A 72,089-nucleotide genomic window follows, 5' to 3' on the forward strand; every position below is an offset into this window, starting at 1 on the left:
GCTTTTCTTGCCTTAGTTGCTCGTCTATCTCCTCCCACTTCAGCCTATTCCTGCCACCTTGCATGTTAATGTACCCTATGTCAGAATGACCTTGCCCCTGGTGCTTACGTCTATTTCTTCTCCTACCGATTCTACGTTTCTTCAATCTTGGGGCCTCTCTGGGTCCGTCTTCGTCTACACTGGTGGTCTTAGGGCTCTGGGTCCCCCCAAAAAAGCCGTAGCTTGGCGCCCTATTCTACTACCTACGCTCCCGCCCGTCGCACCACTGTAGTGAATGCCATCCTGTGCAATAGGGTGGGAGCCAGACTCGTACACTTCCCGGTTTACCTCCATTATGCCGTACCCAAGTGGTCGGCTCAGACACCTAATGACCCGGTTAGCCTCAAGCACACTCCGTTCCATCCCGCTAGCCTCGCCCCGGACCTGTGGGATTGTGCATATGGTCACATGCACATTCGCAGAGGTTTCTCTGAGTTTACGCAACCCAACCTCTAACTGTCTGCTTAGGTTCTGGCTCCCTCCCTTCAGCACATCGTTGAGACCAGCATGGATAACGACCAGATGTTTATGCTCGAGGTTGTCCGATACCACCTTCTGAGCTTTTGCCATTGCGTCAACCATGCACTTCCCTGACTGGGCCTCCACCCTCACCCGCCTGTCTGCCTTCACTGTTGCAAGGACGCCCTCCTTAACCCTAGCTACGTTGGAGTCCCCCACCACTAGGACCCTTCGCTCTACACGTTTGCCTCCCGCCTGCGATTGTCGTCCTCCAGTTCGCGCTAGCTGGTTCTCCACCCGCCGTGCGCCACTGACACGTGACGATGTGCTCTCTGCCGTTCGTCCCTTCCCACCCGAAGCGTGCCGCACTACCTCGCTGTAGAGTTGTGAAACCGCCGTGTTGCCGCCGGCTCTCGCCTGCTGTTCAACGGCCCCTAGGCGTCCCTCCCTGCTCTCATGGCATGCCTCTGCCTGAGTCTCCGCGCTGTCCCCGCCGCCCGCCTGAGCTGACCCGGGATTACGCGCCGCCTGTGCCATTAGCGCCTCCACCCGCTATTCCAGCACGGCCCGCTTTTCCCGTTCTTCTTGTAGCTCGCCAGCCATTCGCTTTACCAGGACGGCCTCGGCCCCCTCCCTGTGAAGCAACTCGCCGATCCGAGTTTCGAGCTCAATTCGCCGCTCTCGCTCCACCTTCAGCTCCCCTTTGAGCTCTTCCACACTGGCTCCCCATTCCCCTTCCATCCGCCGCACAGCCCCCTTAAATCCTTCACACGACCTGCACGCGAAGCTAGCCTCCTCAGCGTCGGCTAAACTGGCGAAGTGCGTCTCGTCCAAATAACACCAACGTTTGCACTCCTCGCACTGCACCAGCTCGTCATCACCCCTGTCCTTCCTAGCCTGCCGCACCATTGTCCACCCGTCCACCTAACGAGAAAGCCCGCCAAAATGTCTGAACAAAGCCCCACGGTAAGCCATACGGCAAACTCGCTATCCCGCTACCTCCGCTAGCTTCCCTAACGCGGTTTAAAACTGCCGCTTTACACTGCTTTCACCATGCAACACGTGCGCCACAACCCGCTTCCAAAAAAAAGAAAACAAAGAACTATTCGCTACCTACTAACGTCCTACCAAACTAACCAAGAAACTAAAAAAGCATGAAAAACAATATATATAGATAGCTCGGGTACCCTAACACTTCTATCAACCAAACAAAAATAAACAAAAATTGAACTTATTCACTCTACGTCGGTGGCGCCCTCAGCGAAATGAGCGGCGGCAGTGTGCAACTCTGCCGACGGCTGCTCCCTATTGTCGCACACACACACACACAGACACACACACACACACACACACACACACACACACACACATATATATATATATATATATATATATATATATATATATATAAGATGGTTTTGCCTGCTATAAATATTATTTCTGCGAATGCGAGTTTTATTTGCAGTATTCACTAGTAAGTGTGTTTTTTTGTTACTGCAAACACGTGCGCTTATTCCCGGTCGGGAGTCCTCACTTTTTCAATTATTGCATTTAGAAGATTTGTTATTTTTTCCCTTACATATCTATCGTGAATATATCTGTCTATATAACCTTTCATTTAATTACCTAGAAACACATTGGTCATTCTTCGCGCCACGCAGTTAATAAACCTGGTTTATTTCACTGTAATATTGTTTTCTTGGATCATTGTCCCTGATCAATATCCAGCAACAAGAAACCCGCGTAAAATGACACGGTATCAGTAATAAAATTTTCAACGTAGCCTTAATTCATGGTACGGAGATACCAGTTACTTTTAAAGGACAGTGGTAAAAACAGCAGTTCACCTGGCTAAAACTACATTTGATACCGGCCGTCAAGAGTCATGGGCACACCGAAGCAACTAAAACATTAAAGAAAATGTACTGCACAGAGGTTCTGCGAGAAAAACTGGGCGTCCCGCGCTCGCTAGCAGACGACGCGCTTGACAACGACAGCAAAATTGAAGACGTCGCGTTGTATAATTCATGCCTCAAATATATATGTTTGGCAAAATGGTGCAAACATAAGTTTTCAGTTGAAATAAAGCACTATTTTAAGAGAGTACTATGCGCAATCGGCCTCGGCGCCCGCAGCGAACGTACGTTGAATATGCCGCGGAGCGCGTCTCCGCCCCAATCCAATTCGCTCGCAGCGCCCTCGCACTATTTTTCCACACCGGGCGCCTCAGCCCACTCGACCATTGTCTAGTATACTCTCGGGGGCGACGTTCAGCCTGAACTAACACGGCCGGGTCTTCAATTTATTGCGTCCTCGCAATACTCTGTGACGTAGTCTTCCAGGCATCGCGGCGGTTTCTTTCGACGTGGTTGTTCGTAGTTCTTTATGGCACTCGTACGTCGTGGGTCTGTGGCAACTCCATCTCTTGAAATAATGTACCCAAGGCAGCTGATAGAGTCAGCAGCGAAAGTGCACTTCCTAAAGTCCACTCGTAGGTTAAGGTCTGTCAGAGTCTTCAGAACATCGCTCACAGTTCAGATGTGTTGCTCAGTGTCGTTGGTAAAGATGCATATATCGTCCATATACACAATGTGTCCACTGTCGATGAGCGGTTGCAGGCCTTCGTTCATGATGCTCTGCATGGTTGACGGCGCTGTGCACAAGCCGAAAATCATGCGTGTCGGCTCATAGTGTCCGTCTTCGGTCACAAATGCTGCTTTCTCGATGTCGCTTTCGCGTATTGGGACATTGAGATATGCTTTCTTCACGTCAAGTTTCGAGAAAAGTCGCGATCCTGACACTTTGCGGAGTAGTGTGTCGATTCTTGGCATTGGGTAAGCCCGTTTCACAGTTTTCGCATTCAGAAAACGGTAGTCGACAGGGGCGTAGCCAGGGGGGGGGGGGGGTTCAACCCCCCCCCCCCCCGCCCCACTTACCCACCCTTTGTTCACGTCGCTTCGCGCTGACATAATTCAAGTAACCCGTGCTACTATATCACAATTTCATTCCTGGGCGCTTCCGTTTGGATTGGTAATTTACAGCGAATCATTTCTGCATATGGAAAAAAACTGTTGCGGTGTTTGTCAATGCTTTGATGCTCTCTGAGGATTTGGGCGAGAATGTGGCGGCCGCATTCTGAAGCAACAAATGCGGCAGCCACATTTTAGATGAAGGCGAAAATGCTCGAGGCCCGTTTACTTAAATTTAGGTGCACGTTAAAGACCCCAGGTGGTCGAAATTTCCGTATACATTCCCGCCGCTTCCCTTCAGGTGCCGGTTAGGCCGCGCTCGCGCAGGATCTTAGGCTACGTTCACACTTGGTCTCGGAGCTGTCGGAAGCGGCAAAATCTTGCAAAAATCCACCCGCTATAGGCGGCAAAACAGGCAGAAAAACAAGCGGTGAGCCAAACGCGGCGGAAAGTCCTTCTGCTCGACCGGAAGCTACACTAGCATGTAAACAACCGGTCGTAAAATTGAACATGGCACCAAAAGTGTAGGCTGCAATGCTGATCGACGCGGTCAAGAACCACCCCTTGCTCTACGACAAGAGTGGTACTAAAACGTACTGTCAGCAATACTCGCGATAGTATGTCGCGCGACCGGAGGTGCGGCAACGAAGCCTTGGCGTGACCCAACTTCTCACGCTTTTGCAAAGCCAGGCGAACCCACCACCACCGTTTCCAAGGTGTCCGCGTCTTCCGTTTATTCATTGTCCATTTCTAGAAAACAAGTAGGTAGAAGTATAAAAGCCATTTCTTCTTCCACTTCCATGGCAGACAATAGTTGGGCAGATTCCTCGTTGGCGCTCCATAATTCGTGCACGTGCACGGTATATGTTGCAGAAGTCGCGGGGTGCTTTTCTCGTCGCGACGATAGATTGGGAGCGTAGGTCTCACGTAGGACGCGCAGGCTTTGGCGAGCCCCAACACAAGGGCCAGCCCGGGTTTTAGCTTTGGTGTTCCCGTTGCCGCTTTGGTGTCCTGGAGGCGCCGACAATAATACGAAATGATGAAATGTTATTACAACTTGTAAATAAAAGCTATTAAAGAAATATAATCACGCCTAGGCACCAACCTGTGACTCAGCGCTACCGCGCCCGTGTGAGGAGAATCACGGAACGCCAACGAGGAATTTACCGAAGGTCGCAAATGACACGCGAAGTTGCACAAAATGATCACTTTTGATGACGGGTGGGTCAATGAATGAACATACCGCTCGAAATAATGCGATAATGAGCGCCACCACGCCGACAAACGTACGCAGACTAGATGGATGTGGACGAAAGCGGCAGTAGCAAAACAAATGTGAACAACTTGGACATGCGCGGAAAAGATTTTCCGGCCGCTTTGGCCTTTCCGCCCGCTTGCCGCTTCCCAAGTGTGAACGTAGCCAGTCTGCGCGCGAAACGTCTCTTGTATGCGATTGCGCCCCTACGGAAGGCTGGTTGTTACTGTTGTGTTGTTGAATCCCAACCAGCAATTGCGCAAGGCTGGTAGTTGCTGTTGTGTTGTGGAATCCCAAACCAGCAATGTACACACGAAGGGGTTGATGCCAGCAGTGAAATTCCACCGACTCGCAACAGAATGAACGAAACAGGCAGCCGACAAGCATGGATTACTGTTGTGCGCAGTACAGCGTAAGTACACTCTTGTTGCAGGCGCTGACAGTTCTCGTCGGAGTTCACGCGTCCTGAGAAATTGATTATGTGCACTATGCACTGAACAAGACCGGAGTTCATTCCTGCATCACTAGTAGAGCACTGCACGGGCCGATTTTTTTCAGCCCGGGCCCGGCCCGGGCCCGTTTTTACGTTGGGCGGCCCGCCCGAGCCCGATCAAAACTTTGATGGCGAGACCCGGGCCCGGCCCGGGCCCGGAAATAATCTACGTTACCCGCCCGGCCCGCCACCCCTTTACCTTAGGCCTGAGCCCGGCCTGAGCCCGACTCGAAACCGGCCCGAACCCGGCCCGAGACCGAAAAATAATGTTTTTCAGAGTTGAGACGCCCGAGAATAACTCGCTGCACGTTACATGCACACCACCAGAAAGCCCGAGCACGGCCCGGACCCGCGTCAAAAAGCACACGCAGTGCCCGAGCCCGGCCCGAGCCCGTGAAAAAACTGTTCTACCCGGCCCGGCCCAGCCCACGGGCCGGGCCCGGGCAAGCCTGAGCCCGTGCAGTGCTCTAATCACTAGTACACCAATCAGTCCAGATCCTGTGAGGTACAAGGCCGCTTCCTGTTTGCACCGGCGTAAGTGAAGCAGAAATGAGTTGCACGCACTACTTAAAATGCGTACACATGCCATATCTATGCTGTGCGGTGAAATATTCTGCACAATTCTGAATCTGTTGACGTAAAGGCAAATGACCGCTGTACACTCGCACACAGCGGAAGACACAGCGGCCCATGCACTTGCCGCAGGAAATGCAACCTTCTCGTATGAGGGAGCAGGGCGACGAAAGCTTCGAAAAAAAAAAAGCGTTCCCCGTTTTTGCGCGTACTTAAGTTTTCTAGCGCAAAGACGCAGCGAATAAGTTATTGCTATGGGAGTATATGTATAGCCTGGTCACGCGTGCATTTTCTTGACTTGTGAAACGCACTTCGCCCCGACGAGGACGACGCCACCTACGCTTAACGAAGATTAACAATTAATGATGGCTTCTCCGATCGGGCGGGTCGTCTCAAGGATGCGTTTTCGAAGACTGGTCCATTCAGTGGTGCGATGAGAGACCGTTGCTACGAACGCCCACTGTACCTGTCGTGCTTACTGTATTTTACTGAGCTTGCTTTACTTTTTACTTAATTATTCAGAAGCACACGCAAGTCCCATGTCTTTGATATACATGTATAGAGTCTGCTTAAACTACCGATATTTATTATCAATCACGCCACGTAGAGGAAAGCAGACGCTTGACCCCCCCCCCCCCCCCCCGAAAAAAATTTCTGGCTACGCCCCTGGTAGTCGACGCACATTCTTTTCGGTGTCGAATCATGGTGTGGCTGGTCCACAACAATCACAGGTGAGGCGTATGCTGACCTCGACTTGCGGATGATGCCCTTTTTCAGCCAGTCCTCGGTTTCTTCCCTTATGAACTTTCTGTTCACATCACTCGTCGTATATGGTTGCATACGAACTGGTTTCTCGTCGTTCAGGTCAATCGTGTGCTCGGCATGCGTGCATAGACCTAGTTCGTTGCCGGGATTTGTAAAGACACATTTATGTTTGCATTTAGCACTGACCTCATCCTTTCTGTTTCATCCGTGGTGAAGTCTGCCGGTTGCACTTGCGAAATCGCACGTCGTACTTCCTCCGGTGAAGGAAGCTTGGGACTCCCTTGCTTGTGCCAACTGTTCGCGGTGACAGTTCCGCACACTGCTGTAGCATCTTCTGCGTTTTGATTTTTAAGCAGAGGTTGTTGTGGGATGTCGTTTTTCTCGCGTTGCATTTCTGGCGCTTCTTGTGAGCCGTTTTTCGCTATCCATTCAGGCGTATGTGTTCCGTTCGTGTATCGCTCAATGTAATCAAATGTGATGCACTGTCGCCAGTCAGTCCCTATGACGGCGTCGTGTGGCAAGTCGTTGACCACTTTTACATCGACGGTTGCACTTGCGTTCTCGATGGCGATGTGCCCTTGTGTTGCTCCGACGGGAGCTGTTGATTCTCCGAATGGTCCCTTGAGTATGCACTCCGTCTGGCACAACATCGAAGTTATGCTGTTCTGCAAACGCTGACGATATTAGAGTCGCTGTTGATCCCGTGTCCCATAACGCTAGCGTCTCTACGCCATTGATCTTCATGGGTACGAGGATTACGTTATCCTCCGAGCGCGCCGTCACGATGCGGTTGGTGCGCTGCTCTCGTGCTGCTCGCTCTTCCTTTCGTCGCGCGGCGGCTACCTTCTCCTCAGTTCGTGTGTCGAGTCTCGGGCAATCCTTCGCGCGGTGGCTCCGTTGCAGGCAGCGTGCGCAAATGTCCGCGGGAAGTCTCGTGGGCTTGCCTTGCTGGTGATCATCTCTCGTATCTTTTTTTTTTTTTTTTTTTTTTTTTTTTTTTTTTTTTTTTTGTGGCTCGTTCCGTGGGGATGTCTTCGCGTGTGTGCCGTCGCTTCTCGTCGAAGCCATGCGCCTGTCGAATTGTCGTGCGTAGTTGATAAATTGCGACACGCTCCCTTTCCTCAGGTCGTGGAAAGCCGCGAGCACGGGCCTTGCACTTTCCAAGCGCACGCCCTGAATAACCAGTCCACGATGTCGTCGTCACATAGTGCGTACTTGCCGCGTTTTATGCGTTGCAGTCGGCAATACATGTAGTCGGTGATGGTTTCGTCTTCCTTCTGTCGCCGTGCGTTCACGTTTCCACCCATTCGCAGAACAGTGGTCGCTTGTCAAACTCCTTTCGTAGTGCCGCTACCCAAGTCGTCCAACTCTTGAGGCTTACGCCGTCTGTGCGATGCCAAGCTGATGCGCGTCCACGAAGTCTGGATATTCCGGCGTTTAGCATAGCCATGTCGTTCTATGAACATCTCTCACGCATGCTCTCCACTGAAGTGATCCATTCGCCTACGCTCTCGTTGTCTGTTCCGGAGAACGTTGGGAGAGTTGCTGTGAGGTCGGGCATTGTAGTGATCTGGATTGCAGCATTTTCGTTGGCCTGTCGTGTAGCGTGTGTTTGCTGGGTTGCCTTGCGATTCCATTTGTCGTTCCAACAGTCGCGCCATCATTTGCATCGTCGTCGCGAACATCGTGAGCTCCGTTGTGCCGTTCGCGTTTACACTTCGTGCTGTCGTGGGCGTTTCGGGGAAAATCTGCTTCGTTGCGCGTCTCCGCGTGGCTCGTCACTCCCGTACTCATCGTTGAGTGTTGAGTGCTTCACTTCGCCGTCTCGATCCACCATGGTGGTTGTTCGGTCGTTGCACGCTGTGCTTCGTTTCGGTAATGGGACGTCCGTCACCGTGGAGGCCAGGGACGTTACGATTCGCTTTGGTCCCGCGTCGCTGACCTCGTTCAGCTTTGTCCTCACACCGTCGTTGCTTCAGCCGTGCTGCGTGCTCGTTTGTGCCGCCATGTCACTTGCCATTTCCGTCGTTGTTCGCTCGCGTTGAATTTTGCAAGTTTTCCAGTTGCTTGTCCGCGTTGGTATACTTAACGAATCCTCGTCGCCATGTCAGGGGTTGACGCATATGATGGCACGATCGATGACTAAAAACAACTTTATTTATTAACGATGCATTCAGATTACATGATCCGCATCTCGGCGGCCGCGTCTTCACGCCTCGAACGCTCGTCGTCACGTGATCTCTTCCTTCCCGTCTCGCTCGGCAGTCGCACGAGGTATTTCTCCCGCTTGCCGATAGGTGCCGCTAGTCCCTCAGCTAACAATCTGGGCCTATAGAGATACAGCAGGGGCTTAGGCAGGGGTGCCCTCTGTCACCTCTGTTGTTCATTCGGTATTTACAAGGATTAGAGAAAAAATTAGAGAGGAGCGGACTTGGCTTCAACCTTTCCTATTTCAAGCAAGCAGAATGGATTAAACAGTCATTACCAGGAGTGATGTATGCGGATGACATTCTTATGGCTGACAGCAAGGAAGACTTGCAGAGATTAATGGACATCTGTGGTAAAGAGGGAGATAGCTTAGGTTTGAAGTTTAGTAAAGAAAAATCGGCAGTCATGACTTTTAATGATAATCAGGGCAGCGAGCATAGGATACAGGAGGTTACGCTGGAGGTGGTGGATAAGTACAAATATCTTGGAGTGTGGATAAACAATGGGGCTGAGTACCTAACGGAACATGAAAAATATGTGACGGCTAAAGGTAGCAGAAATGCATCTGTGATGAAAAATAGGGCACTGTGGAATTACAATAGGTACGAAGTGGTGAGAGGGATTTGGAAAGGAGTGATGGCCCCTAGTTTGACTTTCGGCAATGCGGTCCTGTGCATGAGATCAGAGGTTCGAGCAAGGTTGGAGGTTAAGCAGCGAGGGGTAGGTAGACTGGCTCCGGGAGCACACGGAAATACACCAAATCAGGGGGTACAGGGTGACATGGGATAGACGTCATTCGAGGGCAGGGAAGCCAGCAGCAAGATGGAATTTGAGGAGCGATTGAGAGAAATGGCAGAAAAGCGGTGGGCAAGGAGAGTTTTCAGTTATTTGTACATGAAGAATGTTGATACAAAATGGAGGAAGCTGACCAGAAAACTGTCAATCAAATATTTGGACTGCAGGAGGGGTGCAAACCAGGAAACAGCGGTTAAGAAAAAGGTTAAGGAAACAGAGAGGGGTCTGTGGAAAACAGGGATGCAGACGAAATCAGCACTGGGAACATACCGAACTTTCAAGCAAGAAATTGCCAAAGAAAATATCTACGATAATTCTAGGGGAAGCTCTTTGTTGTTTGAAGCCAGGACGGGAGTATTGCGGACTAAGATGTACCGAGTCAAGTACCAAGGTATAGACACGTTGTGCTGTGCCTGTGGAGAAGAAGAGGAAACGGCTGAACACCTCATACTTTTCTGTAAAGGGCTTAACCCTACAGTGCAAGGCAACGGGGCTGATTTTTTCAAAGCATTAGGGTTTAGGGACAGTGAAGGCAAAATAGACTTTAAGCGGGTAGAAATAACCAAACAGAGGTTATCTGATTGGTGGATAAAATCAAGGCAGGGGTGAAATTTCACCCACCACAAAGTACAAAATATGTTAATAGTCATGGCTAGGTGGCGTATGCCACCGCCCGGTTTAAAGGGTTCAGCCTCATCCATCCATCCATTCATCCATCCACAAGTGGCTAACAGCGAAACATGTGGTTGGCGGTAGTAAGGCTCACAGCCTAAGTTTTTTACTATTTACACCGATAATGTAGCACGTAATCACTTGCTATGCGCAGCAACCGCACTCGATTGAAGCCGCCAACGTAGCGGCGCACCATTTGCTATTTCAGGATCATGAAAAACAGTGTATTCACCGAAGTACAGCGGCGGTTGACCTGTCGGCAAACCATTAATTCACATATGGCGAAAGCAAATGTCACGGAGTCCAAGCCCACGAAACTGCGCTCGCAAGAATATCGCGCACGCTTGGGCCTTTCGGACATGCACAGAGCGTGGTGCAGCCGACACCCGACATTCGTGACTGATCTACGTTCGAGAGTAACTATTTCAAAAAAACAACAAAAAAACAACATTGTGACGTCACATCCGGCAAAGGAGAGTTGTTCTCCTTTCGCACAGATCACGCATGCGCAGCGACCACGGAGCCCTCGGGGGCGACGTTGATCAGGACATGCGTTTCGCCGCAGCTCGGCTGGACCCGGTGAACAATAGATGTGTTATGTCGGCCGGACGGTGCGGCCGAACGGATGCACCACACCACACATCGTAGCCCAGACGAACGGGAGCCCTTTATTGAAGGATGTCTGTCCTATATACATACTATATCGAGTGTGGCGCCACATCTTGGCGTCTACAGATAATCGCAGATGAGTGGCGGCACCTGGTGCTATTGCACGACACTACATCTTTCCCTCCCGGGAAGAAACGTATGAATCATTAGAAAGTCCAGTCCGCACAAAGCAATCACAATTGCAGTCACTGTCTGTACACAGAAATCACAAAACAGTCACTATCTGTGTGAACACTCACTGCTGTCAAATCACTGCACGTAATCTTGGAAGCGCACTGGAGGTCTGCGATTTCTCCTTGGCCGGTCAGGCGGTGGCTCGGCATCGAGTCCATTGCCTTCTACCGGTGGGCTCGGCGGCACGGGTAGTGGTACAGGGCGTGAGGGAGACGCAAGTTGATCAGCGGAACTCGCTTCCTGCGTTTGATGCGGACCAGCAGGCGTAGTGATCCAAGTCTTCGATGGTACATCTCTCCTGTGACAGTCTGTCAACGGGGGCATGTCGTGCGCGCCAGAGATGTCTATGTTAGTTCCTTGCTCTGGCGATGCCTCTTTTGGTACCGCTGACAGCTGCGAAGCGTTCCAGGTTCGACCGTCTTCCAGACAGAAAGACCAGCGGCCGATTCTTTTGAGGATTTTCAATGGTGGTCCATAACTTGGAGTGCCCTTTGGTCCGGGAATTGGTTTTTTCACTCGTACGTAGGTGCCCACTTGGAACTTGGGGACCCTAGCAGCTCGCCGTTGATCAGCGTAGGCCTTGCTCTTCCGTTGATGCTCTGCGACTCTTTTCCTGAGCACGCTCATCTCCCGCGATGGATTTGTGCTGAAGTCGGCCGTAGGCTGACCAATTACATCCAGCGATGTTCTCATGTGTCGGCCATGTAGAAGAACGGCCGGTGAGAGACCGGTGGTGCTGTGAGGGGTGGCTCTGTATACTCCCAAGTATTCAGTCACAGTTGCCTTCACTGGGCGCTGCTCCAGCAGGGCCAGTTGAATGTACGACTTCAGTACCCGATTAAATCTTTCCACTAGACCATTTGCCTGTGGGTGGTATACGGCAGAAAAGATGTGCCTGATTCCACGGTCTTCAAGGAAGGATTCAAATTCCCTCGATGTGAACTGTCTGCCGTGGTCAGACACTATCTCTGTCGGGTAACCCTCACGTGCGAAGAGTGAGAGTAGAAACTTCGTCACCGTGCGGGAGGTAACATCAGCACAAAAAGCCACTTCTGGCCATTTTGAGAAATAGTCAACTACTGAAATGACGAATCTGCAGTCTGTAGGTGCACGCTCGAAGGGACCAACAATGTCAATAGCTATCTTGTCCCAAGGTTTGTCAGGAAGAGGGATTGGCTGCAGTGGTGTGGGCGAGTTCTTGGCACTTTTGTCCGCGCTCTGACAAATGGCACAACTGCGGATAGTTGTTTCAACGTGTTTGTCTAACCCTGGCCACCAATACTTCTCTCGTAGGCGTTGTTTGGTTTTCACGATACCAGGGTGTGATTCGTGAGCCAGCTGGACAAAAGTGGCTGTGAGCTTGGCGGGGACTACGATGCGCTCAGTACGCAAGAGTATGCCATCAACCACTGTCAACTCCTTTCGGACTTCATAGTAGGGAGTCAGGTTAAGTGCCAGGTTTTTGCGTGGCGGCCACGATGTCTGTACGTAACGGGCAACGTCTTGGAGAGTGCTATCCTCCGCGGTTGCATGCTTCAGTTCATCGTGATGTACACACATTACCAGAGACACTATTTCTTCTTCTGACTCGGGGCCACCTTCAGTGTCTGGAAGAGGTAGCCGGGACAAGGCATCAGCTACCTTGTTGTGCTCACCACGCCTGTACTGCATCGTGAAGTTGTACCGCAGTAACCGTGCAGTCCATCTTGCTATGCGGAGTGGTCGCTGTCCTGTGCCTTGAGAAGAAAGCAGGGCTACTAGAGCTTGGTGATCCGTTTGCAGAGTAACTGGACGACCCCATAGGTACACATGCCATTTCTCTAGAGCCCACAAGCAAGCTAGAGCCTCACGTTCACCAGTCGAGTACTTCCGTTCTGCTTCCGTCAATGTTCGTGACGCGAATGCCACAGTTCGAATGTGCCGACCATCAACTTGTTGCAGTACCGCACCTAAACCATATGCGGATGCATCGGTGGCCACAATGACGGGAAGTGCTGGATCGAACATTTGTAGTACCCTGTGGGAGGCTAGGAGGTTCTTTACTCTTGTAAGACTGTTCTCAGCAGCAGTGTCCCAGATAAAAGGAGTGTCCTTACGAAGAAGTCTGCGCATGGGCTCCACTTCCTCTGCTAGGCGTGGAACAAATCTAGCATAGTATTCTACTAGTCCCAGGAACGACCGGAGCTTGCCAGCATCTGTAGGGGTGGCAGCGTGAACAATGGCGTCAACTTTGGTCTGAAGGGGTGCTACTCCTTCGGCGCTAACGCGGTGACCAAGAAACGAGAGTTCGGATGTGTTGAAAACACATTTGTCATTTAGCTTGAGCCCAGCGTGTGAAATTCGTTGCAGGACTTCCTCTAAGTTCCGCATGTGCTCTTTCTCCGACTTGCCGAAGATGATGACGTCGTCCAGGTAGCAGAGAACGCCTTTGCATCCCTGTAGAATTGACGTCATGAGTTGCTGGAATGCTGCTGGTGCTGAGGCTAGGCCGAAACATACTCTCTTAAATCGAAAAAGGCCATCGTGCGTTATGAACGCTGTAATATCTCTACTGTCTGGATGAAGCAGAACCTGGTAGTATGCGGAGGCCAAATCCAACTTAGAAAAGTAACGGGCACCGTTCAGGGCATGCAGCAACTCTTCTGTGTGTGGCAGGGGAAAGCTGTCGACCACCACAGCTTTGTTAGCTTCGCGGAGGTCCACGCAGATGCGAATGCTGCCATCTTTCTTGCGAGCTGCAACAATAGGGGAAACCCACTCTGACGCATTTACGCATTCAATGACATCAGCAGAAAGTAGGTTCCTCAGTTCGTCGCTGACTGCTTCTCGCACTGAAAGTGGTAGGCGTCTGAGCTTCTGCGTGACAGGAGCTACCGACTGTTTGAGCTTGACCCGATGCTGGACACCTTTGGCAAGTCCTAGCTCTGGTGAAAACAAGTGTTCGAACTTGGCCCATAATGAAGTAGGCATACCAAACTTGGGTGGACCCAGTGGTGGCTTCGTGGTGGGCGGAGACAACTTGTTTGTGTTCTGCGAATGCATTTCGGGGCGTAGGATTTTGGGGCCTTTTGTGTCGACGTTCGGTTCAACGGCCATATTAAGGCAGCGCAATTCTGTGCCTACAATCTGGAGACCAAGAGCTTTTACAGCATCAACACCCAGGAGTGATGTTCCACCTGGTGTAACGTGAAACGTTACTACAGCCGTTTCTGATTTGTACGTTACGAGGGCGGTGAACTGGCCATGCACAGGAATTTTCCGACGTGAAAAATCCAGCAACGTTATTTGCGACTTTTTCAGCTCAACTTGGTCTCTGAACCGGCTCCTAAAGTTATGTTCTCCCATTATCGACACAGCTGAGCCAGTGTCCACTAAGAATGTTATGACGCACGGGCGTGATGCCAGAGCAACAGGTTGAACCCCGACATCAACGTAGACGCCCGTACGCTTCTCAGCGTGAACAGTAAAAATATTCACGACACTCTCAGCGTCTTCCTCTGAAACGATTTCGGCAACTCGAGCCGGGCGTCTTCCACGTCCGCGACGCGAATTTCGGCAGTACTGTTGAAAGTGGCCTCGGCGGCCGCACGCGAAGCAGGCTCGACCGCGGGCTGCACAGGCTGACGGCTGGCAGTTTTGTGCGCCGCAGTTGCCGCACACGTTTGTGTTTACGGAGTACGGGACGACGGCGCTAGCAATCTCCGGCGCAGGCGGACGAACGAAGCCGGAGCGCGAAGAGCTAGGCGTACTACGTCGGTCGGTACTGCTGGACTGGCGTACATGTCTGCGACGGCCTGTCGGGTTGCGTCCGCGGTTATGTTGTGGTACTACTCGATCCACAGGGGCTGTTCCGAGAGCTTCGGATTCGCGCTGCACTTGCTCGCGAAGAAGCGCTATCTCCACGGCGCGGTCAAACGTGAGCGCGTCACCCTCGAGCAATAGCCGCTCCCGTAGGCGCGGGCATGTGACCCCGGCGACGAACTGGTCGCACAGATTTGTATCCGCTTGCGCGGCAAAGTTGCATGACGAAGCCAGTTCGCGAAGCGCAAGAGCAAACTCCGATATCGGCTCACCGTGCAGTTGACGACGGTCACGGAAGCGATGTCGCTCGACGCGTACGTTGCAAGTAGCGGAAAAGTGTCGAGCCAGGGCTTGAACAGCTGCGTCGTACTCGTCCGGTGGCTGTGCGAGCTCGGCATCGGCTTGTTTGATCTCTGTCGTTCCAACTGCAGCGGTGGTTGCAGAAGGCGTAACCGTCTGAAGGGGGGCGGTTCCCGCACTCGGATGCGCGGGCGGGTGGTCTGGGGCGTTCGATGGTGGTGGCGGTGGCAGGGCGTCGAAAATTCGTTGTCCTTCAGGTCCGAGGCAGTGCAGAAGGAGGGCTCGGCGGCGGGCCGCCGATAGCTCAGACGCTCCAGAGGCGAGCGTGAAGTTTTCAAACAGGCGCAGCCATCGCGGCCAGGGGATGGCGGGCGTGCCTGGTGAAACGAGGAACGGCGGCGGCGGCGAAATTCCGGGTAGCATCCTCGTCGCCAGTTTGTTATGTCGCCCGGACGGTGCGGCCGAACGGATGCACCACACCACACATCGTAGCCCAGACGAACGGGAGCCCTTTATTGAAGGATGTCTGTCCTATATATACATACTATATCGAGTGTGGCGCCACATCTTGGCGTCTACAGATAATCGCAGATGAGTGGCGGCACCTGGTGCTATTGCACGACACTACAAGATGCTCTGACGTCACACGAGATATTTCCTCCCTAGGTTGTCCCCAGAAATTTTTTTCCCCTCTGTGCTTTCCTTATGACGCTGTGAAGTACCTGGCGCGTCACGTGAACATGAGAACATGGCCGGCGTGCTTGGAGGGAGATCGGAAAGATCACACGAGAGTTGAGATATACTGTAGTTGAGATCACCTGTTAACTGGGTCAACGGCTAAGTGCGTCAACCATCGCCGCGTGTTTTAGAGTAAACACTTAACTCAACGCAAGAACATCTGAGATCGCCGCAAGAAACATGTGGAGTGGTGACAAATGCGGCATGCGGTGACGTCCCTTCGTTGGAAAGTGTTTTGAGACCGAAAGAATCGCAGCGTGACGACGATAAGTTCCCGAGTACGTGGATTTGTCGTTAGAAAACGCGAAAGGTAAACATTACGCTGTATAATGGGGTTCGTTAGTTGTCTTTCTTGTTTTTTTTTTTTCAGATATTCTACGAGAATGCACAAAACCGTGAGCCGATGGTTTCGGCCGATGACTGTATACGAGGTGTTTTAAATCGTCTGTAATGTGAATAAATGTGTGGTGGGCGCTGTTAAACGTTTGCAGCTTCTCTTGAGTGAATTACCGCTGCGGTGTTGCAGACTGTGTAGCAAACCGAAATAAACTAGTACTCGTGTTTAGTTAAATCGAATGTTGTTGCATTGAATGACAAAAATGTTGAGTGCTAAATATTTCCCGCTGATAAAATCCGAACACGGCATGTCTAAGTTTGTGCAGCAGAAGTTCCCAGTGCAGCAGTGCAACCATGTTTTTGTTAATCCAAATGTTAAAATTTTTGTCTTGAGATGACTCACATTTATAACACAGCCAGTCTTGGGGATATCTGCAGGAATAGTATAGATGTAGTACATTGGAGTCGGGCGAAAATTTGTCCAATATAGTGCAGTAATAGGTAAACAGGTGTCACAGTACAAAAGATTGTCAACCAGATAATGGTTAGACTGAGCTGTAACACAGATGTTGCCCTTATATGGACAAGATCTCATGAGGGTGATCTCAACATCATTTGCTTTCAAAATTTGAGAGGCATTTGCAATATTCAGTAACTAATATCACTACATAGTCAGCATACACTCTTTAATTGTGCATGCTTACACCCTTACAATCAAAAACTATTTTGCTGTTCGTGGCTACCATGCAGCAAGGGCTGCTGATACTCAATTATCTAGTAGTGCATAAAATGGAAGGCCAATTCAGTGATGTTAAAGCTCTTTTACAAACTGCTTACACGAGGGGAACAAAGAGAGGTCAGGACTTCTATTCATCACATGCAGAATCCGATCTCTGGTCCGTGCGCCCACTGAATTTTGTTGAGTAAACATCGTAAATGACTCAAGTTCTTCATGCTTACATGCAGCACAAATGATGAGGACAAAATTGCTTATTTTAATACAGCCAATGAGCTCTTTCTCAATAGAGAAGCCCTTGAAAATGTTTTCCTGCTGTACCTCAGTTAATCATGTCACATGGGTTTGATTCTTTTGAGCAACTAATGTGATCAGGATAGCTTAAACTGGAATATTCTTCACTCTGTTTACAACAAAGGTCTTCATTTTTTCTTGCATTGAATTATTCCACGTAAAAACTGGTGATAAATCCAACAGAAACCATCTGTCATAGACACCTGCAAGTTCCTTCCAGTGACATCAGTTCGGCTACTCTCGCAGTTCCAAGAAGTTCCAGTTGCGAAAGTGTCAGCATTTTCACATCTGCTAGTTAGTTTGACCTTGTACAAATAACATTGCCGCAAGGCAGTTTGTATAACGATTTTTTTGTCCTGTGCAGTGCTCTCAAAGTTGTGCATGGTATATATATATATATATATATATATATATATATATGCAAAGCACGCAAATATTTTTATGTTATTAGAGGAAAGTGGGGTGTGCACACACAGATAAAAGAAGACGGGGACAGACAACTCAAGTTTTGCAGGGCAGTGCGTTAGGTGAGTTGGTGCATAGCTAAACGCATGAATTGTGGCGCAAGGTTGAAAAAAAAAGTAAAGCCAAAAAGGAGACAGGATAGGGCGCCAAACTTTCAACTAGTTTTATTTCCAGTACATCACCGAAATATATCTAGTTCCAAAAAAATATGTGCACAGAGACATGGCGCAGCACGTGTCACAAGCTACCTCACTGCGCTATCTAAAAACGAACATTCACTTTTGTAGAGGTCAACAAAGGGCACACTGATACAACCATCACCCTTCTTCCTTATGTGATACGCCTTGAGCAATTCACGTGCTAACACTACTCTGCTTCTTCCTACCACACGTGTTGTCAAACCGTGGAGCACAGCCATGCGAAGCACAATGGAACGGCAGGTGTGAACCGACACCATTTTTAATCGATAAAACATGCTCTTTTAGGCGGTCATTAACACAGCGGCCTGTTTGGCCTATATAAGACTTGCCACAGCTCATCGGAATTTCATATACGACGCCCACCATGCAACGCAGTACGGGTGGTTTTCTCGGCCCATAATAAGTTGTCTAAGCTTTGCGCCCGCATTTCTTCCCAAAAGCCCAAGCTTCCGTGTGGAAAGAAGCATGCCAGTAAGCCAGAGTAAAGTAAGCTTCTTTAGTATTGCTTAAACTGGGCATTAGATGAGCTGTGGATAGGTGTAAATATCTGTTTGCAATCTCGTATTTCCCTTGTATTCCTTTGGGTGGTTGGTTGGTTATTCACTTTCTTACTTTCTGCAATTACTCTGTGCTGCAGACCTTTGTCTTCAGTAATTCAAGTTATACTTCATGTGGCAGGTATTCTCCACAGCTGTCCGCAACAAGGTGCTACCTATACTTGGTATGTGGCAACTGAAGATCTGACGCGTATGTTCATAACTATTTTTCTGCAATGTCCGAGTATACCTTTACTGTTTGCTAAAGTAAAGTTTAAGTGAAGTAAATGAGTAATTGGCAGACTGGAATTTGTTTTCAGTCTGTGAAGCCACTGATGGTGAGTTTTCCTACACACTTGTGAGAGAGAGAGGGGGGGGGGATGGTGACTTAAACTCTATAAACCGTTTCCCGTGGCTGAAATTGCCAATGTTAAGTCGCTGCTTGTTGCGTAGAGACTCCACATAGAGATCCTAAGAGGGATGCCAGTTAAAAAAACTGCAGTCAAATTCGACAATTCGTAGCTTGGCTGTCTTGACTGTAGGTCCGACATGTCTATACTCTTTTCTTGGTGGCTCTATTCGTTAGATTAACCACATTAGTGGAAGCAACCATGTTCTTAACTTCTATATGGCAATACTTCTGAGTTTGTTAGACAAAAGGACTCTAGGTAGCTCTTTATTGATTACTGTTCTGCTTTGAAATTGTCATTGCCTGTCTGCTATGACATTGTTAATAAAGCGGTTGCGAAGCGGGCTCTTTCCTTTCAAAGGGGCAGAATTAATGTCTTGTATTTCACGAACAGCTTGACACAAGAGCAACATAATGTTGATGTCATTCGTGACTTTCAAGCAGCTCAGGCTTGTCCCTGCTTTCTCCTGCATTGATTCATTTCATGAAGGCCTTGAATGCAGAATCATTGTGGTACATGATTGAAAGTGTGTCAGTTCTTCAGGTAGAGAAGCCGGTAGGTATGGCACATTCATTCCCCAAACCGGGATATGCTGGCATTCATCAGTTTTGTCCAGCATTGCCTACAGATTTTGGGAAAAATAATATGTGAGATTTCTCACTGATTTTGTTTGTATTTCATAGTGCTGGGGATTTCAGTATATAACTGGTGTTGGTCTTAAATACCGATTGACACAAATTGTGTGATTGTATTATGTGCGCTGTGGCAAATAATTAAACCGTTAATTAGTGTTTGATTAAGCACTACAAGCAAGTACTGTCCCTTGAAGTTATGATCTGCACTGAAAATTACATAGTGTGCATAACATCTACAATACCTTCAGTGTTATTATATTCGGAAAAAAAGTACTTAATCTATTTTATGTGTACAAATGCGCATCATTTTACGTTTGCTTTTTTATCATACTTCTGAGCACGAAGCGGCGGCCGCATCGCCATGGACACTAGTCGCGAGCAAAACACGGTAATGGCGGCAACGCAAAGTCGGAATGAAGTGTAAAGTGAGGTTTATTTTCAGTGTTTTTACGTATTCTCTAAACTTCTGAGCGTGTTTTAACATGTGTGCAAGTGCAGCGGCTTATTCCGCTACTGATTTTTGTATGAATATTGCTTTGACCGGCAACACTTGTCCACTGCGTCTGGTTTCTTATTCTATGACTGGGTCAGGTAAGACATGCTCCGAGCAACCTACAAAATTCGTGTTCTAAACTTGTTGAATGAAGCGAGAATGCTTCGCGAAATCTGCGGATACGATTAAGTGTGGTCAAGAAAACGACTGCTTGTCGATGTGTGCATTCGAGGCAATTGATTCCCGTGGACATCTGACGAGTATTACGCTTTTGCTGCTGTTAAAAATACGACTATGCACTGTCCATGAGTTTCCTCATGCGAAATGAGCACCTGAGAATACGTGTCGTCAACTGGACGCTTAGCCCTCCTACCGTTTTGTCTGTTGTCTGTCGCGGAGTTTCCACACTCGCGTAAGCACTTGGATCAATGGTGGGCCCACTTTGTTTCTACACTTATGTGCTAAATTTCTGTATTCTATTGCTACTTATGATACTGGCAGGTGCGTGGAAAACTAACAAGTCGACGATATTGCGGTCACGGATGTAATCGACATTAGGAGGCCGTAGATCTGCAGCGAATAAATTGCCAAACGTACGCGAAGATACTTGCTTTTCAGTTTAGGTATTTCATTTTACTCCATGGAGTACTTCCATCTTGGCCTTATCCAAGTCCTACCATTCTAATGCCGAAATTTTATTGAACACGTCGTTCTTCCACCAGGCCAGACTCAAGGCTGCGGCGTGCTTACAATCTCGCAGCTTTGCCCTACTGCTATCCTCTTCAAACCAATGCACACAATTGTCACCACACTTTTCACTAAAAATTATCACCACGACCAGCTTCCGTATGCAGAATAATATTCTTTGTAATGCCGACTCGTTAACTGTATTCAGCTGTTCATACACTTGCACAGTAGAAACTGGCAAGTGCACATTACACTAAAGCTACGTCTGCATCACATAAGCTTCCCGGGCTCCATTCTATTTGAGAGCATTCTTGAAGGCTCCAGTGCACTGTGAGAATCACTGGATATGAAGCTTTGATGTAGAAGCTTGCGCTTATGCTAAATGTGTTGTGTCATGTAATGTTGCATTGTAGATACTATTTTATGTTAAGTATATGCTGTGCTAATGGCAAGAATGTGTTCGAGCAATACACGATGATGAATTAAGCTTTCTTTATTTATTGATTGAAATTAAAGTCACTGCTTCACATTTCAGCATATCCATACCCGCAGCTGCTTCCAACTCGCTAAATACCGAGAGGTTGTTGGTGTCACAGTGCAAGTAGAATTGCAAGCATGAGTGTATGTACTAAGAAGTATGAAATGTAACGTTTGAATTTTAACATGTCGAAAACTCTTTGCATAGAAACAATCGACTCCACCTTCCAACCAAGATTTGGTAAATGTCTTTTAGGGTCCCGCTGACCTACAAGAATAAACTCCCATGTGTTGACGTCACAGCTGTTATTTGTGCTTGCCTTCTCTGTGCAACAGTTGTGCAAGAGATTACTTATGTCTACTTAGCATCAAACCTGGAGAAGGAAGCTAGGTCCACATACTACTGTACAGCTGTAATGCAATAGCATTATCACGGTCAGACCGTGTTATGAATCACATTTGAACTCCTGCGAGGCTACAGCATGCTCTGGTATAGGTTGACATGTTCATAAGTACACTCACTCATTTCACACTTGTGAGAGCGAGTGATGACAGGCTTGAGTATATGCAAGTGGCAACAAGTGGGAGTGGAAGTATAATGGTCAGCTAGCTAGTAGACGTTTGTGAGTGAGCACCCGTAAGTATATGGGAAAGGGTGAGTGCTAGTTGACTTATAAATGCAAGTGAAGGTGAATAAATTTTCGCATTCACACACGTGAATGGGTGCCAGGAAGTGTTAGTGGAAGAAAGTGCGAATGCATGTGAGTGGGTGTGAGTAGGAACGAGAGCGCTGATGAGTGTGCTTGTGTATTCTGAAAAAATTTGTGTGTCCACTTATTCTGCTGACCTGCGTGCTCTAATGTTATGATCGGCCCACAAAGTCACCATCTTTGACTATGCAGTCTCCTTTATTATTACACCGTTTCTGGGTCGGCTTGCTTTACTTGGCAGACAGGTGACAGCGCTCCAAATCCCAGAGGAGTAGGCACAGTTTATCTCCCGTATACAAGCAGAACTCATCCACACGCTTTGCATACCTGCTACCATAGAGGAGCCCAGCTTGTCTGCAGTAAAAAGGGCTAATTTATCTTGCAATCTAGGCATGTCCATGCCTCTGTTTCAATTTTTTTCGTCGCAGATGGTTTTACAAGAAATCGAAATTATTGCAGAAGTATTTTTAAAGTTGAGAATAAATAATTGCTGTTTTCATTGTCAGGCGCCACATGTGACTGGAACTTGTCGTGAAGAAAGTGGGCAATTACTGAAGTTTCTTACTCTGAAGTTAACTTTGTTCGAAAGTGACAGCGATATTGCTGATCTTCTGAATTTTATCTCCGAATCCTCCTATAAAGAAGATATTTCAGACAATAAATGCAAGTTGATGTAAACAATCTGCTATGTTTGCCTCTACAAGGCCATTTTCAGCGCATTTATTTTGTACAAAAGGGCCGGTATGCAAATCACTCGCATTTGAATTTCCTCATGGATGTTGTGAAAGCATTGATTTCTGGTAACATTGACAAGAAAGGCCTGCCAAAAGGGGAAGACATTCTGACAATCTAGCTGCATGTCATCGCCAGTCTCTTCCCTTGGACGCTTTAGTGCCAGACGCGTACAAAGCACTTCTTCGTGTGCTCGTGCTCACAAAGGTTGGACAATGAGAGCAATGGAATAAAAAACGCCCCAAAAGTCGTGCAAAGACTTTGGAATGGCACTTGGTGTACTACTTTGTTAAAAATTGCTTTTGTCACTGAACTTGGCCAAAATAAAAATGATGTTTCGGGATCCATATGGATCCCTTGTTAGCAGATATTTCTGGCGGCGTCTCAAGCAGCACAAAAATGTCGCCAAAGGCCATACAGTTACAAATGCCCTCGGAGAGCATGCCGAGACGACGGGTCAGAAGATAAACTAGTACAACGCCCGCATCGTGGCCACAGAGAAGAAATGGACAATGAGGCTCCATCTCGAATCACTAATAATTCAAACAAGTAAAACAATCAATAGATCATCTAGCATTTTAATCCACATGTATTTCAGAACTTTGCATCATGCGCTCAATGCTACTTAAGAACCATCAAGAACGTTCTCAGCAGGCATTCCTTTATGAACAAGGGATTCCTGTGGATACCGAAACGCTATTTTATTTTTGTTTCGGCCATGGTCAATGACTTCCTCCATTTTTTAACAATGATCTTATCTGACCAGACTATACCATCAAACTAAACTACAGTGCAATACCTCGTTTTGAGATGTACCTTACTGAGGCCCCCCTGCATGAATAATTTTAATCCCAGATGGTAGTTAGGTGTAATTGTAGTCCCACCAGCTACAGAAGTCACATTCACTTCTTTTTTTACGTCATTACCACTTGAAAAAAAAATAAAAAATTCTGGCAGAGCAGTGAGACCAAATTTCTACACTACATATTTTTTGTGTATGCTCTCCAATAAGCATACCATTTTGAATATGCTTGTGGCATTTGTTTAGTATAGCGATTCCATCAATCGGTTTCGAAAATTAGGCACATTGGTAAAAATTGAGCCCAAGCTCTCGGGTCAGAATCGTTCACTTGCAGTAATCTGTGTCTACTGTCCGCTCAAAGAATAGCAGTGACGGATAGCAGTGTGGGCACTTCTGGCGACAAATAAAAAAAACTGCATAGGCTCACCAGTGTGATTGAGGCATCTTGTAAAAAATTACCAATGTCTGATGCACAAGATTTCAACATTCCTTGTTAATATGGCAATTTGAGTACTTGGCTTTAGTTCATGCTTGAACAGGTATAAAGCACTTTTGTAGTGTTCGTTTATTTTTTTTTTGCACTTTTCACCCACTGCAACAGCCACACTCCTCCCTGACAGCAGTCTTTGAGGTCTTGAGTGACCAGAAAAAGGCTGCCCCCCTGAAGTGGTTGTATGTGAACACATTCTTCAGCTTGCATTCGGTGTTTCTGAACAGCTTTCAAAATTTTTTAAGTACAACTTATGTCCTGAAACAAATATTAAAGAAAGCATTGCATAACAAATTATATTAACTAAGTGCTGTGCAAAAAGCTATTCTGAGAAGCCTGTTTGCCAAATATGTATCCTTTCTTGATTGTTGCATGAAATGTCCTGTACAGGTGCAAGGCACATTCCATTTTTTGCAGAACCCGAAATTCATGTGCTTGCCAACACAAAGTTAACTGCAGTGCCGTCATAACTCATAAATGTTATCAACCTTGTCAATTGCATTTGGTGGCTGAAGTGCACTTTGTGTACTTCAGTGCACTGAAAACAGAATGGTTTCATTCCTTAGAATTTTCAAACTTACATTCTGAATTAATGAGCTTGAATTGTCCAAACATTTCTGTGCTGTAATACAGCCCTGCATGTCTTTTTATATCAAGAATGTGTTCATATGTACGTCTAGAAGAAAAAAAAACTACAGTTTGCAGTGGTCAAATGCTTTTATTCTGAACACTGACGTTGCATGAAACATAGTACACATAAAGTCTAGCTGCAAGAAAGTTGCTTCCTAATTTCAAAACTGGTGTTACTACAGCTAGTGGTATTTATGCTCGCCACCATTGCAAAGTGGCAGATTATCACCCACGAGTACTGCTAATGGTATTTTTTCTGTATGGGAGAACTAATTACCTTGAAATAATTGCCATGTGTTATTTTTCCAAAAGGTGGCTGCAGTAAATTCAGCAGAATGTAATGGGTGAAGATAGCTGGGATCACATCAGCAAATGCCGACACGGGGGCACTCAACTAATGGGATATGCCCGACTGTTTCAAGCAGGCATGTGCACCGGATGTTGGGTTTCTTTTCCACACATGCATCATACAAGAGATTCACAGCCTTGCATCCAGTGAAAATGCTGATGAAATCATTAAATCCGTCACAACCCACTGCATATGCTGTCTGAGGTGCCTCACGTGGTTGACTATTCTGCTGTGCTGTTTCATTAAAAGCACTGGTCGTTACAGAGTGGGCATGGTATCCATTGGCTGTTCAGATGCACCTAAGTGGGTAAAAAAAAAGACGGTTAAAGCCATATAACTTGCAGCTCATGCTGTGTGCATTCAATAGGGTGTACGCATGAATGACAGTGACCGGGCAAGCACGTCTTGTTGGTGCACTCTGTAGCGCGGACAAGAATGCGCATACTGTTGGAAGTGTGCACCAAATAAATGGTCTCATACACTGTCGTATGTTGCTGCAACCCTTCCAGAGTAAGAGAACGTAAGCTAAAGATGAAGTAGCAGAGTTCTGTCAGCATTTTCCAAGGTGTGCACGCGCATGCCCGATAAAACCAGGGAACTTTAGAACAGTGACAACACAATAGATTTCCCGTATCAACCTGCACAGAACCCACGGTGGATCTTTACAAATTCAAGTTTTGTTCTCGGCCCTTTTCAGCGAGTATGTCAACCATCGGTCATTTGACTATGCCTATTTGTCTCGTGCAAGCGTGTCGGATCACGTTCATGCGCATTTTTCATTGTGGTTTTCCAAGCACAGATGTAGCACATTGTTTACATAAAATCTGCACTAGTATCACTTCTAGCTTGTGCGTGTCACTGCGTAGTTTTTAATTTGGAACCGCAGTATGCAAACAAGGCTCCACTTTACTGCATTTTCGTGTTGTAGGCCGCCCGTAAGAACTCTGCGATCTCCACGACCTCTTGCTTAGCAGCAGAACACCACATCCATGGAGCCACCATAGGGGGGACACACAATTATATTTTGTCTAGTGGATTACTTCCCAAGCTCAAGGCATATTCAACTTCAATGGGCGGTTTGTATCGACCCAAAGTTACAGTTCATTATCAGCAGATAATTGAGCAAGCAGTTTAAATGAACAATTTCAAGGTGGAGCCAAATTCTACACATATGGCACATGCCTTATTGACCGAAGCATGCTTACTACAAGACAATCCTTTTGCTAAAAAAAGTGTGAAAAAAGTTCCCATTATTTCAGAGCTCCTATAGCTTCATGGTTGTTTGGAACCGCAAACACAAAACTGAAAAGAACAGTCTGAACAAGACAATGAGTGCAAGTTCTTCATTGTGCGTTTGCGCTTTCAAACAACGATGAACCTATACCAAGTGGCCCGGTTATGCACTTTCCAGCTATAGCTTGTGTTCGATAAGAATGGTGGCGGCACACATGTAGATAACAAACACAATGGCAGGCTTCTAAGATTAACTGCATGAAAACCTAGTCCATCATGAAATTTACTATGTTAGACTATTATTAGACTATGGCTAAAGTACTATCGACCAAAAAGTTTACGGACTCTCAGAAAACGCTTAATACCCGAGCAGCCTTTAAAAGTAGCCAGTAAAACTGCACATCACAATGTTGTTCACGTATACCAGTAGAGGCAGGAAATGGGAATACCAGGCTGCGGAGATATTCAGCTTTTTGTCAGGTCCCTTGGTCCGTAAACTTTTTTGGTCGATAGTACATTGTGGTGTGTTCTCAAGGCCACTATTTTCGTTGTTTGAAGGTTTAGGCATATCAGAAATGGCCACAGTTATTTTCTATGCCTAACCTTTGAAACAATGCGTGAACCCTTACCAGCGGCTTTCTGTTCTAAGTTGCATTGTTTTGCTTGCATCTGGACTAAATCTGGTCCCACAGCCCTATGACCCTGCTAAGCACCAAAAATGATGCAAAATTAATACATGTAAGCCGATTACTCCATGGTGGCAACACTCAGGGATGCGCTTATGTTCTTGCTGTAAACGTAAGAGAGTTTTAGATTAAAGGACGGAAGCGGCACTGCACACCTGCGGACCTAACATGTGCTTGGTTCTTTGGGGTGGCTGACTTAGAAGAAATATTGCTGAAACATTGCAAACTGAGATGAAGCAAGCCAAGACACGCTTTCATAAAACAATCGACGCTGAACAGGCCGACACGAACCGATTTGATGACAGCATTTCACACTGCACGTTGACGTCATCTTCCGAGAAATGAAGGCGACAAAATGCTGGTCATAATAAATTGGATCACAGTGCACTTCCACAGCAAACATCCTGTGCCAGAGGGCAAAATTTCTAGCCTTTGGGATTCGTTTGGCTCAGCTTTAATTACCACCTATGCATGTATACATTGTTTGCTTCTTCCTGTCAAAGATCTTTAGCATGAGTTAAGTTTCTTCTCCTTCAGGTCTTCCAGGCAGACGATTCTTCAGAGAGTCCTCGTAGTCGTCCGGTGACACTTTGCACTCAGGGAGGCCAACTTAGGAATACATCGGTTTATTGTAGGACAAAGTAGCATACATCGACGAGCGGCGGCTGATTATCAGCTCGCTCCTTCCCTCTTCATCTCTACACACTTTTTAAATACCCTTGTTTTAAGTCTCCTCGCTCACATTCTACCAATCAGTTCTTTTCGAAGAAGGCGGGATCATCAACAATACACTCTGTACCCGCCCCCATTTTCCAGTCCGGTTTTTGGAACACTCAGACCAACATCACTTAAACAAACGCCACATGGCCCTCTTGCTCGAAGTTCACATGCCTCAGTGCAGTTGCCCCGGTGCAATGGCATGCCCCGCGAACACATAAATCACCCCTCGAGCCACTAACCCTGGACATGCCGCAGAATCATACTCGAGCACGACATTGCCGCCAGGTTTCCCCTTACGTATGCTTGAAGGCGTAAACTGTCTCCCACACCGCAAAGGTAATGCCGCCACCCCCGGCAGTGCCTGTGTTTATGTTAGCCCCCAAGAATGCGCCTATATGCCGCTGAGTGATATGCGTGCGGTGAGGCGGCTGCTTCGCTTCTCGTTACGTACGCTTCTCCATTAAATGTCCATATATCTTGGGCACCGCAGTGGAAGTGCGCTATCCCCAGCTATAATGTTTTGCTTGGGCACGTAACCACAGACATACTAAGATAGGGACTCCTGAATGCTTCGATAGCACAATCTAAAGCTCTCATTTATGTTACTGCATAATCTTATTTGTAATATGTACTATCACAATGGCATAACAGCAAAGCACATGGCTTTCGATACATGCTCCACATGCGCAGATAAGTTATGGTGCTTGCGGCTTTGGCACCACAGCGCTTGAAAAAGGCATCCTTCACAGGACACATTCGGGGAGTTATGCCTCCACCTACTCGATATACATGGGTCTAGCCCACGAGACCAACAAGGTGACAGTAGCAGGGTGGGCCATCATGCTAGCTGGGAGGACTTTGGTCCGAGGATGACTTGACGTGAATGGGTACAGGATTTGTAGCAACCTGGTCATGGATGGTGGTTCTGCAAGCCAGCATGTGGTGCTGCACCCAGTGTGAGTAACGCACCCCTGGGCAAGGTGCTCGGCGAATCTGTTTGGCAGGACACATGTATTGCAGCGGTGGTGAAATTGTCGAGAGTCTTCCTCGTATGCGGGGAGGTACTTGGATAGAATCCTAGTGCCACTGGGAACCTATTAGATTTTTATTGAGTAGAGATGTCCTCCGGCCTGGTGCTCAGTTGTTTGTAGGAGTTTTCATGTCGAAAGGGGCGCTATAGAGATTTGAAAGGTGCCCCTTGTCTCACCACAACAATGGTGACCCAGACGAGCATTTGCCACTGCTGTGGGAGGCTGAGTAGCGCTGCCGCCTGGTACCCACCGGTAAAATAGGTATAACTGTGCTTCCGGTCAGGTGCTCAGCCATTACGGGATACTTTGAAAGGGGTGCTTCTTTCCAATCCAAGGGCATCCCCACCTAACAGCTGTATTAGGATGCCACACAGGAAACTGCTGCCATGGAAGCCACCCAGACCCATTCTCTGTAATCCCTAGAGGGCCCCTTGCAAGATGAAAACTCGTAGAAGGTGCCGAGCACTGGGCCAGGGGACATCTATACCCATTAGAACTGGCGAGTTTCTGGCGGTGAACAGCGGATGATAAGAGTGGTATAGAATCGAACGGAAGGAATAATCTATATTATACTGGCCCAGGGGGGGTGGGGGTATTCTGGAAGAGTCCACCTAGTGGACTGTCCACTTCGGCTGTCGCCATTAGCGCCAGCTTCACGAGCGCGAAGGTGCCAGCCAGTATCCTTCGTGCTCATGAAGCTGGAGCCAATGGCGACAGCTGAAGTGGACAGTCCACTAGGTGGACTCTTACAGAATAACCCCCCTAGATCTCAGTTATTGTGAAGATATCAGCAACACGGATTTGTTATTAGAGACAGATTTGACTGTCAGGTTTTCCATTAGTGCCATTGCTGACACAAATGAAATGTGTCGTATATATCCTGAAACACTTATGATTGGAAATGTGTGGCAATTTTGAATAACATGTGCAAACTGTTTCAGGAAAATGTGTGGGAAGGTAGACGGTTGGGTGTTCTTGCTAGGTGCCAGTATGTTGTTGTTTGTAGCGGGTTCACATTCAAGGTTTTTCACAATGTCATGCACCAGGCACATTTTAAAATATATATGCTACGCCCATGCTAATTCCAAGTGAACTCGCGTTGCACCAGAGGTAACGAATATAAAGCAACGAACAAGATGGCCACGCCATTTAAGGTGTCAAAACATTGCTTAAATAAAAATGCGCTGAGATTTTCCTGCATTGTTTTGTTTTCCACAGCCCCAACACTACAAGATCTTGCATCTGAAATATGTTGGACTAATTGTGCGATAAACTAGGGCACATTATTCAACTTGTTTAAAAAATAATGAAGAAATTATGAGAAGTTGTTCACTTCCCATTTAAGATCAAAGAAGAGACAAGCAAGCATGCATTATTGAATTCGTCTTCATGTTGCCTTCACTCAATGCTATACACATCTGATTGGTTATACTGACAGACTGAGCCACAATTCTATAGCACTGACTTTTCGCGTTCATGTGTGGTCAGGGCCAGTATTTTGCAGCGATGCCTTTCCGGTAATAATGCCTTTTCGCATTTTGTCAGTGGTCAGAGCGACGGTCCGCTCGCGTTATCAGCGGGATCAGCCGGCCGTGAGCGGTGGATGATAAGACTATTATAGAATAAGTCATAAGGCATTGCTACAAAATCGCGGCCCTGAGCAACACGCTGTCACTCTGACCACTCACGAATGCAAAAGGCCATTAGTACTGGAAAAGGAATCGCTACAAAATCTTATCCCTGAACTGTAAATACTGCCACATGCCCGAGATCCTGCAGCACATTTTTGCAACATCTGTTACCAGTTGCGACAGCAGCAGATGGTGCCCCCTGTGCTTGCAAGCAACAAAGGCAAAGATTATCAGAAGCTGAAATTCTGGGTGCTTACCGTGACAGCATTGCAGCAAGAAATAGCTACGAGTGCTGTTCTAGACTATTTGCAGAACACAGGACTATACTTGAGGTTTAGAGAGACCACTGCGTTATGTGATTATTGTGCACATATGATCTTTTTTTTCCTCAACAGCTTTCAAGACATTTTTTCCCCTTTCCACCTTCCCCTTAGCAGAGTAGTGGGCAAGAACATACTAGTTCAGGCTCACCTCTGCTTTTCATTCCTACGAAACAAATTTTCCCTCTCGCTTGTCAGCTATGAGAACAAGGTTATTTGGTAAAAATATCTGCACCCCTGTAGCAGCTGCTGTTCATGATCAATTTGGGTTCAAGATTATTACCTGTCGTCTTGTAACATTACATTTAATGTAAAGTGTTGCTGCATACATTTCTGGCTCGTAAGCCGCTGTGAAGCGGGCAGGTGTAGTAGAATATGAAAACTAATCGGCCAGCAATTTTTTTTTTCAAGTGCACGTAAGATCGTATTTGAAGCAATTCAGATTTTACAAAGGACATATCTGCAGCTTTCTTTTTAATGTAATCAATGACCAAGGGAAACAGTAAATCATTCAATGCAGCGTGCATACATCAGCGGCGTATACACCTTCGCATTGTTTACGTGTTATGAAAGACACGAACTTGCGCTCACATCGAGATGTGCTAGCACTGACAAATTTGAAAAACATGTTAGCTCGCGACGATTGGGTGTTGCAGAAGATAATGCGAGGGCCATGAAGTCACGATCGCAGTCTCTACTTCAATCGCATGCCGCAAAAAAGGTATGGGTGGCATGCACGCGACGTAAATTTAAGCCATGGTTTTTCCAACTCACCATTGCGTCGGCATTTTCAGGGTCGAAGCAGCTTACGTATCTTGAAAGTGAAATGGCAGGGCTCACGTCGCGCTACAGCTGGAGCAAGGCCTAAAATTTAAAAAGAAAAATGAATATGCATCGCCGCTTTATGTCACAAGTTGCAGTTTCGGCAGACGTACCTTGAGATCGCAGTCCTTTGTGGGTTGGCGGTAATGCGGTCGACGACGTTCTCACCGCGAATTCTTGTATGCGGCCGCTCCCGCGCAACGTGCATGCTTGTCTTGGGCTAGCGGATGCTTCTAGGCACACAGGGACTGGGGACATGGCAGGCATGGCCGAGGAATCATTCCCTAGCTACTTTCACGCCTACCTAGGGGCAGGGAGTACCTCGCTGACCCCACGTGATATCCGGTTTCGACCCAAACCGGGTACAGCCGCGCTGCGGCGATACGCTTCTGTTCAGGTGGCCGTGTTAGCTTAAAACCCCTATATATAAAAAGTAGCGCCATTCTTAGATCTTGCCGCCACCGCGCTCACCCCGGCGTTTACTCCTTGCCGCCTCCTGTCGCCCCAGCCTCCTCCGCTCCCCCATTGGCCAATCCGTGTCACGTGGAAGCACGCGTTGCGCTTTTGTAGATTTTTTTTTCTTTCCAGCGCGCTCCGACTGCCATTCTCGGGCCTGTGCGACGAAAGTATTGTACGCACAAACGGATCAAACGTGTCAGGGGCAAGAACTTCGTTGTGATAACATGCTGCTGCACCTTATATATATATATATATATATATATATATATATATATATATATATATATATATATATATATATGCTGCACCTTAAGTTGCCGCAACCGACAAGGCGAGGGCAAAAGGCTTTTTTTTTGTTTTTCATCCGGCGTGCGCAAACGCTTGCTGCACACTATGATATTTGCGCCGTCTCGCATCGTCGCGTTGCTACTTCCAAAACGGCATTATTAAGACCAGTTACTGACTGACGAAGCAAAATCGCGCCTCATAAACTTCTCCGCAGGGCGCGATCGAAGTTTTCCTCAGATTTCCTCTGGTAGCGCGTTAGCTAGCTGTCGTCTGCCACGGCAGGCCCGACACAGGCGGCGCCACTGTCGTTATCACGCCTCGATCGCGCTGGTCGCGCCGATCGCGATAGTGGAACGGAGGAGGAGGGAAGTGGATGGCGCTACTTTTTATATATAGCGGCTTTATGTTAGCTGAGGGACTAGCGGCACCTATCGGCAAAAGGGAGAAATACCTCGTGCGACTGCCGAGCGAGGCGGGAAGGAAGAGATCACGTGACGACGAGCGTTCGAGGCGTGAAGACGCGGCCGCCGAGATGCGGATCATCCCAGGAAGCAAAAGTCGGCTACAAGCCTTCCTGACTCGGCTTGACCCAGCTTGACACGGCTAGTGCTAAGTTAAGCTCCAAATTAGACGTCTTCTGTATAGCTTATATGTCTAGTCTTGAAGACTTCTGCTGTAAGACCTGGTGGAGACGTACAGGCTCTGGTAGACGTTTTTAAAGTCAATCTCCAAGTCTTGCAAGCAAAACTTGCGCACATTTTTACTACCAGCTTGCAACGATTCCTTCGACAGCACCATCAGTGGAATGATTACATCGTTATGGTATCGTCATATAACAGCTCTCCGCACAAAACAGTGTATTACCAGCGTACTGCAAGGTTTATGCTCGAGTCGATTTCGCATAGGCCGCTAGTTAGACGGTTACAGCGCGCGTACCAAGTATCAGCCATTGAGGAAGGTACCTTCCTCCATGGCCAATTCAAACCTACCGCGTCAGCTAAAACTGAAAGCCGCGCCATAGTTTCGTGTGCGGGTGATGGCAATACAACAAAACCTTTCAATAAAATGTGTGCCGTTATTACACAATTCGTAAAAGCTTTAATAAAACATTTTGAACGAAGTTTCACAGGCTAGTATAACATGGTGTGGCACAACAGTTGGTACGCTACTATGGCTTGGCCGCTTCCAACGCTTCTCTCCCGCGCCATTGTCTCCGTTCGCGCTTGCCATAGCGCGCATGGCCGCGCGCTCGCGCTTTGCAAATGATTCAACGGGTCGGTTTCGTGCGCACATCGCTTTCTGTGTGTTTCTGCGTTGATGGCTCAGCTTCACTTTGGTAAGTGGTTAAAGTTTTTCTCTCTTTTTAAAGCTCTGTCGCACGATTGTAGCACCACCCTCTTGGTTGATTGTTTGACATGCAACGGCTATTGTTTCACACTTTCTCGCGGCACGTCCGATGTCACGGACACGATATATAAGCTCGTCAGGTTGGGATTACATTTTGGTTGGTGTGGGATAATTCACTGCCATTAGCATCGACTGTCCGTGCTAAAATTGTTACATCGGCAACCACTTCTCACGGAGTCGCCGCCTAGTTTCCTCGTGGTCGAAAGTTGCGAATTTTTTAATAAGCTGGTGCTGTAATTATATAAACGCGAGCTATGCCACTTATTGACTTATATGACTTCGTTGATGGTCTTAAGACTGCATCACTATGCGAATAATATATCTGCGTCCCCGACTAATTGCATTGAGACGTTAGCACGTGCGTTTTATATACGTCTGCTGCATTCATTTTGTGAAGAACAAATGCAAAGCAACAACAGCTTAATTTGGGCGAGTTGGTTCATACTGAATAACGTAGGTACAGCGCAACAACTTTTGTAAGGAAACGGAGACAGGAAAGAACGCTGTATCTGCGTTATGTAGTACGCTGTACCAGCGTTCTTTCCCGTCTCATTGTTTCCTTCCAAAAATTGGTGCGCTGTACCTACGTTATCCAAAAGCAAAGCGGCGCACAAAAACAAAATGAGAGTTTGTGCGAACTCCCTTGTGGCACTAATATGTATAAGATATGCTTTGATTCATTTTTTGTAGTACTAAAGGCCTTGAACAGCAAAAGTATGACAGCCTGCGCAATGCAAGCACTTCTATGGATGAATGCTACCCGTAGTGCAGTGAGGCCATGATTTCAGCGAAGAATACCAACCATAGTGACATAATCTTGAGCCAGGTTGCATAATCTTGAGCCAGGTTGCACCTCAGATAGGAAATGATGGCACTAGTTCCCAAAAGCTTGGATGGGACTTGAAATACAACGAGCAGAACAGGATCGAACATGTGCAGCTATATAGGAGTATACTCATGCATGTAGAAGTTGCGTCGTGCAACATGTTATTAGCTACCGTCCAAGCTGTCAAAGTGTGCATGGCTCTTGTCTATCTTTTCTAGGTGCTTTCAGACATTCACGTACTAATCACAGACATGGGAAGACTATAAGACGTCAAGATGAAAGGCTCCTAGCAGCTCTCAGTGTTCCCAACGAAACTGGCAGAATGGCAGTGGCTGATTACAAGCTGCCTTTGGTGAACAAAAAAACCGTGACCACAGTAGAATCCGAGCAGAGCTCCAATCCTGCATTCTGATGACACCTTGTAAGTAAAAGCTTTATTAATTGACTACATGAGCACATTTTTATAATAACTCGTGCCAGGTGTAACTAATGCCTTTTATATGCATGTTAAATTGACTTCATTGTTTTATTGAAATTGTGTGGCTTCATGTTTTTGAGTTGTATACGCAGTAGTTTCAGTTAATACTTTTTTATACTATGGCTGTTTACATCTTGGCAGTTTTTGTGTGTAAATATTGCTGCAGTAATTTCTCTGGAATGCATAATCATCTAGTGTCATCTGCCTTACCTTTTCTGCGGATTTAATACCCGCCTTCATGCAGCTACTGTAATATCCACAGTGTGTATATTTGGTGTTTTCGGCTTTGAATCCCTTTTGTTCTCTTCCAAATTTTTTTTTCAGATACAACGGCTCTCTGTTATGGGGGGCTGGTACTTAAGAAGCTTTACTGCGGGCATCCTACCCACTATTTTCAGACTGTTTTGGTGGAAACTTAAGCTAGACTCTAGGCCAGCGGCGGAAAAAGAGCTTCAGGGACATGCATGTCTACAGTGTCATGGAAGGTAAGATTAGAGGGCTGCTGTTTGACTGGGCCTAGAGATAAAGTGCAGTGACTCTTACTCACAAAATACATGCTATTTTGAATGAAAAAAATAAATAAAAACATGAACACATTTGAAAAAAAAATATCATCCATCCAGTGTAGCTAAGTCGGGTGGACATCTTTTTCTTTTATAAGCCTTCCTCCCCCTTGCAGTTCCATAGAACTGATGTTCCACAAATTTTATTTACGCGTTGCAAATCTGTTCGTATGTAGCAATGGTTCGGATATCAGCCACAACTGCTGATACCGTGTACATGTGCTACTTGCACTGTTTGACTAGATGGTTTGGTATTCCAGAAGCTATTCATAGCAATACCACGTGGGAAAATGTGATGACCGATGCCATTCGCCAAGCAGCAACTGCCTGGTTGAAGAATTGCAGTTTGCGAGCAGATAAAAAGCCAGCACGTTACGTTAAGCTTAGTGTTCAAGTAATTTTATATAGAAATTTAAGATATATTTACGTTTTTAACTGAGTCAGCATCATGTAGCATGTTTACATCTCATTAAAATCGACTGTTGGTTCTAGATCAGAAGTGCATGGTATGGGATTAATATTTTGTCTTGGCGTTCTAAACTCTACTTATATCAGTCTGTTCTCAATCGCCAGATAACTTCCAACGACCATCTATGCATGATGTTGTGACATCATGCTTTACTGTGGCCATAGGGAAACTTGTATACATTCTGAAGAATTTTACTTTCGACAATAAATTCTGGGAACCCCAAGTAGAGTTGGCGTTCAGGGCCACTTGCTTACATGATGCAGTGTAAAAGAAAGATATAAATATTTACTTCCAGGCAGCAAAAGGACATGGGAGATGCTTTAGGTGAATGTGAAAAGGCATTTTAAATTATAGAATGAATTATACCTGTCTTCTGGCACTTGCTTATGCCTGCAGATTTTAAGCAGTTTTTTATGTGTTGTATTTGTTTCTTTTATGCCATTGTTCAGTCTTGTGGGGACAGCCACTGAAAGGCCAGGCTTATAACAAGTATAACTATGCATCATGAGTGCATCAGTTCTATACTGTTTGAAAGTGGTGTGCGCATTACGTGCCCTTAACAGTAGTCACCGAGAGAAAACAAAGTGTATTCGCAAATTTTTCTAATATGTAGAGATTATTTCTTAGTCATGTTTATGCTAAGCATTTAGCTTTTACTGGCCTTACTATAAGTGAGTCTGGTCTTTTTTCCCTTTTTTCGACTGGTGCAGATGCATCAAAGGATACTGGACCTGCCGCCAGCTGACATGCCTTTCTTCCTCCTTAGTTCTGTTAAGATGTGGGTTCAGTTTTTCTAGACATGCAATCCATAATATATGCAGTCTAGTCAAATCAGTGCACGGCATTACATGCCATTCATTTGGCATGTATATGTATATATGTATATGGCATGTATATATTTAGTCAGAATCAAAGCAGGACAAGCACATGTACATAATTTGCAAGAATAAAATTTTGTTTTTTGCTAATTTTGCTGCCTCTTAAACATTGTTATGAAATGCTGGCTACAGAAGAGGCATTTTACAAGATGTCTTTTCAATGTGCCTCATTTCAATGTGCCCTTGTGTGCTGCATGAATTTTGCTTGTGTTAGCAGTATACCCAAATTAATCGTGCGCTAATGCAGATCACAGGTACTGCTATTGTTTTCTTGGAACCAGTGGTGCGATTCAGGATTTCTAGGAAATGTACATATATTGAATGCGACTGGCTTTAACTTCAAAATAAAAACACGCAAAGCTACTAAGCTGAAAAAAGTTCAGAATTATGTGTTAAATGCATGCTTTTCCAAAGGCATAAATATTAAAGGCTGCATAGATTCCATAGTTTGGTAATGAAATCTGTCAAGGTATAATAGTGAGAGCCCATCTGTGACGTGCAAGCATGTATACATACATATGCCAACAATGTCATTTATGCACTGAAATAACATTCTTCCAAAGTGAATAGACTCGCAAGAACATTAATACACTTTGCAAGTGAACAGCACTGTAGAAATTGCATGTCGCACACGGCCTCTCAACATTATACCTTCACAGATTTTATTACAAACTGTGAAATCTATGTGGCTCCTTTTAATATTTATGCCTTTGCAAAAGCATGCATTTAGACCATTATACTGAACTTTTTCAGCTTAGTAGCTTTGGTGTGTTTTAGTTTTGAAGGTAAAGCCAGTCACATTCAATATATCTACATTGGTTAGAAATCCTGAATCACAAGACTGGTTAGAAGAAAAGCATATCAGGACCCGACTACTCGGCTTGTAGAAACCGGATAGTAGACAACCTCTTGGCTTGAACAAGCCCAAATGTAGACGTCTTCTAGATGGGTTTGTGCTACCTGGGATGTAATCTGAATGCATCGTTAATAAATCAAGTTGTTTTTAGTCATCGATCGTGCCATCATATGCGTCAACCCCTGACACACTGCACATTTCTTCATATCCAATAACGACCTGCTTCAAACAGGGGCGTAGCCAGAAATTTTTTTCGGGGGGGTGTTCACCGGCCCGACCGGGGGGGAGGGGGTGGAGGGGGCCCAAGCGTCTGCTTTCTCTACGTGGCGTGATCGATAATAAATATCGGTAGTTTAAGCAGACTCTATACATGTATCTCAAAGACATGGGACCCCCCCCCCCCCCTCGCGTGTGCTTGTGAAGAAATTAAGTAAAACGTAAAGCAAGCTCAGTCAAATACAGTAAGCACGACAGGCACAGTGGGCGTTTGGAGCAACGGTCTCTCATCGCGCCATTGAATGGACCAGTCTTCGAAAACGCATCATTGAGACGACCCGCCCGATCGGAGAAGCCATCATTAATTGTTAATCTTCGTTAAGCGTAGGTGGCGTCGTCCTCGTCGGGGCGAAGTGCGTTCCACAAGTCAAGGTCGGCTATACACGTGAAAATGTATGCGTGACCAGGCTATACATACTCCCATAGCAATAACTTGTTCGCTGCGTCTTTGCGCTAGAAAACTTAAGTACGCACAAAAACGGGGAAGGCTTTTTTTTTTTTTTTTTTTCGAAGCTTTCGTCGCCCTGCTCCCTCATACGAGAGGGTTGCATTTCCTGCGGCAAGTGCATGGGCCGCTTTGTCTTCCGCTGTGTGCGAGTCTGCAGCCGTCATTTGCCTTTACGTCAACAGATTCAGAATTGTACAGAATATTTCACCGCACAGCATAGATATGGCATGTGTACGCATTTTAAGTAGTGCGTGCAACTCATTTCTGCTTCACTTACGCCGGTGCAAACAGGAAACGGCCTTGTACCTCACAGGATCTCAACTGATTGGTGTACTAGTGATTAGAGCACTGCACGGGCTCGGGCTTACCCGAAAGCGCGGGCCCGGCCCGGCCCGGCCCGGCCCGTGGGCGGGGCCGGGACGGGTAGAACAGTCTTTTCACGGGCTCGGGCTGGGCTCGGGCACGGCGTGTGCTTTTTGACCCGGGCCGGGGCCGGGCTCGGGTTTTTTGACGCGGGTCCGGGCCGGGCTCGGGCTTTCTGGTGGTGTGCATGTAACGTGCAGCGAGTTATTCTCGGGCGTCTCAACTCTGAAGAACATTATTTTTCGGTCTCGGGCCGGGTTCGGGCCGGTTTCGAGTCGGGCTCAGGCCGGGTTCGGGCCTAAGGTAAAGGGGTGGCGGGCCGGGCCGGGCGGGTAACGTAGATTATTTCCGGGCCCGGGCCGGGCCCAGGTCTCGCCATAAAAGTTTTGATCGGGCTCGGGCGGGCCGCCCAACGTAAAAACAGGCCCGGGCCGGGCCCGGGCTGAAAAAATCGGCCCGTGCAGTGCTCTACTAGTGATGCAGGAATGAACTCCGGTCTTGTTCAGTGCATAGTGCACATAATCAATTTCTCAGGACGCGTGAACTCCGACGAGAACTGTCAGCGCCTGCAACAAGAGTTTACTTACGCTGTACTGCGCACAGCAGTAATCCATGCTTGTCGGCTGTCTGTTTCGTTCATTCTGTTGCGAGTCGGTGGAATTTCACTGCTGGCATCAACCCCTTCGTGTGTACATTGCTGGTTTGGGATTCCACAACACAACAGCAACTACCAGCCTTGCGCAATTGCTGGTTTGGGATTCAACAACACTACAGTAACAACCAGCCTTCCGTAGGGGCGCAATCGCATACAAGAGACGTTTCGCGCGCAGACTGGCTACGTTCACACTTGGGAAGCGGCAAGCGGGCGGAAAGGCCAAAGCTGCCGGAAAATCTTTTCCGCGCATGTCCAAGTTGTTCACATATGTTTTGCTACCGCCGCTGCCGCTTTCGTCCACATCCATCTAGTCTGCGTACGTTTGTCGGCGTGGTGGCGCTCATTATCGCATTATTTCGAGCGGTATGTTCACTCATTGACCCACCCGTCATCAAAAGTGATCATTTTGTGCAACTTCGCGTGTCATTTGCGACCTTAGGTAAATTCCTCGTTGGCGTTCCGTGATTCTCCTCACACGGGCGCGGTAGCGCCGATCGAGTCACAAGTTGGTGCCTTGGCGTGATTATATTTCTTTAATAGCTTTTATTTACAAGTTGTAATAACATTTCATCATTTCGTATTATTGTCGGCGCCTCCAGGACACCAAAGCGGCAACGGGAACACCAAAGCTAAAACGCGGGCTGGCCCTTGTGTTGGGGCTCGCCAAAGCCTGCGCGTCCTACGTGAGACCTACGCTCCCAATCTATCGTCGCGACGAGAAAAGCACCCCGCGACTTCTGCAACATACCGTGCACGTGCACGAATTATGGAGCGCCAACGAGGAATCTGCCCAACTATTGTCAGCCATGGAAGTGGAAGAAGAAATGGCTTTTATACTTCTACCTACTTGTTTTCTAGAAATGGACAATGAATAAACGGAAGACGCGGACACCTTGGAAACGGTGGTGGTGGGTTCGCCTGGCTTTGCAAAAGCGTGAGAAGTTGGGTCACGCCAAGGCTACGTTGCCGCACCTCCGGTCGCGCGACATACTATCGCGAGTATTGCTGACAGTACGTTTTAGTACCACTCTTGTCGTAGAGCAAGGGGTGGTTCTTGATCGCGTCTATCAGCATTGCAGCCTACACTTTTGGTGCCATGTTCAATTTTACGACCGGTTGTTTACATATGCTAGTGTAGCTTCCGGTCGAGCAGAACGATTATCCGCCGCGTTTCCGCTTCGCCATAGCGAAAAAATCGGTCGGAGACCGATTTGGCTCGCCGCTTGTGTTTCTGCCTGTTTGGCCGCCTATAGCGGGTGGATTTTTGCAAGATTTTGCCGCTTCCGACAGCTCCGAGACCAAGTGTGAACGTAGCCTAAGATCCTGCGCGAGCGCGGCCTAACCGGCACCTGAAGGGAAGCGGCGGAAATGTATACGGGAATTTCGACCACCTGGGGTCTTTAACGTGCACCTAAATTTAAGTAAACGCTTTCATCTAAAATGCGGCTGCCGCATTTGTTGCTTCAGAATGCGGCCGCCACATTCTCGCCCAAAACCTCAGAGAGCGTCAAAGCCTTCACAAACACCGTGACAGTTTTTTTCCATATGCAGAAATGATTCGCTGTAAATTACCAACCCAAACGGAAGCGCCCAGGAATGAAATTGTGATATAGTAGCACCGGTTCCTTGAATTATGTCAGCGCGAAGCGACGTGAACAAAGGGTGGGTAAGTGGGGCGGGGGGGGGGGGGGGTCGCTGAAAAAATTTCGGGGGGGGGGGTCAAACCCCCCCCCCCCCTGGCTACGCCCCTGGCTTCAAATATCTCTGTTGAAACGATCTCTTCAAAAATCTGTTGATCGAGCAGCTTATTATATTTCTTTTTTTTTTCAGTCGGCCTTTTTTTTTTTTTTTCGCTTACGACTCGCGATGGGCAGCAGCGTTACGTCCGTGAAAGCATTGCTTTCGAGCAAACCTTTTCAAATTAAGTTTTCGTTCATGTCCACGAGATAGCAAATTTCAGTGTTACATTAGCCGCTATATTTTCCAATCTCATGTGACCTAGATTTAAGCTACCTCAGGTTGTATTTACGCGCCGAGGCTTTTAGCAAAAATAGTTGTCAGCTGAAAATCAAAGCGGTGTGCCACTTTTTGGATGTTGTGATATTTGTGAAATTGACTATATTTTTCCCTAGTCATGCTAAGCTACTTACCAGTCACATGCTTGGACTTCCTGAAGGAGTACTTGAAAGGTTTTCCTTCCAACCCAGTATTGTAACTGACGCCTGTCAGAGGTATGGAGTGGTATTTGCCCTGCAGCACTGCCATGAGTTCACGATCCAGATGTGTCTCATGTAATAACTGTGCTCGCCGACTATCTCTATCCGTATGTCACTAGAAAGTACAAAGGATACATTTCTGAATTGTTGCAACATTTATTTTTCGTTAAATGTTCAAAATATTTTTTTGTTTTCCTGGTCAATAAGGACTTGCACAGATTGCAGATTTGCATAGTTTGGAAAAAGCATTGCATAGTGGGCCTGTAGGTTTTTTTTTTAATTTAATGTTACCCTTCAGACTGGCCAAATATGTTGACAGCAACAGCGAATACCTCCTTGCTGTATTTGCATTTCCTTGGAATGTCTTCCGTGTTCTTCATAACAGTACATAGTACTATACTTCATAACAGTACTTCATAACATAACAGTACTACTACTTCATAACAGTACTGTTATGATCGGCTTGGAACTGCACCTGTCAAATGTGGGAATCAAGCTCGAGCGCCTTTCCCGTGACGAGATAATCCTCTTTCATCCCCGAGAGAGCCTCTGACCTCTACGGAGCAGACGAAAACGGCGAGCTACCAAGGAGGAGGACCCGAGGGAGAGGAGGTCGTCAACTTGACCGCCCGACAGAGTTCTGACACTTCCACAAGTTCCCCGCAGGAGTCATCGGCAGGTTATGATCCTTCCTGGAATCTATATCTCTCCAATGTGGGAAGCAAGCCCCAGCGCTTTTCCCGTGACGAGATAATCCCCTTCATCCCCGAGAGAGCGTCTCACCTCTATGGAGCAGACGAAAACGGCGAGCTACCAAGAAGGAGGACCCGAGGGAGAGGAGGTCGTCAACTTGACCACCGGAGAGAGGACTTCCCCGAAGGAAAGATCGGCCACCACGAGGGGATTTAAGGCCGTCCTGGCCCCCGTGTTAATCAGAACTGCTCGAGACTCGGATAGAGTCAAAACCATGTACCAATGAAGTGAATACAATCTTTTCTATTTTTCATCATCACGATGCCCGCCATCATCGTCGTCTCCTGATTCCTGCGGTGACGACCCACCTCACCCGGTCGAGATTATATCAGCTGGTTGGCAGCAATGGGATACTCCACCCTTCGTCCTGGCTTCAGCAAAATGGTGAGCGCTTGACTTTCTTTGAGAATTTGCCAGGTTTTAGCTTGTGTGTTTTCTAAAACGGCGAATTAGTTTCTGTACGTGCAGGCTCCTGTTGAAAGCTTCCTCACGTCACAGCAGAGTAAGAAAGTCCTCGTTCGGGATTGACCATGGATTTGGGCAAACGGAAAAAGCTAGAGTTGTTACTACATTGTGAAGAGCTGGGAATTGAGGTCGGGAAAAGTCAGAGAAAGCCACAGCTCATTGAGGTGATTGAGAAGTGTGGTGCTCTTGAGGACGAAATTTCAGAAGCATGGGAAGAGATAGAGAAACGAGATGAGAAAGCTGAACAAAACGCTGCAGAGGAGAGGGAAAGGCAAAGAGCTGAGAAAGCTGAACAAAAGGAAGCTGCAGAAGCAGAAAGAAAGGAACGAGAGGAACAGAGAGCTCACGAACTTAAGTTAAAAGAACTAGACGTGCAGCGGGATCTGGCCAGGCACTCAACAAATAACCTCTCAATAGATGAAAGACGTTCAGGTGAAGTAGGAGTGAAGATAAGGGATCTCATGCCATCGTACAAGGTGAACGATGACATGGGTTTGTTTCTCGTTACTTTTGAACGAACCTGCGAGAGAAACGGGTTGGCACTAGAGAGTTGGCCGCAACAGATTCTGACCGTTCTTCCTGGCGAAGCAACCGAAATAATTGCAAGGCTAACGAAGGACGAGTCAGAGGACTATCAGAAAGTAAAAGCGGTGCTGCTAAGAAAATATCGGCTCTCAGCAGAGGCTTTCCATCGCCGTTTTCGGGAGGCAGTTAGGACACCGGGCGAGTCTTTTCAAGATTTCAGTTATAAACTGAAAGTCAATTTAATCGAGTGGCTAAAAGGGGAAGACGCGTTCGGTTGTCACGACAAGGTTGTTGAGCTAATCTGCAAGGAGCAGTTCTATGGGTCCTTGAGCGAAGAGATGCGCCTGTGGATTGAAGATAGGTCGGGCGAAAAGGACTTAGAACGTGCTGCTGTACTGGCAGATGAATTCGCCGCACGTCGCGAAACCGAGAAAACACGCGTCAGGCCGTTGACGAAAATCATCAAAGAGGAAAACAGGCGCCCCTTTCACAACGAGAAAGCTGGAAGTGGGACCAAAGACGGGCCGACCAATAATTTAGGCCATAATAACAGCGCAGCGAAACATGAAAAGAAAACAACAAGAGCATTGGAGGCTACAAAACCGGTCGTCTGTTTCCGTTGCCAGGAGCCTGGACACCTTGCGATCGGCTGTCGGAAGCCTAGAATAGTTTTTTTCTTTTGTGAATGGTGACGACGACAACTTGGCGCTGTTAGCACCCTACCTTCGCGACCTAGTAGTGAATGGAATACCATGTATGGTACTTAGGGACTCAGCTGCGACAATGGACATTGTCCACCCCGCGTACGTGAAACCTGAGGATTTCACCGGGGATTGTGCATGGATCCGGCAGGTAGTTGAGGAAAATAGTGTCTGCTTGCCCATAGCCAACGTGAATATTGAGGGGCCGTTCGGACTATTGAGGACTGAAGCCGCAGTATCACAAAATCTGTCCGAACATTATCCCTACTTGTTTTCAAATCGCCCGGAGATGCTGTTGAAGAAGAAGGGTCTGAGTTTTGGCGACCATACGGTCCAAGCTCGCACGCGTTCCAAAGCTCGGGAGATCGCGGCAAAAATGAAACACGGCAGCGAAGCCAGAAATATGCCTCGTGGCATAGACACTCAGGAAGCACAGCCCCTAGCTAGTGAAAGCAGTGAAAAAGGCGCTAGCGAGGAGGCATGCGGCTCAGTAGAAGTATCGCCGCAAGGGCTAGCTGAGGAATTAGAGACTAATTTCGTACTGCCACATTCAGAAGGCTTTTTAGACATACTGAGAGTTGGTAAAGAGGGACTCGCGGCAGAACAACAGAGTGATGTGTCCCTCGACCAACTGAAAGAACTAGAGAAAGAGGGGATAGCCAGAAGAAACATCACTTTTCGGCGTCGCGCTGGTCTTTTGTACCGACAGTGCAAAGACACAAAGGGAGTACAGTATGATTTAGCTCGTTGTTCCCTCAAGATACAGAGCTCCAATCCTCAACCTGTGCCATGGCAACGGCTGGGCGGGTCATTTAGGCATAAAGAAGACTAAAGACAGGTTACTGCGAGAATTTTATTGGCCGGGATGCTTCAAGGATGTAGAAAATTATGTCCAAACGTGCGAGGCTTGTCAGAAAGTGGGAAAGCCACACGAAAAGAGGAAAGCACCTATGAAGTTAGTTCCCGTAATCACTGAACCCTTCAAGCGCTTAGTAGTTGATATTGTGGGACCCCTTCCCGTGACGAGTTCAGGGTACAAATACCTTTTGACAATGATTTGCCCCGCAATGAAGTTTCCGGAGGCCGTTCCCCTAAAAGAAATAAATTCAGTCGAGGTAGTTGAAGCCTTACTCTCGGTGTTCTCCCGATTAGGTTTCGCATCTGAATTACAGAGTGATCAGGGCAGCGTATTCACCAGCGCCCTTACTACCACCTTCGTAGAAAGGTGCGGCATTCGCATCATCCGCAATTCAGTGCGGCATTCACAGAGCAACAGTGTAGAAGCATGGCACTCCGTTCTGAAAAGGGTACTGCGGGCATTGTGCTACGAGCAAAAAAAGGACTCGGAGGCATGCTTAGTGGCCACTATGTTTGCCTTGAGGTCGGTGCCGCATGAAGCCACAGGATTCAGCCCAGCTGAGTCTGTTTATGGGAGGTCGCTTCGATCTCCGCTTCAAATGGTGCGCGAGGCGTGGGAAGGGCGCGGAGATGACCCGACAGTTGTTGAGTATGTATTGGAACTCCTAGAGCGGTTGCAATCTTGTCAAGAGCTGGTGGAGGCAAACATGAAATCCGCCCAGATGAAAGCTAAAGTATACTATGATAGGAACGCTCGGAAGCGGACTTTCACTGTAGGTGCTTTTGCTAACGGCGTCCAGAAAAAACAAGCTAGACGTCCTTTGGGAAGGACCTGCGGAGGTCATGGAGAAACTCTCGGACACAAACTATGCCATCAAATTACCAAGTAGACGTAAAGAGCTGAGGATATACCACACGAACCTAATGAAACCATATCGAGAGCGTGAAGCCATAGTTCATCTCGCACTAAATACGCCCGAAGAAGTGGAAACAGAATTTGCTTATCCGATGCCGCCAACGACACTTCCACTTTCTAGAGTATACGCGGACTTTGAAGAGTGTTTTTTAGATCGGCCAGGTAGAACTAGCTTGATGGAGCATGATATTAAGCTGGTATCGGACGTGCCCATTCAGTGCAGGCCCTACCGGGTTTCACCTAGGCAGAGGCAAATTTTGGAAACCGAGATCCAGAGGATGTTAGAGCTGGGGTTAATTGTTCCCTCTGAGAGTGAGTACGCGTCCCCGCTAATTCTGGTTGAGGCTCCGGGGAAAAGCCCCAGGCCTTGTATCGATTACCGAAGGCTAAACGCCATAACCAAAGATCAGAATTACCCCATTCCTAATCTGGAAGAGCGGGTGGAGACCATCAGCAGGGCTGAATAGTAGTATGTACCTACGCTAGACTTAACGAGGGGTTACTGGCAGGTACCACTGACAAAGCAAGCTAGCCATTATGCCGCCTTTACATCCCCACTAGGTACCTTTCGGCCTCTTGTCCTCACTTTCGGATTGAAAAACGCTCCGTTTTGTTTCTCACGACTTATGGACCGGGTTCTGAAAGGAATGCAGGACTACGCGCTTCCATACTTGGATGACATCGCAGTCTTCTCTCCTACTTGGGAGGACCATTTGCATCACCTTAAGAATGTGCTAGAGAGTTTGCGTGCGGCCGGTTTGACCCTGAAGGGCGAAAAATGTCAACTAGGAAAAGCCGAAGTTAGCGACTTAGGCCACAAGGTCGGACGTGGCTACAGACGCCCCCTTGAGATAAAAGTAGCCGCCATATCCGATTACCCTAGACCAGTGACGAAAACAGATGTCCGTTCCTTTTTGGGACTAACTGGCTATTATCAACATTACATCCGTAACTTTTCAGAAATCGCAAGTCCCCTCACGGACAGTTTACGGAAGAATGAACCAGTGAAAATTGTGTGGAACGAACAAAAAGATGAATCTTTTCTCAAGTTAAAGGCCGCTTTAGCTGACAAACCCATCTTGAGAGCTCCTGTTTATGATCTTCCTTTCATTCTGCAGTGCGATGCTAGTGATCGAGGCATGGGTGCAGTGCTCAGTCAGAAAAGTGAAAACGGGGAGGAACACCCGGTAGTGTTCGTAAGCCGGAAGCTGACTGTCCGCGAACAGGCCTATAGTACTTCCGAGAAGGAGTGCGCTTGCTTGGTATGGGCAATACACGAGCTTCAATGTTATCTGGCAGGATCACGGTTCCTAGTGGAAACTGACCATTGTCCTTTGACGTGGCTTAGGAATATGTCCCCGAGGAACGGAAGACTGCTACGCTGGAGCCTTAGTCTGCAAGAGCATAGCTTTGATGTCAGGTACAGGAAAGGACGCGACAATGCCAATGCGGATGGCCTCAGCCGTAGCTTCCCTGTGTGAAGCAAAATGTTGTAAAGGGCCCCTTTCGTTTTTTTTTTCTTTTCGCGGATGTGTTTTGTTCTTCAGTTTTCAACTCATGATTAACCCCATTATTGCTGTATTTCAATGCACTCTCGGTCTCTCAATAAATGTGGCTTTCCCGGGCAGGAGAAACAAAAACGTTAGGTATTAGGTTAATTGAAAAATGCACTTAAGTCTGGTTTTTTCCTTTTGTTAATTTTTGAGAAGCTCGAACGAGGGCTGCAGGTTTAATTCTGATAAAGTTTTGCGTGAAGAATGTGTGAACCTGGCAGTTCTCATGGGTAGCACTGACAATTGGGCGAGTTGGTACGGATGCATGGTTTTAGAAGGGCGCAACAAGGAAGACGACAGACGAAAGAACACACGTACACAAGCGTGGGTAGTTCTCATGGGTAGTTGGGTGCTCTCTGTTTGTTGTGCCTTGGGCTTGGCGTGGTCTATTTCCAGAGGGTGTCACCCGGCCTGCCTTGGAACGAACGGCGAAACAAAGCAGAGGCACGGGGTCTACGGTCTCTTCGAGGTGCTTGGATGCTGCAACCCCTTCGAGACCTCCTGTGGCGGTGGACGGGCTGTTATGATCGGCTTGGAACTGCACCTGTCAAATGTGGGAATCAAGCTCGAGCGCCTTTCCCGTGACGAGATAATCCTCTTTCATCCCCGAGAGAGCCTCTGACCTCTACGGAGCAGACGAAAACGGCGAGCTACCAAGAAGGAGGACCCGAGGGAGAGGAGGTCGTCAACTTGACCGCCCGACAGAGTTCTGACACTTCCACAAGTTCCCCGCAGGAGTCATCGGCAGGTTATGATCCTTCCTGGAATCTGTATCTCTCCAATGTGGGAAGCAAGCCCCAGTGCTTTTCCCGTGACGAGATAATCCCCTTCATCCCCGAGAGAGCGTCTCACCTCTACGGAGCAGACGAAAACGGCGAGCTACCAAGAAGGAGGACCCGAGGGAGAGGAGGTCGTCAACTTGACCACCGGAGAGAGGACTTCCCCGAAGGAAAGATCGGCCACCACGAGGGGATTTAAGGCCGTCCTGGCCCCCGTGTTAATCAGAACTGCTCGAGACTCGGATAGAGTCAAAACCATGTACCAATGAAGTGAATACAATCTTTTCTATTTTTCATCATCACGATGCCCGTCATCATCGTCGTCTCCTGATTCCTGCGGTGACGACCCACCTCACCCGGTCGAGATTATATCAGTACTACTACTTCATAACAGTACACAGTTTTCTACCGTGTCGAATTGTGCACTGACACTTTCAAATGAGCAAGTGTAGGTTTGTATTGTAACGGAAATAACAACATGAGTGCTTCTTCAATTATCTTCATCAATGCCTTGCTAGTGCCTTCTTAAATGTGCGAGAATGGCTTGTAACAATATTGTTAAGTGTTTCATGTGAGGATATGGAATACAGTAATTTTCTTCCTTTTCTCTGAACATATTCAGCCGGAAAAACATGTTGACAGCTATGCCTTTTTCATGTTGGCCATAGCATTTTGTAGATAATGGTGTGACAGCTTGGGAAGTGTCTGAAGAGTATTGTTAGTTGGTGCATAATCATATTGTTGGTACTGGGAGGATCACTGGCACTCTTTTTCATACTATTAACATGTTTCCATTTTTCTTTTTGTGGCTCAATCATAAGTAGACCTGGTGACTTTTTTAATTACTTAATCATTTAGTTTTGTTACACATCAGTATTATATACTATCGATTAAGTTGGCATATGAAGCCATTTGATTTTGCATTCATGGGGAATCCTGGCCAATCCCTCGTCATGGGTGTGCCATATTTCATAGGCAACACTCATTATATAGTCTCTCTTCTTGTGGTAAGAGTGTATCCCAAAGCCTGTTGTGGATGCTTGTAGAGCAGTTGAGATTTAGACATCAATGCCAGCTCACAAAGCAGCTCATACGGCAATCGGCCAGCCACCTCCGCAGATGGGGAATTCTGCAGTTTGCAATCGTACTGTTTCGGTTGTCCTTGGTAGAGATTTCAATTGTACACAGTGGGAATATATTGTAGGACCATATAAAAATAATGTGATGACAATGGCCATGTGGTTTAAATTATAGTAGATTACGACCAGCATTAGCTCAAGCACTGCTAAAGGTGTGTGGTATGTAAAAATTAATAAAGTGCTGGTTTTAAATTAAAGTGCAGCCTAGCAGGTTTCGAGAACTTTTACTCTGGCAGAATGACAAAATAAAAATTATTTGAAATCAGTGATTGCATGCTGATGAGGCTTGGGCATGAATATCCTCTAGTAATAATAAGCCTGTCAAATTCACATAGATCTTGAATGAATTCTTCACTAGGCTCAGCAGTTTTGTTGTTACCCTATATTGTTTCTATAGGAACAGTGCACAACAAAAATCTTGCGGCTTCCTGTTGTCTTAACACCCTATAATTGCCTTAGATCCATGGTTCTCAGCCATGGATGTGTCGGGGACCCCTTGTGGATTGGTGGAAGTGATGGGGACCACTTGCAAGACAGGAGAGGGGGGGGGGGGGTATAAACTAACACAACATGAGGCGTGAAACAGGTGCCTTTTATTGCTACTTGGCAAAGAATGGTCAAACAAAAGTGCCACTTCAACTCAATCCGGACAGCTTGTCAATAGATGATGCAGTCACGCTTAAGCAGAGTCGCATATCTGCAGCCACATTCAACCTGTTTCTGTATTTGTTTTTCAAGTATGCAAGCATGGAAAAAGCATGCTCGCATGCATATGGTATAAAACTGCAACAAAAGCTTTACAGCCATCTTATATAGAAGGGGGAACATTTCTGCAGTCCCCAACCAGTATGCCTCAAGACTTGCAGCGGCCAAAAAAAAAAAAAAAAAACTTGGTTGCTTTTTTTGTTAGTGCGGGTTTTGCGGACCCCCATTTGAGAACCACTGCCTTAGATGTAGAGCCATTTGATGTTCATCAAATCATATTTACACAGGATTTAGATGACGCCTTTAAAGACAAGTGTCCCTCATGCTTCCACGTAAAGGAGCACTGACATAGGAGCTTTGTGCTTAATTTTTTATATTAATCTGGTTGCACATGCTAGCTTTTAAGATCACACCACGCCGTTGAAAAGCTGGGTGTGCTTTGAGCGATTCTTAACTGAATGCCAAGACCTGTTTCACTAAATTAAATATTCTTTTGGCCCTTCTCAAACATCTTAACTGAAATTAATTTAATTCTGGTGTTCTACAAGTCACAACTGTGGTTGCGGACTCCGGCTTAATTTTGATTGCCTGAGGTATTTTATAGTGCACCCAATCCACACATGCGTTCTTGTATTCGCCCCCATCCGAATGAGAATTGTGCTGCTGAGGTCGCCACGGCCAGGATCGAACCCGCAACCTCAGCAACACAATGCTTATCAGACATTTCTTTGCATTGAGCACAAAATGAGTCTGCTCTACAAACTTTTCTACTGGCACTTCTCAGGGAACATGGAGCATCACCCTCACCTTCCAAGTGGCTCCTCCCATCACACATCAAATGTGCACCAAGAAATAAAGGCCAATGTTGTGGTGCAGAGAGGCCTTGACATGCTCGGCATTCAATAGCACAATAACGGCATGGCTTACTCACAAACTGGAGCATGCATCATTTGCTTCTGATCTACCATGCCATGATCCATGTCGCGAAATCATGGAGCCACACTGCCTTTGGCATTTTTAAATGTTCGCATTAAGGATAATATATTTCTTGTGCACAGAAGCAATATAAAGTTTCATAGTGTAATGAACTGATTGACAGCTACACACACATAAGAAAAAGATTGTGCCAGGACTACTTAAACTCTGCAATCTTTAAATTAGCTTGGCCCATTCTTGCAATGTTACACATTTCAGATGAATGCAGGTCACTCATTACACTTATGCCAGCTTTTGTACGTTTTAGACATGCAATGTTTGCCCCAGTTTTATACGGCAATCATAGATAGCCACACCACGTTGGTAGAATAATTCAGAAGTAAATTTTAGTAAAAGCACCATTTATGCCCGGACTTAGACTATGCCAGTGTAATTTGTGATTCTCATCAGCAATACCAAATCAATAAACTTGAACGTGTTCAGAAATTGGGATTTATTTTCTGTTCCTATCGACGAACGCAATCTGCAACAGCCCTGCTAACAAGGGCAGGACTGCAAACGGTGAATGTCTGGAGAAAAATAGCCTACCTAAAGTTCCGTTATCAGTTGACAGTAAATTTACCTCTACTCAACTGCTCCCACCTGGAAGAATGTTTTTTACCCTACAACTCACGAGTTGATGTGTACAAATATTAATTTCTTGTTCACACTATAGCTATGTGGAATAACCTTGTTCCTGAAGTTTTCAATGGTGTTGATGGCTTGACTTTTTTTCGAACGGTGTTGTAGAATAAGAGACTTTTTAACGTATGGAAAAACGACAGACGCCCGTTCGTTTTGAACGCATCAAGAGGACTGATTTATTCTGACTAGAAGATAGGGAAAAGAGAGAGAGTAGAGAGAAAGGGAAAATCACAATTTCACTGTGCCAAACAGGCTTTCTTGCACCCCGCATGTGCAAGCAACCCGCTCCAAACCTGAAGGGCACCACCGCACCGCCTGTCGCTGTTCGTAGAACGCGCTCGCCACCAATTTGCACGCAGTTCATGTGTGTCAAGTGTCCGGTGCTTCTGCCTAAGCGACCTCAGCAGTGTCGTTTTTGGTGGGGGAGACCTCCTCGCCACATCATCGGCGGCCCCCCGCGCAGGGATGCTTTGGCTTCAAAATGGAGGATATATAACAAGCGGAATTTGGAGTTTTATTTTTTATAAGTTGTATTATTATAGTTCTTTTCCTTGTAATGTGTATTTTTATCGATGACAGATTTTATTCTATTGTATGTGCACATCCCACCCTGCAACAGTCCAGCCCGTTTGGGCTTACAGTATTCTAAATAGTAAAGTAAAATGGGGTTGCTCCAGGATGAGGTCTACAAGCATGGCATTGTAAATGGGCGCCAGAAGCAGCAGCTTTTCAAGGTATTTTGCTGCACCATGCAAAGTCCAATTATTGTGCCCCTCTCCACTCTCGCTGGTAAAACCTGCTGGTGAACAAGGGGCTTTCAAGGTATGCTGTGCTGTTCCTAAAATGCCGTCCGAGGCGGCCATCTGTTTTGCCTACACGACGAAAAGTCCCTGGCCAGGAGTGCATCAAACATGCAGAAACAGCTGTCGATTGTGCTACTGAAGTTCTAGAGATGAACTGTAATTTTGCTCTCAGGTTGAAAAATACAGCAATGCTGTAGCAAGCAGTGTGGTGAAAGCTGTTGCAGGGCTCTTCCAAGGCATAGCCAGCACTGCATGCACATACTTTGCACACACATACTTTGCACACACAAGAGGCTTTAGCAATAATACTTCTAGTAAATTGCATTTGTCCAGCTTCACTCTGTTTTTAATACTGGCAGGTTTTAAAATCTGTGAGAAAAGGTAGGTCTTTTTCTTTTAATTGGCTTATACACAAGAAAGTGTGTGTGCATAGAAGGGGTTAAGGCTTCTTTATCAAGCCACAATGCTTCCTGGCTTGATAAAGCGAAGCCTTGTGCATTTGTCTGCAGTCACTCACTGCGCTTTCAAACACACAATCAGAACAGAGAGCACAGGAAAACACACAAGCAGTAGATACAGCAATTTATTTGAAACAAATGCAGTTTTATTTTATAGAATGACCACATTCCCAAAAAGCAACCACATGCTATGCACATAATACGACCAACTTAGGTTAATTCAGCAGCTGTTAAGGACACAGGGTAGGGCAAATTAAAAAAAATCGATTTTGGGTTTTTCACTTTTTTGGAATGCACAGGCCTTGCTCAACAATATCCAGTGCCCCACATGTTTTTCCGCGTTTTGATTGAGCCAAAAAGAGCAGATTTTCGAAACCAAATTACGAGCGGCCACACTCCTTTTTTTCACCTAGCACAACCTAGCAATCGCTCATGTTTATTCTGAACGTAAATTTTTTTCATAACTGAAACTGGCAATTTCTCTAAGCTTAGCTCATTTTAAAAAAGCAGTCTGGCAACTAAAGGCACACTGCGCGGTTTACTCAACGCTGGTGTCTTTCACCGAGGTTTCTTCGCACGTGTGTGAGAGACGTGCACGGAAACGCGAATTGGGTTTTGCGCGAATTGGTTGGTTTGAGTTTCCTTGCAGCTGTGTTGATGGTGTTGCAGCAGCGAAACGTATTTTCGTGATGACGAAGCCAAAGAAACTCTTCAAAAACCGCAGTTTTCACGGAAATGGACACACTTAGTAACTGCTGACGGAGCCCTTCTTATGCAAGCCCTTCAGCGAGTAAGTTTTCTCTTCATTCCACGTCGCCGCAAGGACAGAATGTTACCTATAGTGACAGCGGTTATGCTTTGGTTGACTTGGACCTGCTGCGAAGTGTCATTTCAAGGAGCTGCGTCTGCAGAGAATGTGGAGGAGAGATTGAACTCAGAATGGAGATGCTCAAAACTGCCACCTTTGACGCCGTTCTCACGTTCAATGAGGGGTGCATGGCAAGAGTTAACGTCCTGAAGGCATTTGGCATATCACCAGGGCGTAACACTGTGATGTGGTTGGGTGAAGTGGACCGTCGTCGACTGTAGTTTGCCTAGAGAGAGGCCGAAGACATGACACAACAAGCCAGGGAAGCAAGGAAACGAGCAAAGAAGCGAAACGCTGACTCTGGCAATGACTATATGGCTGGTGGCTATTAGGCAAATGATTCTGTGCATTTTGTTTTTGAAAGAAAATGAAGTGAACATGTTTTTTGTCTTTGACCCTCATAATCTCAAAATAAATTTTTGTTACATTTGCCCCATTTTTATAAAAACTTGAAATGACAGCAGGTTGATTTTTAGCCAGCATAAAGTATACATCTATGCAGAGCTACAGAACTAGAATCGTACACATGCACACAACAGTTAATTTTCTCTGAATTGTTTTCTTTGAAAAAAACAATAAAAACTGGCTGTGTTAGTAAAAACATTGCGAAACTGATGATCTTTGACAAATAATCTTAGTTCTAGTTCCTCTGCGAGGACATGATCGCGAATGAAATGAAACAAACCCGAATGTGCTACACGCAGTAGTTGCTGAGAAAATGGGTCTCAAATAAGGCTCAAAATACATGCGAGGTATAGGGCTTACCCTGTGCCCTTAATGTGTCCTACCTTTATATGTTCAAATGTTTCAAGTCCCAAAGCGTGCCCCTGCTTTGTAACTTGTCCCTTTAATTTAAACAAATGCTAAATTTAGCACGATTACCATACTGATAGAAGAAAACTACATATTAAAATGGCAACTCCTTGTTGAACAGAAAAGTGTATACAGTAGACTTCCGTTAATTCAACTCCGGTTAATCTTTCAGTTACTTCGACTCTGACCAAAGATCTTGGCCAGCTCCCATGCAGTTCTACGGCCCTAAACATTTGTTATTTTGATCCTAAAATTGGCATTCGCCTGATAATCCGAACTTGACCAAGCTACAGGCATGCACCTGACCCCAATAACAACCCCTTTTAGTGGCAACGTCTGTCTCGGCAGAGCTTGGGGGACAGTGAATGCATTAAACAAACATCTATAAACGCCTATTTTTGACCCACCCTAGGAAGATTTTCAAGCCATAACGGTAGCTCACAATGTCCGATTATGGTATTGACCTGGTTCTAAAGGGAACATTTTGTTTTCGAAGGAAATTGAGCCGGAAACTGCCTGCACTGTGCACTCGAGTGCGAAACTAAAACCGCATTTGCAGCATTCATACGCTTTACCGCATAACATGGCTGTGCTGCAGCGAGGGTGACTTTAAAGAATCAGCTGACATTCTCAAAAATAAGGTATGCGTTACGTTTCTACTTGGGTTTGAAGTTTTAAGTCATTTGCACTTCAGTTTTATAGTTCGGAAAAATAGAAAGTTGGCGCACGTTTGTTTCGGAGGCTTCTTAAAGTCAATACATACTGCCATATGAATCAGCGGTGTTTAAGCATTTTCTTGCATGTTCAATTCGACCCACCGGATAATTTAGATCATTTCGTTGGTGCCCTCAGGGTAGAATTAATGGAAGTCAACTGTAGAAAGCCCATGCTGATGCACCAGGAAAGTAACCTATGCTGCCTCACTGCATGTAGTCTTGCTTAGTCAGCAAAAAAGCATAGAAAAGTAACCTATGCTGCCTCACTGCATGTAGTCTCGCCTAGTCAGCGAAAAAGCATGGAAAATGTGGCTCACACAATGTCCACAAATGTTCTGTTGCAGATTCAGTCATCCATCTTATCCAGTCTTTACAGTGTAGCCATATCACCATTTGCTTAGCCTCCTATTTCCCAAAAAGTCATTGCCAAAAAAAAAGTGATCTGATTCACATGTTTTTTGCCATCCAAGCAGTGTTTATTGTCGTTTATTATTGCTTTCTGTAACCTAACCTGCATGTTAACACTGAGCTACATGGCAAGCTTACTGAAAGCTAAAAAAGAATACTGGGCATTTACTTCTCCAAGTTATTTTTTTAGACATTAAAAGTTTGATGCTTGATGGCGAGCCGCATTTGCGTAATGCTTGCAAAAACAGTTGCTTACATTGTCTTTCACTAGAACAGAGATATTAGCATCGCTGAGACAGCCACCGCCTACTTGCCTGTGAGCAAGAAGCTGTGGATCTGTTCATTGCAGATCCAGAAATAAAACAAAGAGGGCAGGCAAAAATGAACTATTCTGTATCATGTACATTTGCTCTCAATTCACATGCTTACTTTATGATGCCAGCTGCTAGAGTTTTAAAGAAAACTTCGCAGAGAAACTTCATTGAGTATCTTTACGTGACCTGAACTTCCACGAACTCACCAGGAACCAGATAAAGAGCAGCAAGATTGGTCACAACTCAAATTTAACAATATTACTAAAGAGCCACGCGACACAGCATATATCTTGCGTTGCATCACCACAAACATGGCTCCACACAATAGTTTTCTCTGAAAACATATGTGAATGCAGGGAACTGCAGTACGTTTACCATTGTAGTGAAGTTGATCAGCTCGATCACAGAGGAGAGAAAGGAATGACAAATTGTCCTCCAGCCTACCCCCTCCAAAAATGGCAATTCTTTCTGACCAGATCAATCTTATATGTATCTTTATTTAATATAAATACTACAATGAGTATGGTTATCGTATCGGAGAGTAGATAAGAGTTGGTCAGCAATGTCAAATGCACACAACCTGTGACTTACAAAACAAATGCAACTGGTCACTATTTAGTGACAGTTTGCTTTTGTGTGTAACAACTTGGCCCTTGACAAGTTTCTCATTCTATAAAGGTTTATATAGTGAAATATCTGGAGGCATTTGAGGTATCACCTGACCCAAGGGACTTCCAGTGGCAGCTTGTCTGGATCTGAAGATTCCCGACACCCAGCAATATACAGCACATCTGACTGCAGCTGTGGGAAAACGAGGGATACGGGTTGATTGTGAGATTCATGGCAGTTCCGAAGTTTTTAACCTAGTACCTGCTCTATTCGAGGTCGAGACTATGCCACTAGACCACTGCTCTGCTGCAGTGGTCTAGCTACTATATTTCGACTGCTAATATAATTTCTGCTTTTTAACTTATAGCCAACTAATGTACCTCATACTACATTCTGAAAGTTGCTGCAGTGTAGTAGGATTTCTGTGTAACGCTCTGGCCTCTACCGCCAAATGCCTGAAAAATGAAAAAAATAATTACGTAGATCCCACACACTGTGGGGATTTATGTTTAGGGTTCTGCCGAGCATTGCAGCATTGACCAACATGTTTGTGTATGGCGAGTGATTGCATGTGTCACAAGCATTGCGAGGAGAGTACAAAGGCCCTTCGCCTTCGTACTCTCCTTGCAATGGTAGTAATATAAAGGTTTCTTTGCCTCTTCCTGCCTACACTGTGGTGGCTACTGTTTTGCCGAGTGGACAGCATGGCTTATGCGGTATGCACAAATGGTTATGTGCCCATTCTGGGCCCGTCTGCTGATTTGGGCATGTGTCACTGTGGCACAAGGAGTATAGAATCATTCTATGTAATATAAAGATAAATGTCATACTTTTCTGTGCATACACCTCTTTCACTCGACGAGCACATATATCACCTTCACCCTCAATGCAAAGGTAGTACAATGTTGCACAGTGTCCATGTTGTGCAAGCTGCTACAATGAAGGGACTGGGAAATGTGGGTGAATCGCAAAGCTGGAGCAGTCTAACAAAACACCTCAAAGTGCTGCCACAAAGGAAGAATGGGAGAAACTGACATGCTCTCACTCTGACGAGCAACTCGTACATGCACACATGCTCCGACACATATCGTGCACCATAATGCATGGGCCACTACCTCATATACCTAGCTACACATTGGCGAGTGCAAAGTATGTGCACAACAGCGGCGTAATGGCTAAAGCGTTGGGCTGTTATGTTGGGAGACAGGTTTGGACTCGCTGTCAGACCTATTTTCGTTTTCAATCGGAAAGACCAACATGAGCCGGGCCATAAAATTGCCTACTGCAAAGTGCTTGGTATGAAGAATTCTTTGCATTAAAAATGCTCAAATCCAGCACATGCAATATTTAGTAAGTGCTTTTTCACACACCTAAAATGCTTTTCGGTGGAGCACGGTGCTAGTGTAGGGGCTTTGCCACAAGGTTGACGTGCATAACAGTAAAGAGCAATGCAATAACAGCGGCTTTTTTACATAACCAAGGTTCATTGCGGTGCAGCACAGTGCAACAACCGCGGCTTCCACACAAAGCTAAGGTGCATAATGCTACTGCAAGATGGAGCAATGTTTTTCACAGACGCAATGTAGAGGCTGTTTGCGTGCACCCTCAATGTTTTTATAATCAACTAAAGTGGTTGTGAATCTTGCGGCCATATGGCTAGGTGAAACGAAAAAGCGTCTGTCTGTCGCCTGTGTACAGATAACTATCATCATCAGCATTGGCTTGAGCATCATCGTCTCTTCCGGAGCTGGCTTGTTGGCGCCCCTCGGGTTTCGCTCATGCCACTGCTCCCTCGTTCATTGTCTTCTTCCACAGCTGGCTCCGCTGTGGCTCATAATTCCAGCGTAGAATTTCACTTCTCTTGTGACGTCGTAATGGGGAGGCCGCATGAGCCATTGCTTAAGGAGGTATGAGCCATTCGTTGTCTTACGTGATGGACAGATTTAATTTCAAAGAATCGCAAGCGGCAATGGCGGGCAAATGCTGCTAACCACACCGCCAAGCAAACATGAGACATCGAACGCGGGCGACAACGGCGGACACACTTTCAGTGACATCGTTCTCTCCGTTGCAGCCGAACGTGTGTGTAACCTCATCAAGCAACACAAAGACGTAATTAACCAAGTCATAAACCCTGCGGCCGCACGTTTCAGCTTTGCTGGTTAACCATCTGTATGGAGTGCTTGGGCGGTGATTTTTTCTTTTTTTGTGTTTTTTTTCTTCACTTTTCAGACTGCAGAATGCTTATTTCTACATTATATTAAGGTAAATAAGTAGCTTTCTATTTTCAACACCTTTTAAACAGTGCATAGTAATAGTGACCACAGTATATTAGTGAAAATATAAAAACATTTGCATAATGCAGATCAATAAGTGTTGCCTCTAGAATCACTGAAAATCATGTCAAGAAGCATGGATAACTGTCACTTACTGAGTGCACATAAAAAGCACTTCCAAAAGGTGGGCTCAAATGCTCAAACTTCAGTCACAGGATGCATTCTTGGCGTTCACCAAAATATGGGCCATGACCCTGACACTGCCTACACCAGATTCAGCTTGCAGTTGCGAAGTGGCCTGGGAAGTTCACAAATAGATGTGAAATTATTTTAAAGTAAAGTACATGCTATCGTTTGTACCTGCAGTTGTGCCTGCTCATAGCATAACTGGCTCTATCTAGCACACTTGTGCACTTTTAGTCGAAAACATCATAACTTTAGTGGCCTATACAAAATTGGTAACAGCATTGTGGAACGCGCTCAGCATTATAAGTACCTAGGCATAAACCTAACTCCTAATCTTTCCTGGTCCACACATATCACTTCTATCTGTGCTAACGCATCAAAATCATTAGGTTTTCTACGCCGTAATTTATACAATTCTCCTTCCGATGTACGTAAACTCGCGTATCTTGCTTTAATCCGTCCGCAACTCGAGTTCGCCCCCTCCATTTGGTCACCGCACCAAAAATACCTAATTAACAAGTTAGAATCTATCCAGAACAGAGCCAGTCGATTCATTACGCGTAATTACAGCTACCCATCTAGCATAACACAGATTAAACAAGGCCTTGCACTCGAGCCACTAAAAATTCGCCGTGACATTTCCCTTTTATCACTTTTCCACAAACTCATCCACACCAGCATGATGCCATCTGTTCACCTTAATCTAGCTCATCGAACTTCACGCCAACTAAATAACAACTTTAGCTTATCACGCATGTACGGTGAAACCGACGCTTTCAACCTTTCGGCCCTTCCACGAGCGATTCGTTTGTGGAATGACCTACCAGATGATCTCGCATCAGAGCGGGATCACGCAAAGTTCTTAAGCAACCTAAAAAAATATTTATGCACCGAAATTTGATGTATGCCGTTTTCGCGTTCACCCGTGCCTACAATGCTGTTACCGGTATGTTTTTTTTCTTCTTTTTTTGCTTTTATAGTTTTGGCGATGCTTTTTTCACCTGTTTTTATTTTATCGTCTGTGTACAGTTATTTGCGTAATACTTTTTCGGCAGTTATCATATCTTGTTAAACTGTTGGTGTTTAAATAGTTGCTTTATATTATCTTTTGTGTAACGCCTTCAGACACTACACTTTGCTGTTTTAGTATATTTTGCGTTTCTCTGTTCGTGTGTTCACTTACATTTGTAATAATCAATATTTCACCTATGTGTATTTCTCTTATGTACATGCTGTATTGCCCCCCTTACACAATGTCCCACGAGGGCGCTGTAAGGTACTCATAAATAAATAAAAATAAATAAATAAAAGCAGTTTCCCAAAAGAAAGGCGCTCCTTTTTGTAAAACTTCTGTGACTGTATATCAGGTCTGATACAGGCACAAGATCACAAAAAGGGTCTGAGAATCCAAGACCCATTTCCTTGAGGCAAAGACCTCAAATTTAGCATAGAGCCAGTAACCAGGAACAGTCAGTCCTACTCACACATGCCTATTTTACTTTCTCATTTAGTTTCAGGTTCACCTACATTATTGCCATCATGATAGCCATCAAATAATATGGTAGCATCAATTTTTGTGTTAATCATTTAAGCATTGAAATCTAAAAGCTTGCAGCAGAGTGAAAGGTTAGAAGGACAAGGGAAGAGAGGGGAGGCATCATATTCTAAAATCTCATATTTTTAGTACGTGGGTTGCAGTGTAATGGAAATTGGCAAGCACTAATTGAGCGACAAGGCCACTGGACACAGGAAAAGCAGATTTAGCTGAAACACAGCAGCCTGTAAGAAAGAAAGGCAACAATCATTCTTTGCGATGATTGGTCTGAATCACTGTTTTACATGCCATCGGTGATCACGAACAAGTTGGAGGTGAAGCATATGCTGTGGCTCATTTTGCGTCGCCAGTGCAATTATCTTATTAAAACCCATCTGTGAAAAAGCATGCCAACAATAATTCAGAATTGAGCACCATGTGTGTCATGAAGCATCACATCATAGCCACAAGAACGTTCAGGTGTCGCCTGAACAATGAAGTAACCTGAACAATGAAGACACATCTATAGCTGCTTAACTTTAACAAACTGAATGCCTTGGAAGGAAGATTCACTGAGCTAACACATCTATGGCAACCCAACCAGAAATCTCGAGTACCCTCTGAAGAAGACGCGAAAAGGCACTCAATGTGCACATTACAGGGTTGCAGTGCCCAATGTATCATTTATGCTATGCCGTGTTTGATGCCTACAAATTGTGATTTAAACATAAGAAACACAGGAGCCTATAGTTATGTTTTTTTCTATGCTCGATCGAGTTCTCAGTTATGGATAGCTTAGCAAACTAATTACTAATTAATGACTATGTAGCGACAAAGGCAGGCACCAACAAAGGATGTGAAAGAAGACGGTTGTTGATCGTGCTCACTTTGCTTGGCCATGGACCAAGCCCCTTTTGTGAATCTTTATTCCTGACATAAATCACGCTTAGAGCTAAATTTGCACACACATTTATTGGGCGTGCTGGTTCTATTGTTCAGCCTTGAACTTTGTGTGCGGACTCTACCTCCAGTCTTGGCTATGCCTGACCACAAGGAACAGCAAGATGCCCGTGATTTTATTGGGTGCAGGATCACTCCAGAAAGAGATGGAAGCAGCACGCGGAAGCACAAACACACATCAGACGTATATTGGACACACATAATACATTAAAACAGCACATATACAACAGTTCCCAAAATATGTTTTAGAAGATATACAGCTAATATAGATTAGTCAAAAGGTAGTGGGCCTACAGTTCATGTAGAAGTAGTTGCCGCCATGTCGGAGACGTCGGGGAACCGGTGTCGGACAGCAGTGTCGGACAGCTGGTTGGACAGCAGGGTCTAACTACAGGGTCAGATCGCCTCGTGGAGCTCAGGTGGCCCTGCGCCACAGTCGATGTACCGGAGCCCCCGCGTGCCCGGTTACCCGATGGCGGGGTTTGTGTTCCGGAGAACACTGCGGTAGCCCACCAGGTCACATCCACAGCTGGCGAGGTAGCCCCGTGGCCGCTCACCCGAACGCTCGATCAGCCAGGCTCAGGACCGCCAGCCCTCCTGGACCAGTTGCCCAGCGGAAGAACTGGACGAGGTAACCCTGTGACCGCTCACCCGAACGCTCGAATAGCCAGGCTCAGGACCGCCAGCCCTCCTGGACCAGTTGCCCAGTGGAAGACCTTGACGAGGTAGCCTCTCAGCCTGTGCTAGCTTTGATTGGGGTGCAGACGTAGTGACGCGGGCGGCGATAGCTCCTATGGGCCGGACGCCCAGCGAGGAAGCCCTGTGCCGTCGAACGCCGAACCTCGCGCACTGCTCACGCCACGGGCCACGCTCTCTCGAGCCACGCTTTTCGAGGCGCCACTGTCGACGTTCACCAATCGGTGTCGATGATGATGATGACAACCTTAAAGTACATACCCACTCATGGTTGTTGGCTAAGAGTCGTTGTCCTCTTCTCCACCGCACGGCACACTGTCTTCAAATGTTTGTGTTTGCCCCTCCCGCGTGCAATATATTATGACAATGCCACCTCACCCCCAGATGTCAAATGATGTGGCGTGTCAAGGCAGCAAGACGGTGTTGTATTCAGCAACACTGACAACCATATTTGTGGAGGACCGGCTTTCCTCCTATGTACAACACGACACATCAGCAGAATAAGACAAGGAAATGCCCCACACATGTGCACGGCGCTAAACTGGTTGCACTACCTACAAGAGAGAATGAGGGAGAGTGAGCTTCAGGTCACTCGAGCACCTTCCTACAGATGTTTTTTGGGCACAGCATCGAAGCTGTGGTTGAGGTAATGCCCAGCACCATAACATCTGTTATGGTGCTGGGCATTACTTATGCTGAGTGTCACATAACATCTGAAAGCATTAGCTGCTACGAGAGAACTAGTGCGGTTAATCTGGCGAGCTATGCATGCATCTGTAGTCTGAATTGGTTTTTTTTTTTATTGTAGGAGGATTTGCTTCTAACTAGCTGTGGCAGTGATATTATGTATTGCCCTCAGGAACGCTTGCGGTCTGTACATTTGTCTAATTGGTTTACTGTTCTGCTGCTGTCTTTACAGCTTCCTAATGAATTACAGCTTCCCAGTGCAGCAGCCCAATGAATTGGGCTGCTGCACTAGGGACTCGCGTTCAATACCCACCATCAGGAGCATTACTAATTATTAATGAAGCTACCTGGGCAGGTGTACTAAGAAATTCAAAAATAGATCATGATAATGCTTTGCATTAAGAGACAACTTGCTGCCGGTTGGAGCTTAACCCACATTTTCTGCTTTGCGCTTGCGATGCTCTACCAAGTGAGCTACGTCAGCAGTTGTCCCAATGTACATTTTCTTGGATAGTTGCACATGTGCACCAAACTTTGTCCTGGAAGTGCTAGGCAGCAGAACTAACAGCCATGATGGCAGATTTGAAGTATCCTTTAAACCCCTGACATTAAATACAACATTATCTTAAAAGCAGGCAACTGGCCAATGAACACTCGTGTTCTACCTTGAGGCACTAAGGCTGCCAATGTCAAGACATTTGCATTTTATGAGCGACAAAAATCAGGGGAACCACGGAGCTCAATTTCATGTTAACAACAAGCACGTGATGGCAACAGACAACGAAGCAACAGTGCGCGGCTTCATATAAAAATGTGCCACAGCTCATGACAAGCATTGGCAACTCACAATAGAATTCTTTCTCTACAATTTATTGTCTCAAGACACCCCGAAGCAAATTTTGTGGATTTACTTTTAGTATGTCTTTTGCGACTGCAAATTTAAATGCGTGTAATACTTTGTGGCAACTTGGAACATTTTAATGTTTAGCATCCCCATACTTTAAGTTTGTGGACAAGCTTTGCCACCTTTTTAGAACAATAATTATCTGGTGTCATACATGATGACTCAAACCACTATTAGTTAAAGCAACCTTTAAAGGAGCAGAAGCATGCCCTTAGCAAATAGATATACATACCTGGTTTAGACTGAGCAAACTAAGCAGTACTTGTGGCCACTTGCTTTCAACAAGGCAGAAACAGGTCAGATGTTGACAAAGACAACAAATATAAGGTGCGGCCAAAGGAAATAAGCAGAAGCTGTAAAGACAGCAGCAGCACAGTGAAACAAATTAGACAAATGTACAGACCGCAAGCGTTCCTGAGGACAATACAACAGCTAGTTAGAAGCAAATCCTCCTACAATAAAAAAAACAAAAAAAAAACAAGATTGTTTTCCTACAAACAGCAAGTGTGCGGAGTTGCTCGTTATTATAAAAACAGCACAGACAACAATTAAGGCAGACACAGTATTTGTATCATCTGCCTTCCTGCTGTTTTTACAATGTCGATTACGGTTGCAAAGGTATACGCACATGATCTACGAACAACGAAAGCAACGAAAGGTGAGCTGAATTCATACACTCATATATGTTTAATTTTGAAGGTGCCCGTAAAAGCGACAGCAGCAGTAAAGCGGGTTTGTTTAACAGCTTGCTCACAACGCACACATTGCACGACGATTTAACTCCACGGCTCTCAAAAGAGTTGCTAAGAAGCTGTAAGTGAAAGAAATACGCTTTTGTTATCTCACTGCAACAAATGAAAGCCTCTGACGCACCTACCGCGGTCAGCGCAAGCAGTGAGCAAGGTAATTGAATGCAGCCATGTATTGCATGGGTAAATAAGAGGCGCATAGCGTAGTCATCCCATAGAGATGGAGAAACAAAAACCTACGCACGAGATATATACCAAAGGACGGCATTCACCGATAGAGCTAGTTGAGTGCATGCATTTTCTGGCGCGTGAACGCTTCCGCCGTTCGTTTTACATCGGGGTAACGCGTAGGAACTGCGATAGTACTTGCTGAAGGCACGAACGAATAAATTATCTTACGATCACTACGAGACCTGCGACAATTAACCATTTCGTGCTCCTTCGAATTTCGAGATCACATCGGCCATAGCTCAAATGTGCAACCGGTTGTTTTTACAAGTGTTAGCTAGAGAACGGGCAATCGCACGACACTCACCTTTGCTCCAAATGCGTCGCGGCATTCGAGCAACAAATCTCATCAAGCCCAACCCCGCAATGTCAGCAATTTCAGCTTCTGAGCAAGTGCAAAAAACGAAACTTGAATGTTCACAATGCGCGCGCGCACGAGGCGCGAGCCATAGTGTCTGAGTTCGAGAGTAGCTATTTCAAAAGCAAAAAAAAAAAAAAAAAAACAAAAACGAACAGCATTGTGACGTCACATTCGGCAAAGGAGAGTTGTTCTCCTTTCTCACCTTCTCTCAGCTCACGCATGCGCAGCGACATCGGAGCCCTCTGGGGGCGACGTTCAGGTAGTCCGGCCAGTCCGGCCCAGTCGTGCTTTGCGCTTTGCGCTTTGTGCGCGGCAGTTCAACTTCAGGGTTTAGGTTCAACTTTGCGCTTTAGGGTCTCACTCCCGCAGTCGACGAGTTTGGACGCTCCCGTCTCCTTCTTCCGCTATGGCCAGGACCCGGTGAACGTGCGGCGTGCCTGACCCGTGACCTGCTGCTTGTGGCTGCTTCTCTCCCTGGTTGGATACGGCGTGGGTCCTCGAGGATTCAAGCCAGGTGTCCAGCGGTTTGGTGAGAGACCATCGTGGCTTTTTTACCTTCTTTTTTTTCTGTTTAGCTGAGGATTGTAGCATTGCAGTTAGCCTGTTTTAGCTCAACTTCGGCTAGACGCGGCCGCCACGTGGTTTTGACCGCGATGGTGGCCCCTTCACGGCTTCGGCCGTTCACGTTTTTTGGTCGCGTGCCGAAAGGGGCGACCAATGTTGACGTTTGCAAGGCGCTTGTTCAGCGCGTTTCTTTGTCGGAGCTGAAGTCTGTGCAGGACTTCGGCGCAGGCCGATTTGAGGTGACGTTTAAAGGCTGTTTCACATGGTGCGATTTTGCACTGCGATTATCGCAGCTGCGATTTTCGCAGATGCGAAATTCGCAACGGCCATTTCACATGGTGCGATGTCAACAATGCGATTATGCGACGCCCAGGGTTGCTTGCTGCCAGATTTTGTCGCACACGCCGCATAAATTCGTTTAATGTAATGAAAAAGACGTGCGCGTTATAATATAATTGACCCCTCTTTATTAGGATCAAATAATACGTGCGTTTTGTAATTTAAAAACGCTTCAAAGTTTTGTTTGTTTTGGAGTGCGCAACAGCGGTTTGTGAAGTTCAATACGAGGAGAAATGGCGGACGTAAACAGCTGTTCGCAGGTCGTCGTTCAGCGCCGTGTGCTGTCTCGTGTGTGTTTTATGCCTGTGTCGTTCTACCTGCGGTTAAACAAATTACAAGAGGACCTATCAACAAGCCCCTATAGCTGTTGTCATCGCATATGCAGTATTCGGGATTCGGCGGAGTCGTCATGTCAACGCAGAGACCCTCGCGCTACCCGTGATTAACGTCAGCTTCTGAAAAACGGATGTGTGTGTGTATTGCTCGTGATTGCGCATTAGTGGTTCCTGCTCCTAGCAATATTCTTGCACAAAACTTAGCAGCAAGCACCAACCCAAAAGCTCACGTCTGCCCCTGAACAAAGCCGCAAATGATCTGTGTGTAATTACTGAACGTGCAATGGAGTTTGTGTTGTGAACGTTTATCTTAGTGCCAGCCTGGCTCGTCCGTCTCGGCGCCTGTGCTGTAATTATTCATACAAGTGCTCTCTGAATATTTCGAAAGGAGTAAAAGCCGACACCACATTTTTTTTAGGAGCTGCAGTCACTTGTGTACGTAGAATCGTATCATGCTGGCTGACATGGGCGTCGTCTATTTTCTCGTCCTGTTTCTTGCGCTGTTAGTGTGCTGTGAATCTGTATCAAGAAGCTTAAGTTAATATGCTGCAGTACGTAGCGCAGCCGCGTAGCCACACGGCTAACATTAAAATACCTTGTTAGGAGTACGTTTGTTTGTTTAATAACAAAATCGAACGCTAAAATTTTGTATTCATGGTGGCAAGTGTAAGGTAAGAAGCTATCGAAACTATCCGCTAATGGCATGCGTGTGCTTCTAGCTGCTTCAGCACGTTATCCCTGATAACACCTGATATCCCTGATAATAATAACCCTGATATCCCTGAATACCCCTGATAACCAAAACATATGCAACTGGAGCAGGTGCTATGATTCCTTTCCTGGAAATGAAAGCCAGCATCCCAGTCTGTTAAGCTAGTCATGTTCTTAACCTATATTAGACCAATGTTAGAGCATGCTAACTGGAGCCATTTCAAACTGGGTTATTTGACCAAAATAAGAAAGTGCAAGGAAAGTGTCAAGGTACAGTCTAATCTGGTATTCCCGAACCTATTGTTATAGCAAAACTTTATGCCTCCCTGAAGTGCCTGCATTAACCCAATGCTGAAAACAGGGGAAGCTGATTCCCTTTCTTGCTATTGAAAAGCTGCTAGTATCTCAATAACAGACCACTTATGTTCTGAGAGAAAGTGAGGGGCACTGACAATATCTCTAATCTTTTGTATGAGCCTTCACCTTGAACGAAAATGGAATAAAAATATTTACCTTTGCAAGCCTCAGAATCCAAACATTCTCAAAATTTTGAGGAGCCACATTAAATTTTTGAGATACAGACAATAAAAAGTGTGCCTAAGTACAAGTGCACACTGAACACACTTGAGTGGTTGAGTGGCCAGCTGCAAATGCAAAAGCGTCCATAGCTGCTACCTCGAGGTAACTGCTAGGTTGCACGTGTGTTTCTCCTATAGCCCATGTACCTGGCAAGGGGAATGGTTATACGTAGTCCTGTCCTTTTTTTTTTTCAATAGGTGGTGGCTAGCTGATTTCATCTGTTTATGTATTTATCGTTTGTGTGCATCTTATGTGCATGTGTTTGTGTCATGTTCTGATTGTTATACATGCAGTGATGCAAGAATCTTTTTTTTTATATATATATTGCACTACAGTCATTTATTAAACTTTGTGTTGAAATGTACAAAATGTGGCCACCCAGTAATGGTTAGGACAGACAGCAGGATTGTCAAAATATATGATGCAGATCCAATGCACTTGCTTGAATCGACATGAGGCGAAGCTTTCACGCAACGGTCAGTTGAACTCTAGAAAACTAACTGCAGTGTTTACAGTTGTCCTTATTTCACCCGATGCAACACATACTCATAGACAATGTTTGCTTATTCACCGCACAGGTCACATAATGTAATGTTTACATAGCACGGTGAACTCACTCAAATGTCCAAGACTTCGAACTAACCGTGAGTCTGAGTTCGTTTCAGCCCGACTGAGTCGAATTTTGGTGAATACGAGTAATAGCAAGCTCAGTTGAGTAAACTTTGAGTGAATATTGTCATGTGGTAGTCGGGGAAAGCTGATCCAAGTATAATTTTAGTGAATATGAGTCAAAGCAAGCTCGGCAAGTAGATTTTTGGTGAATATGACTCAGTGCAAGCTCACCTGAGTAGAATTTTGATGAATATAAGTCGGAGCAAGCTTGGCTAAGTAGATATTTGGTGAATATGACTCAGTGCAAGCTTGCCTGAGTAGCATCTTTGTGAATATTAGTCAGATCAAGCTCGGCCAAGTACAATTTTGGTGAATATGAGTCGGAGCAAGCTCGGATAAGTAGAATTTTGGTGAATATGACTGAGCAAGCTCGATTGAGTAATGATGGGATATGGTTATACGAGTTTATGCAGTAATACATGTAAGTGCAGACTCATTAGCAACATTGCCTACATCTTGATGGGCTATACCTACGCCTCACTTTATGAGCTGTGGACATGCAAGACCCACCCACACTTGAAAAGATACTATCATTCATACGAAGGCATGCAACCGGCTGACTTCACTGCACAATTTTGATCTGCTTTTGTTTAATGAGTTATCTACTGCTTATAAAAACAAGGTGTTCGCCTGCTTTTCGCATTATTGCATTTGTTTTACAGGAAGTAGAGACAGAGAAGCAAGAAAAGGCAAGGATGTTTATGGTTAAGTAGTTTCTTAGAGTACTGCGATATGTTACAACCAGCATAAACAAAAGTAATTCGATGCATTGAAGTAAGCGAAATGTGCAATTACCTTTTAATGTGAGGGTTAATACAGATGCAGTAAGGATACAAAGTCTGCAACACACTGAATGTTTATTGGTTTTTTTATTCAGGAGAAAAATAATGCATCAGAAAAATTAGAAAAAAAAAACTGTTTAAATATTGCTTCGAAAATAAATCGGCAATACTGCTTATTCCCAGTCAAAGCGTGAAATATGCTATTGTAGAACATTCATTACGATATCCAGTTTGCACGTTCGCTTTGCGTCTCGCAGCGGAAGTAACAGAACCTTGAAATGAGATAATTCATTGGGGAAAATGCGCATGAAAGCCCTAACCAACCAACTGCAACTAAATGGTCGCGCGTATAGCGTGACCAAGCATTTGGTCACGCTATACGCGCGACCACAGCATTTGTCCGTAGTTGCATATTCTTTAAATTGTTCCGTCCGTAAAAGCATACGGCGATAAAACTGTGGCGTTTTCGTATATCGCGAGTTGTCTCCAGAACCAGAAAATTGGGACGACATCCGAAGGCCATGTCTTCCCGTGAGGGACACCTCGTAGTATTTACCAACTCGCAGCGCGTGTGAATAACGGAAAATCACGCAAAAGTACGTACTATCAGCACCCGAAGCTAACCTAAAAAACAGCGTCGCCAGATTAGCAACGTAGCGTGTCAACAAACTCGTAGAAATCACAGAACCGAATCTGACCTACGAGTTTTTATCTGCACTATTCGCGTGTCGGTGCTGATGTTACGTACCGATTGCGTAATCCAAGGCTCCACTCAATTAGTTGCACTGTTCGAGGCTCGTTGATCCAATATTTATAGACAAAAAAGTATCTATAAACGTTGCGTTGAGCGACCGCCGCCATTTTCCAAAACAGACCGCGAAATACCTCTCGGCGCAATTTCGACGGAAAAATCGCAGCGATTGCTGCGACGTTGCGACCCTGCGACCAACCGGTTGGTCGCAGCTGAAAATCGCAGAAACGGCCCTGCGACTGCGATTTTCGTCGCATGCGACGGAAATCGCACTTCCGGTGCGATAATCGCAGTGCAAAATCGCACCATGTGAAACGGCCTTAAGACTAAAGGCCGTTTGCTGTGTTGCTGTGGAAGGGAGGCATTTTGAACACTTTTTAGAGCATTGACATCTTGATGGGTGAAGTGTTGTCATGAGATTTGTGCATGACAACACCAAACTTAAAGCGGCAGTATGAAATATTCGTTAGCATAGCTAAAAAGGTTTCTGCTGTTGATGGTGCAGTTGTTGCTCTTGATTTCAATAAAACTTACAATACTTGGAAATCAGCAGTCACTTTATTTGCATAGCCCAGACAAAGACCATGCCCGGTCATCTAGTCACCGTTATGCACACGCACTGCCCTCCGGCTTCTCCGCTCGCGCCATTATCTCGGCATGGCAGCTGCCGCCATCTTTACAGGCTGCGCGGTTGCGTGTTACGACAACCGCTTACGGGCTCTTCGATTTTTTTCATTTTACCAGCCGTGAGGGGAAGGGGGACAGTTATCTTTGCCAATGCCTCCACCCTGTTGTCAGACTAAACGCCGCACGCAACAGCCGCGTCACATCAGGGACGAGCTTTGCACCGATCCTCACTCTCTTGCAAATTGCATGCGTAATCATGCGAACGACAATTAAAATTTGGAGTTGGATATCTCGGAGCACAGACAAGCCAGAAAAATTCTTCCAAGTAAAACTGTGTAGAAACACGACGGCCTCTAACTTTTGAATAAAAACACACACACTTACTGCGGTCAATAAAAAGTTAATTATTCAATTTTAGTTAATTCGGCTGCTAACAGCGATAATTATCATCTCCTTTTGTGTCCCCCTGGCCACATAACTTATTTGCGCAGATGGTCTACACGTGCCTCCCAGTGCCTAATTTTAAGAAAACCATAAAGCTTAATTTTGAACAGCCAGTATATCTAGCCTGCATTGTTTCTTAAAATAAAATTTAGGATGATCTGTTGCAGGTTCGTTATAAATGCGTAAGCACGCGTCCGTTTTTGGAGTTCTGTTGGGACACCTTGATTTCCTTAAGAAGATTCTTTGTGTTCGGCTGATACACCTTCGTTTGATTTGGAGGACTATAACTCCCCTATTCTCAAACAGCCCTCGACTCGAAGCTCTTCCTCCACTCTTCCTTGTTAAGCACAGCGCCGCCTCTCGACTGATAAAGACGCGACAATTCTAAAGAATTCCCGTGCATGATCATGAAGCTCAGTGACCACTTCTTTGGAGGGATGGCGGCGCTATCTTTCCTCTTGAGTCGAGGTGTTATGTTGACTAGAGGAGCGTTCTTGAATACGGGCGTAACGCCCCGCTCCAACGCGGCAACCACTACGCTGGGTGTTTACGATATGCGAATCACCGCGTAGGAAGACTCACGAAGCCACCTACAAGAACAATGATGTGGCGTGTTAGCCGAGAGCGCGAGCCAGCGTCTTCATGTTTTGTTTCCCACTCGACGTCATCCTTTTACACAAGGAGCGCATCTGCTCCCGTTTCTCTAACCACGCGACGCCATCCTAGGCCCGCGCGCTGGCGTTGGCCGCTGACGTCACGCTCCCCCACTTCGCAGACGCGGCTCGAGGCTTCACCCCGCTCCGCGAGAACGCCCACTCAGCCAAACGGATCCGGCGGGTTTGAGCCTCCTATGCTTAATGTACGACGATAAAACTGCAAAGTTTCAATGAAAAACTTGTAGCATACGAACGGTACTGTGCTCGTGCTGGATATTGTCAACGTGTAACTGTGATCACAATGAGTGCTACAGTTTAAAAAAATTGCCTATGCGTAGTTCTTAGTTTAGCTGTTATTATTTATATGTGAACACTTCATTATGTGAGCACTTCATATGTGAACACTTTCATTAAGTAGGTTGCTCGCAGAACCGATGACAGCCAATGAGGCAACCGATGACACCCCGAGGGGGAACTATGTTAATCAGGCGCGAAGGCGCTAGCGCGCACATCGGCGTGCTTGGCAAA

At 46.2% G+C, this 72,089-nt stretch overlaps 1 protein-coding gene and 3 long non-coding RNA genes across 5 annotated transcripts; 2 read left to right on the forward strand and 2 right to left on the reverse strand.

The window, feature by feature from the left end:
* Positions 1-11,146: 11,146 nt before the first annotated feature.
* On the reverse strand, positions 11,147-15,611 carry LOC119459233 (uncharacterized protein K02A2.6-like). The gene has a single exon (XM_037721052.2). The coding sequence runs from the start codon at positions 15,593-15,595 to the stop codon at positions 11,147-11,149; it is 4,449 nt and encodes a 1,482-aa protein (XP_037576980.2). The 5' UTR covers positions 15,596-15,611.
* Positions 15,612-15,874: 263 nt separating this feature from the next.
* Positions 15,875-16,392, forward strand: LOC125946490 (uncharacterized). Its single transcript, XR_007467614.1, has 2 exons — positions 15,875-16,220; positions 16,281-16,392. It is a non-coding gene; the product is annotated as an uncharacterized LOC125946490 (long non-coding RNA).
* A 7,922-nt stretch (positions 16,393-24,314) lies between these two features.
* On the reverse strand, positions 24,315-31,722 carry LOC125946491 (uncharacterized). The gene is made up of 3 exons (XR_007467615.1): positions 31,445-31,722; positions 31,288-31,377; positions 24,315-25,191 (listed from the first exon to the last, which is right to left on the reverse strand). It is a non-coding gene; the product is annotated as an uncharacterized LOC125946491 (long non-coding RNA).
* A 1,567-nt stretch (positions 31,723-33,289) lies between these two features.
* Positions 33,290-36,852, forward strand: LOC125946493 (uncharacterized). Of its 2 annotated transcripts, none has more exons than XR_007467619.1 (3): positions 33,290-33,418; positions 34,534-35,278; positions 36,536-36,852. It is a non-coding gene; the product is annotated as an uncharacterized LOC125946493 (long non-coding RNA). The 2 variants fall into 2 exon arrangements; XR_007467618.1 differs by lacking the exon at positions 33,290-33,418 and having other exon boundaries at positions 34,416-34,736; positions 35,118-35,278.
* Positions 36,853-72,089: the final 35,237 nt, after the last annotated feature.

This window comes from Dermacentor silvarum, chromosome 7 (genome assembly GCF_013339745.2).
Source record: "Dermacentor silvarum isolate Dsil-2018 chromosome 7, BIME_Dsil_1.4, whole genome shotgun sequence".
NCBI classification, from domain to species: domain Eukaryota; kingdom Metazoa; phylum Arthropoda; class Arachnida; order Ixodida; family Ixodidae; genus Dermacentor; species Dermacentor silvarum.

Excerpts from the sequence above, each read along its gene's own strand:
- LOC119459233 (XM_037721052.2), bottom strand. The coding sequence starts at position 15,595 with ATGCTACCCGGAATTTCGCCGCCGCCGCCGTTCCTCGTTTCACCAGGC.